We start from the raw sequence: 72,089 nt of genomic DNA, 5'->3' as shown, positions 1-72,089 counted from the left end.
TTCTTTTATGTATTTGGATGTTTTCATGTTCGGTGCATATTTACAATTATTATAACTTCTTGTTGAATTGTCACTTTTATGATTTTGTAGTATCCTTTGTGTCTTGTTACAGTGTTTGTTCAAAGTTTGTTTCGTCCAATGTAAGTATTGGTACCTAGCTTTCTTTTTGCTTTCATTTGCATAATAAATGTTTTCCATCCCTTCACTTTTAATCAACATGTTTCTGTATCTTTATTTTTTGCATATATATTAGAGGTTTTTGATTTATGGTTACCATGACGTTTATATGTAACATCCTATGCATATAGCAGCCTACTTCAGGATGATGATCGCTTAAGTCTGAACCCATTCTAAAAGCACTAAATTTTTACTCCCCCTCCCACCATACTTTATGTATATGATGTCATACCTTACATCCTTGTATTTTGTAAATCCCTTAACTGATTTTTATAGATACAATTGATTTTACTGCTTTTGTGCTTTAATCTCTGTACTGGTTTTATACGCGAGTAATCAACACATTTATTATGTTTGTATGTATCTGTGAAATTTTTTTTTCTTTTCTAATTTTCTTACTTCTGATTATAGGCTTTTGTTTCCATTCAGAGAATTCCCTTTAATGTTTCTTGTAAGGCTGGTCTGATGGTAATGAATTCCTTTAACTTTTGGTTGTCTGGAAAATTCTTTCTCTCTCCTATCTCCTATTCTGAATGATAACCTTGCTGGATAGAGTAGTCTTGATTGCAAGACTGGATGTTTGTTTGTTTGTTTTCCTAATTAGGGAAGTTTTCAGCTGTCATTTCTTCAGATAAATTCTCTGTCCTTTTTCTCTTTCTTCTCCTTCTTGGATTCCTATAATACAAATGTTTTTATGCTTGATGATGTTTCTGAGCTCCCTTAACCTATTCTAATTTAAAAAATTTTTTTTCTGTTCAGATTGGTTGCTTTCCAGTACTCCTGTCCTTCAGGTAACTGATCTGTTCTTTTTATTCCTCTAGTCTGTTTATTCTGTTGGGTACATTTTTTATTTCATTTATTGAGTTCTTTAACTCTGGTTCTTTTTTTAAATTATTTTTTATTTTTTATTTTTTTATTTTTAAATATGAAATTTATTGTCAAATTGGTTTCCATACAACATCCAGTGCTCATCCCAACAGGTGCCTTCCTCAATACCTATCACCCACCCTTCCCTCCCTCCCACCCCCCCATCAACCCTCAGTTTGTTCTCATTTTTTCAGGGTTTCTTATGTTTTGGCTCCTTCCCTCTCTAACCTTCTTTTTTCCTTCCCCTCTTTCATGGCCTTCTGTTAAGTTTCTCAGGATTCACATAAGAGTGAAAACATATGGTATCTGTCTTTCTCTGTATGACTTACTTCACTTAGCATAACACTCTCCAGTTCCATCCACGTTGCTACAAAGGGCCATATTTCATTCTTTCTCATTGCCACGTACTACTCCATTGTATATATAAACCACGGTTTCTTTATCCATTCATCAGTTGATGGACATTTAGGCTATTGTTTCCATCATTTGGCTATTGTTGAGAGTGCTGCTATAAGCATTGGGGTACAAGTGCCCCTATGCATCAGTACTCCTGTATCGCTTGGGTAAATTCCTAGCAGTGCTATTGCTGGGTCATAGGGTACATCTATTTTTAATTTTTTGGAAGAAGCTCCACACTGATCATTTCGTGATGAGGCTATTTGAATAGTCTGCTGAATCTTGACTCATCACATTAACTAAAGCAGCCTCAAATTTAGTATAGGGAAGTTAAGTCAATTCTATAAGTCAAATATTCTCATAAATTATTTTCATTTTAGACTAATGATTTGTGAAGATCAAAATCTTTCAAAGAGTTGCGTGTATTGTTTTCTGTGTTTTGTGGGAAATTACCAGTTGTTTTAAAGCTTTGGCCATTTAGAGGAAATCAATTCTGTCTCTATCAAAATATCATTTAAGTCATCCCCTGACCGGATGTTTTGTGGGCATCAATGAAGAATTTTTTAAAAATATTTAATTTTGTGAGACAGAGAGAGACAGAGCATGAGCAGGGATGGAGCAGAGAGGGAGAGAGACACAGAATCCCTCTCAGGCTCCAGGATCTGAGCTGTCAGCACAGAGCCCAATGAGGAGCTCGAACCCACAAACCACAAGATCATGACCTGAGCTTAAGTTCGATGTTTAACCGGCTGAGATACCCAGGTACCCCAGAACAGCATTATTTCTTTACAAGTATTATGACTGATGAATATTTCACACAATGGTTTATTTTCAAGTTTGAGAGGACATCAAATAAAATAATATCAACTTATAATAATTATGATAATAACCATTTTTTGCCACATTTCATTCAACATAGCCATTCACTGTGATAAATGCCTTACAAACTTTAATTTAGCACTCTACATAATTCTGCAAGGAAAATGAGAAAATCAAGGCAGAGAAAGCTCAATAACTCACCAAAAGTAACACAACTGGCAAGTGAAGAAGTCAGAATTCAAACCTATACCTGTGATCAACCCCTGCATTTTTAATCCCTCCTCCATTAAGTGGGGGTAATTGCTTTCCCAAAGTCATTGGTGTGTTAACCAAACTGGTTTATTACAAGTGACAGAATCTGGCTTAAAATAGCATACTAAAAGAAAAAAAAAAAAAGAAGAAAAAAATGTGTTGGAAGGGTATAGGGATGATCTATCAAAACTGCTAAAGAAATCACAGTCATTTCAGAGGTTATGGATTGGAACCAGGATCTGGAAAAAGATAATATCCATTTCTCCTTAATTTCCTGTATTACAGTCAACCCAGAAATTTTATGCATACCATTTTTTTATGTTTGCAAAAATTCTCTGGATAAACTGCTATTATTTCTTTTGACAGCCATGATAATTAGTACATAATAAGTGAATTGATTTGTCCACGATGGGTGGCTGATTGGTCACAGAGGTAGAATTAGACACCACCCATTCAGCGTCTTGTACCATGCTCTGCTAACGTACTTGTGTTTTAAAATGTCTAATTGCAGGGGCACCTGAGTGGCTCAGTCAGTTGAGCATCCAACTTCCTTTCAGATCATAATCTTGTGGTTCATGAGTTCAAGCCCCATATTGGGCTCGCTGCTGTCAGCATAGAGCCTGCTTGGGATCTTCTTTCCCCCTCTCTCAGCCCCTCCCCTGCTCATGCTTTAAAATAAATAAGCATGAAATTATTTTATTTATTTATTTTAAGTGTTATATTATTAAATAAATAAGTATTAAAAATAATAAAATAAAATGTCTAATTATAGCAGTGTTCCTATAAGTGTTAAGGCCTTTTTTTATTTTAGCTATGTAGGCAGGCTACTGGAGATATTAATACTTTTTAAATACTTTTTATTTTTTTTTTTTTAAATTTTTTTTTTTTTTCAACGTTTATTTATTTTTGGGACAGAGAGAGACAGAGCATGAACGGGGGAGGGGCAGAGAGAGAGGGAGACACAGAATCGGAAACAGGCTCCAGGCTCCGAGCCATCAGCCCAGAGCCTGACGCGGGGCTCGAACTCCCGGACCGCGAGATCGTGACCTGGCTGAAGTCGGACGCTTAACCGACTGCGCCACCCAGGCGCCCCAAATACTTTTTAAATACTAATACTTTTTGATATTTGAAGTTCTCACATCCTTCAGATATTTTTATGAATATTGTCCAAGTGAAACACAGGAAAAATAGATAGCCAGTCAATCTACATCTTATTTAAAGTATTTGGCACTATACTATCATGTTAAATGAAAGGTTACCTTTACTAGTAAGATTTAATTAATTTCGTTTTAGAAAAATTTCATTAAAATACTTTTAAAACAGATAGGAATTTTTGAATGTAGCATTTGATTTGTAGCTGATATATGTACAGTGAGAAAAAGGTTCTTTTGATAAAAATTATTCAGTATTCTTTTCTTAAACTTAACTTTATGTCTACTTGGTAAGAAAATAAAAGTGAAGCTATTGATTAGTTTCTGTTATACTTAAAACAATTTTTATCTTTTGCTATGTAAGTAATTTTAAAAAGACAGGTTTTCAAACTAGATGTCTTAGCCACAAGATGGTGTCCTAACATTAGCAACCAATGGGTTTTGCTTATAAATAGAATTGACTTCACTTGGCAAAAATGTTTCTCAAGTTGAAAATGCCAAGTGCCCATGCATAAAAATAATTACTCCTTAGTCTGTACTCTTGTGCAAAATGTACTTGGGAAAATGTATTGTGAAACTCAATTTGATTAACTCTCTTTGTTGTAGATTTGTATTTATTTACATTAATGCCACACTGGAATACCTAGTTCATTAACTTCTAATTTAGCCAAAACAGAGAGGAAAACTGTTTTCCTTGCACATCACAACAAGTTTTCAAGTGGCATAATAGTTGAACTTTGTGTGGTATACAATGTATGTCATGAGAAATACACAAAAGAATTCAAGATTTTTTATCTTATATTTTATTTCCATAAAGGTTTGGTTTTGAAATCAGCAGTGGTAACATCAGTTTATCTTGAAACTGACTTTTTCAAATTTGAATATGGTAAGTTTTGGATGTTGTTTTTTGAATTGAATTTTTGAATCGAATTTATCTGCTTTCAAAAACCAACATTTTTTCCAAGGATCCTGAGAAATCTCTGATCCTAATAATTCTTACTGGTTATCACAGACTTCTGAACACATGTAAGAGACTTTCTAATGTCACGTCCTGCGGGAAAAGAGGTTGGATGCATTCTATTGCTTTTAAGAGAGTCTGAATAAAAGAAGAAATTGTTTCAGATAAAACTAAGTATACTAGAACTCCATTTTTAACCCTAGCTTGAAAGAAAGCTAGATTTTCCCTGCAATTGAAAGTGGATTTTTTTTAATGTTTTTATTTTATTTTTGAAAGAGAGCATGAGCCGGGGAGGGGAAGAGAGAGAGGGAGACACAGAATTTGAAGCAGGCTCCAGGCCCTGAGCTGTCAGCACAGAGCCTGACTTGGGGCTTGAACTCACGGACCACGAGATCATGACCTGAGCTGAAGGCTGATTCTTAACTAACTTAGCTACCCAGGTGTCCCGAAAATGGAACTTTTGCTTTGAAAAGATGTTTTCCATTTTTGTGTTACCTTTACATCTACACAGCCATGAGTTGTTAAAAAGAGTGTTTTGGGACCATTCTATATTTTCATCCTGAAAAAGAAAGTTCATATAAAATCACTTGGCTATGTCAGAGGGCAAGAAAGAAATGTATCACAATGATATATATTGGATCACTTCATAAGTTATTCTCTCCATGAATGGTACACATGTGCATTTTATAGAAATTTCAGAAATAAATCTGACAGTATAAGAAAAAACATAAGGGCGCCTGGGTGATTCATTTGGTTAAGCGTTTGACTTTGCCTCAGGTCATGATCTCATGGTTTGTGAGTTCCAGCCCTGTACGGGGCTCTGTGCTGACAGCTCAGAGCCAGGAGCCTACTTCAGATTCTGTGTCTCCCTTTCTCTCTGCCCCTCCCCTGCTCACACACACACACTCTCTCTCTCAAAAATAAACATTAAAAAATTTTAAATAAGAAAAAAAATATATATATGCACTCTTGAACCTAGTGCTGTCTTTAAAACCTATTCTATGGAAATGAAAATGCCAGTCTGTAAGGTTATATACAGTATACAATAATCTTTACTTTAGCCTTGTTCCTGGAAGCCAAAAATAAAAACAAAATAATTCTGTAACAAGGTAGAGGCCTATCAAAAAATAGATGATTGGATACATTATAATATGTCTATACTGGTGATATATATGGTGAAATATTATTCATCTCCTAAAAGAATGAACTATTGCTACAAAGCTATACAAATTGGCTAGAGGAATTTATACTATATATTGATGAATGAGAAAATTAAGGGATTTATAATAAGATCCCATTAAAAAACATAACAGAAACTAGACATTCTGACAGGTGTAAGGTGATATTGTAGTTTTGATTTGCATTTCTCTGATGATGAGTGATGTTGAGCATCTTTTCATGCGACTGTTGGCATCTGGATGTCTTCTTTGGAAAGATGTCTCTTTAGGTCCTCTGTCCATTTTTCAGGTTGTTTGTGTGTTTTGGTGTTGAGTTGTATGAGTTCTTTCTGTATTTTGAATATTAACTTCTGATTAGCTTTATCATTTGCAGATAGGGAATGTAGTCAATAATATAGTAATAACTTTGTGTGGTGACAGATAGTAACTACACTTATCACGGTGAATATTTTGTAATGTATATAAATGTCAAATCATTATGTGGTACACCTGAAACTACTATAATACTGTATATCCACTATGCCTCAATTTACATTTTTAATTAAAAAATATTATATATTTACAATACAAATGTGTGTGTATATATATATATGTGTGTGTGTGTGTGTCAATACATGTTTGTACATGATTAATTAGACATGGAAGAAAGCATGGAAGCATTCGTGTTAGTTTATTTATTTATTTTTTTAATTTTTTTTAACGTTTATTTATTTTTGAGACAGAGAGAGACAAAGCATGAACGGGGGAGGGCAATGGAGAGGGAGACACAGAATCTGAAACAGGCTCCAGGCTCTGAGCTGTCAGCACAGAGCCCGACGCAGGGCTCGAACTCACGGACCGCGAGATCATGACCTGAGCCGAAGTCAGCCGCTTAACTGACTGAGCCACCCAGGCGCCCCTCATGTTAGTTTATTTATATGGGATCCTTCTTGAAGGTTCTTATAGTCAGATTCCCTGGAGAGCACACTCTGAGATAGAGATTGGCATGCAGGAAGTCTATGTAGAAGTGCTTCTCTGATCCTCCATGGAAGGGAAATGAAGGAAAGCCAGTTAGGCTGGAGGGAGGGAAGGTGGGGTGGTGGACCGTGATACAATCACAGCAATGTCTCAGAGGATCCCAGGGATCGCTGGAGCTGGGATGTTCCATCATGGTCATTGCAAACTGGAGTCAGGGGTCTATTTGCCCTACCTTCTCTGTCTGTATTCTCCCTTTCTGCCCTCTTCACTGACTAGTCATTGGGTATGGACTGCCCCCAGTAAGAACGTGTGATCCTGTGGCTGTAGTTCTCATTAACTGAGGCTTAATCCTCAGAGGGGAGGATTCAGCTGTGAGCCATCAACTGTCAACATTCCCATTGCTTTAGTCTTGAAGGGGTAAGGAAATCTAGTTGGCACACCATAACATCCTCTAAAGAACTGGATGACGAATAACATGGTTGAAATGGGGGAGGAGACAGGAAGAGGTAGCATACAAGAAAAGAGAAAAATAATTTTAATAAAAGCATTTAAACAAGTGTTAATGTGCATCAATATTGAAAGTGCTGTAGTAGTTGCAATGCTATGAAAAATTCATGATGTTTTACCTGGAAGAACCTTCTAAAACCTTTCTTGACCCAATTTTCTGGGTCATCCTAACTTTTCAATGCACCGTATTTTCTTTGACAACATTGAAAGGATAAAAGCTCAGTAAAAGGCAAATTGAGAAGCAAGCTTAAATATTTTATTTTTAGAAGGAGCAAATGGCTGATGAAGGAAGTTACATCATTCTGTACACACCTATTGCAGTATTTTGGCTGTGGTAGCAACACTCTTACTAAGGTGCTGTATTTGGAGAAAACCTTTGTCTCGAGTAAACAGACAAACATGTTGATAATATACTGTACTGTATTATAGTAAGGCTCTGAACCACTTTAGCTGGACAATACATATAGCTTTGTAATCTGACTCATTTACTGAATAGCTATCATATGCTGGGTAGGTTATGAGGCCCTGGGGACTGGAAAGTAAACAGTGATTCAGAGCCTTGCAGGAGAGACAGTTGAAACAAGGAACAGTCACAGGATCACAAAGGTTATGGTATAGACAGAGTGCTGTGGGAACTCCAGGGACAAACCAGAAGGTTGCAGGTTGATCATGCCAGGGCTTCCCGGAACAGAAAGTTTCTGCATGGTGGGGTTGATATTGGGGCAGGTGAGTAATAAAGAAGAAGATCTGAGTGCAATCAGGGTACATTCAGGTTGCTGTAATTATAGTCCAAAATGTTGTGGTGGAGACTGTAAGGCACATGTTTTGGAATGAAGGCAAGAGTATCAGGAGATCATGCTGGAGAAAGAAGCAAGGACAAGATCATGAGTCCTGGCAGGCAGTACAGCGCACAATCAAGTAGGATAATTTGAAGAGACTATAATAAAGCAACTATTTACAAAGGTGTGGTGGGGGAATGGCGCTAGGGTTGGACATTGCCACCTCAGGTCTAATGCAGCAAGAGTTAGAGGGGTTGTTAGAACTTGAGGACAGAGGGACTGAGTGGAGGGAGCTGCTTTCCTCACAGGAGTCCTGGTTTCTGAGGAGGGATGCAGCAAACGATGGTGACATTGAAAGTAGTCAGTTGGTAAACAGATGCCTTGATGGGACCGCATGGCAGACTAGCCCATTGATGGGTCTTTGTCTGTTTGAATGGAGAAAGACAAGAAGAGCAGAGAGTGGTTCTGGTGGGGCAAACAGAACTCTTCCCTGTGTGGGTGGCCGTTGCAGAATTGAAGAATAAGGAGGAGGTGAGTAGATGCGCAAGGGAAGGAAGTGATTTCCACGCAATCAGAGCAGGGTGGCCAAGATTCTGTGGCAGGAGGGTGAATCTAGAAACTAAAATAACGCCCATGCAGTGAGCGTGGAGAGGGAAAAGAGATGAGACATGATGTTATAGAGGTGCCATGAAAGAGACCATACAGGGGCATTCATGCCAAATTAAATAGTTTTGTCTTTACTCCCAAGAACACTGCAATACCGTAGAAGAGTCTGATCATGCATAGCATCATCTGATTTTGTTTTATGGAAATCACTGTCTTATCCGAGAGAAGACTGGGTCAGGGTAGGAAGACAGCTTGGAAGATGGTAACAGTGGTCTGGGTGAGCCATCATGGTGGCCTACACTTGGGTGCCACTGGTGGGAGGCAGAGGGTGAACACAGTCAAGAAATACTTAGGACCTGGGTGATGGTTTAGACACGGAGGCCAAGATAAAAGGAATCGTTAAACATGATTATAAGGTTTCTGACCAGATCGCAAACACTTGGTGAAAAAAAAATTCCCTTTTCTTTTCCTGGTAGTCCTTATTCTTCTTTGTATTCCCACTAGCTCTTCAGTCAAGTTTTCGTTTTAATGATCATTTCTTCATGTATGCTTGACTACTTTCCCTGTGTTACATGATGAGCTGCTCTCCCTTTCTTACTTGCTAAATCATTATGTTTCACAGATTTTCACCCATGAGTTTCCTCCTCTTAGTTCCTTCACAACGCATTTCACTTGTTCCTGACTTGCTCCTCTGGATGTGCCCCGTGTGAGAATTATAATGGGTGGAAGTAGCATGCTACCAACTAGAAGCTTGATGTCATTAAAATTCCTTCAAGTTTGTGACCTTGAAATTACCCACTTATAGTTCCCATGTATTTCCATCTTGCTTTTGTTATCTTCTTCATAAATACCCCCTGGCTATCAAAGACACATCTTTTGTCCTTTCAAGATTACTAATATAGAGCGTGTAGGCATTTCAAAACACAGAGTATTTCAAAACACAGAAATAACATGGCTCATCTTAAGACTGTTAAGTTATTCCTCAAACACATTTCATATTTGTCTAAAAAGAAAGTGTTTGAAATAAGTCTATCAAACATTTTCCTGTTTCAACACTGGGGAGACTCTCCTGAACTCATGTCAGTAAAGGAGAAAATAAAGGAGCTTCAATTATTTTGTGTGGATCCTGTTCAATTTAAGGAAAATTATCTTTTCCATATGACTATATGATCCCAAGAGAGAGTGCGTATGCGTGCGTGTGTGTTTGTGTGCGTATCAATAATGACGGAGGAATCTTAACAACCAAGAAATTGAGCTCAGATACTACTGACATTTGTGGCATTTTCGCTGCCAATTAACATGACTGAAAATGCATCTAATAATTAAGGATGTGACATCATTACATTCTATTAATGATTATAGTTAGATTAATAAATCATTAATTCTTGAAAATTAAGCATTAAGTGCACATTTTCTGGTAGAAAAGAAGCATCTTCTATTTAACACTTCAGATGAGGGTTTTGCATCCTTTCCTAGGAAGAAGGCAAAATGATAGAGTGGAAAGGCCCATAACCTGAAATTGAAACTTCAGAATCTGAGTCCGGCCTAACCACTGGCTACCAGTGTGACTTACAAGTCTGTTTCTTCATAAGTGAGATGGAAAAAGCACCTAGAGTGTAGAGTTGTTGTGAGAAATAAATCAGTTAATGTTTGTGAAGATATTTTATAAATTGTACGCCAAGATGATAATATTACTTGTTATTGAATTTTAAACAGGAACATTGACTCTAATTCTAGTTTCCTTGCCTGCACAATAAATTGATTCCTATATTACTACATGGAATAATTGAGAGATGTTTAATTGGATTGAAGAAATGCCTGACAAATAGAAAAAAAAGCATTTAGAATAATATTCTTTAATTTTTAAAAATGTTTTTATTTATTTTTGAGTGACAGAGGCAGAATGTGAGCAGGGGAGGCACAGAGAGAGAGGGAGACACAGAATCTGAAGCAGGCTCCAGGCTCCAAGCTGTCAGCACAGAGCCCGATGTGGGACTTGAAATCATGAACTATGAGATCATGACCTGAGCTTTAGCTGACTGAGCCACACAGGCACCCCTAGAATGATATTCTTAACAGAGAAATCAGTTTTCTATTTTATTGAATATACAGATAATTCTTGTTTTGTGTGTTTGGACAAGGCTATAAAACTGACCCCAAGGCCATGCAAAGTGGTCTTAATAATCACTGGGAAAAATTATGATTATTGCGTTACCTTTAACATTGTGTTGTCAAAACAATAAACACTGTCTTACTGTTGGTTGTAAATATAAAGGGAGATTAAAAAAATACTAAGACCAGTATTTAGTACACTGTAATTTAAAACATTAGAAATGCTGAGAAGTAAAGTGTTTTATTTCTTTGAAGAAAATATCACATGTGGTTTCATTAATGTTTGCCTTTTCTTCTAATATAACTTAGCATATGGAGCCACCATCTTTTTTTTTTAACGTCTTGATAAATTGCAATTCTTCTCTCAAAATTTGGATTCATTTCCAAAATTTCATCTTTTGCACTTTCAATGTTGTGAAATATCTCCAAGAGTTCTTTTAATGGAAGTCTTTTTTTTTTTTTTTTTTTTTTTTTGTGTCACTTCTCTGGCATATCTTCATTCATTTCATCATAACCACCCATGGAGATCCATAAATTTAAGAACATCCAATTTCGCTTCTAGCAATATTGTGTTTTTATGTTCTTGTTACACTTTCATCTCTGCCCCCTTCTCTCTTTGGATTATCCAATGTTATCACATGTTACCTGGGTTTGTCACTGAGAGACTGGCGGGGAGGCAACACAACTTTAAGCTTTACCATCTGAACGTAAATTGGAAAACAGATGCACAGTGACCGATTGCCATTGGACTTGGAAAGAAGTGACACTATTGGTAACTGATAGTGATGGGCATCTGCTCTTTATATAGTGATTTGTGGGCGAAGGAGTTAGAAGTGAAGTGTGTTCTTGATGCAGTTTATTCAGAGTAAATATACCATGGTAACGGAAATTTGAACCATGTTGCTGGGGGACTGTTGTTATTTAACTAACCATAGTAACTGAAATTCATGCATATTGGGACAATGTGATGCGAGAGCTGCCTGAATATTTGATCAATGGCTAAGGAGAGAGCAAAGCAAACAAATGATTTTGGGAAATGCCTGAGGCTAGATAAAAGAGAAGTATTAGTCCTCCTCCAACTTGTATTTGGATTATTTCTTAATTTAATGAGAGAACACATTATAGAGAAATGTAGCATATGTGCAGTGCTTAGAAGTGAGGAAAATTAATAACAGCTCCTATTTATTCACTATATTTAAATTTTAGGTTTTTTACAAAGGTGATATTTTCAAGTGGTTAAAATTTCAAGATATATGGAAGGCTGTACAATGGAAAGATCTTACTAGAGCCCCTATCCCAGCTTCCAGTTTCTTTTGATTGAGTGCAATTGACATTACCCTTCCAGAAATAGTCTCTGCATATGTAAGCAAACATGTTCACAAATACAAATAATTTTTCCCCTTTAAAACACCAGTTCTAAGCAACTAATATTTATTGAGCATTTGCTGTATGCCAGACAATGTGCTGAACTTTATATGCATTGTCTTATTTAATCCCCCAATAACCTTTGAGGCAGGCTGTCATTACTGCAAAGGAAATTCTGACCCTGAGAGTTTAACTTCTAACCCCAAATCATGCAGCTGCTGTGTGGTGAAGCAGCTATTCTCACCCAGATATTCTGAATTCTCAACTGCAGGCTCTTAGGCTCCATGCGTAGGTCATGTAATAGGATTTTAGTAGTCTAACAGTCCTTTTATGGTCCTAGAAATTCTTTGTGCTAATTCAGCCTACGATAATATGGTACTCAGGGGGGGGGTTGAGAGAAACTAAAGTATTTCCAAAAGCATTAGCTCTCTCTATCTATCTCAGGAGATTGTTTGGCCACCATCTGTACTGGGAAATTGGCCAGGTTACTTGGAAGGAGCCCAAACCTGAATGCATGTCTACGATCTGTTCTCCTGGACTGCCAGCCAGCCTCAGTCCTTGGTGGGCATTGGAATTCCGTCTGACACTCAGCAAGCGTGTGTGTGTGTGTGTGTGTGTGTGTGTGTGTGTGTGTGACTTTGTGCATGTGCATGCACATACCATATTTGTACCATATTTGTTAAAAACAATTATATCTATCAAGAGTCTTAATCTCGCATAATAGAAATATAAAGCTTAGAAAAGGTAACAACATAAGAGCAACAGCCTGTGCGCCTTTCTGATTTAATAAAGTGAGTGCTATTTGACAGTCTGTTGTAAGCAGAGACACCGCTGTTGTCAGTTCTGCTTAGCAATCATGCATGTTTTCTAGTCATCTGATTCTTGAATGTATGTCTTGGTGCCCTCTTGGAGGAAGTAGAGTGTCTCATGCAGGAATCTGTGTTCTCCCTTCTCTCCACTACACATGCATCTTACCTTCCTCTCTTACCTTAGAGGTGCTGAATGCTTTCTCTGTTGCCTTTTATCTGAGAGCGGAAAGTTTGAAGGTGAAGTTCACAGTTTTAAAAAGTCAAGCGAACTTTCTTGGCTTCAGGAACTTTGGGTCAAAATTTCAGTAAAAGATGTACACGCACATGCACACACGTACACACACACACACAGACACTCTGTCCTGAGATATTGGCATGGAGGCTAAGTCTTCTCTAAGGAAGCTTTACCCTTTCGAATGACCCATACAAAATCTGATTAACAGTTGAACATGAAAGATGATCATTTTCAAGAGCTGCTACTGTTAGGGGATATATGTTGTCTTTTCCTGCAGGTCTGAGGGCCTGGGATCTTGGCATCACTGGGTGTTTGTGTTCAGGAGTAATACAATCCATCAAGACATTTAGGGGTTTGGAGCCATATCTTTCTGTATACTACATTTTTGTTTAGAAATCTGGCCCCCACTTGGCTCAATTCCAGGAACTTGCTTTTTGATTTGGGAAAGCTCCAGTCTTGTTTTAAATATTAGACAAAGAGTAAAGATTATATCCCATCTGTAAAATAACTTATATTTATTATTTTTGCAATCATATCTGAGAAATAAGGTTAATTAAAATATTTTGACATAGAGGCAGCTATGTCTCAGTTGATGACATCATTTGCTACTTTATTTAACTAGTTTGAGCTCAGCCAATATAAACTTCCTCGCTTTGCCCTCTTCTTTCTTCAAAGTCTATGTCATTTCTTCCCTCCTGTCTGATTCTGGTTTGGGAGGACATATCCTACCAGGCTGTATATACTTAGGCTCTTCTTCTTGTTCCCTGTTCTCTCCTGGAACCTCATTCTATCACTTGCTTCTCAAGTCTTTCCTTTGTTTCTAGCTCCTTTCCTCATTTTAACACACTCATGGGCACCCTCTACCCTCTTGTACCTTCCATTACTTAAAAAAGAAAAAGTTTTCAAAAGAGCCTTCTGTATTCTCCACCTTGTTTCCCTTGAACCTGGTTTCTATCTCCACCTCTGCTAAAGCCATTTTTCCAAAATAACCACTCACTTGCCCACTCTGATGGCCTTTCAACCCATAACCTCATTAGGCTCTGCGGCATTTGATGGAAACTCTCTTGTCTCATGGCTTCCTAGATAAGTGTTTTGTTTTTTTTTTTCCTGTCTTGCTATTTTTATGTTCCTTTTCTGTAGCCTATCAAGGGTTCCTTATATAATCTCCCCTAATTATAGAGCTCCTCCAATTTCCCACATTGCTATATTTGGACCCCTCTCCTGTATCTCTCTTTTCTCTCCTCTCTTCTTTGTCGCTTCAGCCTTTTCACATTTGTCGTTTACCATGTTCATAAGGACAACTTCCCAGTTTACTTTTCTGGTACTAATTTTTTGAAAGCTACAGATCAGCACTTCCAACTGGCTTCTGGATATCTTCACACACTCATTCAAGCTCACAGAGAAGCGACTAAAAGATAAGAACTGCTCTAGAGTGTGGAGACAGAAGTGAACAAGACAAAGTCCCTGCCCCACAGAGCTCACATCCTAGTGACCCAACCAAATGAACACAAGCAAATAAACAATGTGTCAGGTGGTGGTAAGTGCCACAGAGGAAAACAAATCAGATCAGAGGAGTGAGAATGATGGGAAATGTTGTGACTAATTTAGATCGAATAATCAGGAAGGTCTTTGTAAAATGCCCCTTTGACAGAAATCTGAAGGAAATGAGTGTGTGAACCATATTCATATCTAGGGGCAAAGTGTACAAAGAGGCAACGTGACTGGAATATAGTGAGGAAAAATGTCCTCTCTCTCTCTCTCTCTCTCTCTCTCTCTCTCTCTCTGTGTGTGTGTGTGTATCTTTATTTCTACTCTCTGATAATGTGCATAGAGATATCTGTTATGGAGAGAGAGAGAAAGAGAGAGTTCTTTGATGTCATTATTTATATATTTATATCTATGTAAAATTTTATAATCTAACCATTTCTTACACTCTTACACACACATTCACACATGTCTCATATATCTATCTCTATCTCTGTATCTATCCATCTACTAATGTATATATAATATACCTAGAGATGTTATGAGAGGCTCAAATTGTATTGTGGGACATGGTGAGGACCCTGATTTTGACTCCAGATGAGAGCAGAGGCCACTGAAGGGTTTTGAGCTGAGAAGTAACAAGATCTGACTTACACTTACAAAGAAATACTTGCCTGCTTTGTGGAGAAAATGATTCTGTGTGCCCAAGGGGGGAAGCAGGTAGACCAGTCAAGAGTAAAGTATAGTAATGCAGGGGCACCTGGGTGGCTCAGTTGGTTAAGCGTCCGACTTCGGCTTAGGTCATGATCTTATGGTCCATGAATTCGAGCCCTGTATCCGGCTCTGTGCTGACAGCCCGGAGCCTGGAGCCTGCTTCGGATTCTATGTCTCCCTCTCTCTCTGACCTTCCCCTGTTCATGCTCTCTGTCTCAAAAATAAATAGAAATTAAAAAAAAATTAAAAATAAAAGTGTAGTAATGCAGGAAAGAAGATGGAAGCTTATGCCAAGGTGGCAATGATGAAAGTTGTTAGAAGTAGTAAGGATCTATTTTGAAGGAAGACCAGAAAAGATTTGCTGAAGGTTCTGGTGTAAGGTATGAGTGTAAGAGTGTAGTCAGGAATGACTGGGTTTAGAAATTGGTAGACTGGACCTTCCATTTATTATGAAAAAAACCAAAAACCAAAAACCAAAAAAACCCCAAAAGAATGGGTTGAACAGGTCGTGGAGCGTGGTGAAATCAGGCATATGCTTTTGAACATGGTCAATATGAAATTATGTATGCATACATATATATGTGTAACTGAACACCCAAAATAATTAAATATTAATTAATTAATTAATTAAATATGAATTAATTCATTTTAATTAATTAAAAATTAAACATATCCAGAAAAATGTTGCTATGGCTCATGTCAGAGACAATTACTGCCTATGCTCTCTTCTAGTATTTTTATTATTTCAGGTTTCATATTTAGGTCTTTATTCTATTTTGAGGTTATTTTTGTGTATGGTATAAGAAAGTGCTCCATTTTTTTTTATGTGTAGCTGTCCAGTTTCCCCAGCACCATTTATTACAGAGACTGCCTTTTTTCCATTGTATATTCTTGCCTCTTTTGTCATAGATTAATTGGCCATACAAATGTGGGTTTGTTTTTGGAGTCTCTAATCTGTTCTTTTGATCTATATGTCCTGTGTCAGTGCCAATACCAAACTGTTTTGATTACTACAGCTTCGCTGTGTATCTTGAAACCTGGGATTCAAGATACCTCCAGCTTTGTTCTTTTTTTTTCAGGATTGATTTAGTTATCTGGGTCTTCTGTGGTTCCATAAAAATTTTAGTATTATTTGTTCTACTTTTGTGGACAATGTTGTTGGTATGTTGGTTGAATCTTTAGATTGCTTTGGGCAGTATGGACATTTTAACAATACTGCTTCTCTCAATCTAGGAGAATGGAATATCTTTACGTTTGTTTGTGTCATCTTCAATTTGTTTCATCAGTTTTTTATAGTTTTTGCAGTACAGGTCTTTCACCTTTTTGGTTAACTTTATTCATAGGTATTTTATTCTTTTTGATGCAATCATAAATGGTGATGTTTTTAACATTTCTCTTTGTGCTACTTCATTATTAGTGTATAGGAATGCTACAAACTTCTGGGTAATAATTTGGTATCCTATTACTTTACTGAATCCACTGATTATTTCTAGGAGCTTTTTAAAACTGTTTATTTATTTGTTTTGAGAGAGAGAGAAAGCACAAGTCAGGGAGAGACAGAGAGAGAAGGAGAGAGAGAAACCCAAGCAGGCCCCATGCCAGCAGTGCAGAGCCCAACGCAGGGTAGGATCATGACCTGAGCCAAAATCAAGAGTTGGACACTTAACCAACTGAGTCATCCAGACTCTCCCCTGTATCTAGTAGTTTTTTGGTGGAGTCTTTAGGATTTTCTCTGTATAGTATCATGCCATCTGCACATACTGTCAGTTTAACTTCTTCTTTAATGATATGGATGCCTCTTATTTCTTCTTGTCTGATTGCTGTGGCTAGGGCTTCCAGTAGAATGGACATCCTTATCTTGTTCCTGATCTTAGAGGGAAGGCTGTCAGTTTCTCACCATTGAGTATGCTGTTAGCTGTGGGTTTGTCATATGTGGTCTTTATTATGTTGAGGTATATTCCCTCTAACCACACTTTGTTGAGAGTTTTTAAAATGACTGATGCTGAATTTTGTTAAATGCTTTTTCTGCATCTATTGAGATGATCTATGATTTTTATCTTTTGTTTTGTTGATGTGGTGTATGATGCTGATTGATTTGCAAATATTGAACCACCTTGCATCTTGGGAACAAATTCCACCTTATTGTGGTGAATGATATTTTTAATGTGCTGTTGTATCTGATTTGCTAATATTTTATTGAAGACTTTTCCATCTATGTTCATCAGGGATGTTGGCTTGTAGTTTGTTGTGTGTTTGTTTGTTTGTTTTGTGGTGTCTTTGTCTGTTGTTGGTATCAGGTAGTGTTTGGTAAAATATCCTAGAATGCATTTAGAAGCTTTCCTTCCTCTTCAATTTTTTGGAATTGTTTGAAGAAATAGGTATTAACTCTTCTTTAAATGTCTGGTAGAATCACTCTTGAATCCATCTGGCCCTTGACTTTTATTTTTGGTAGTTCTTTTTTTTTTTTTTTTAAATTTTTTTTTTCAACGTTTATTTATTTTTGGGACAGAGAGAGACAGAGCATGAACGGGGGAGGGGCAGAGAGAGAGGGAGACACAGAATTGGAAACAGGCTCCAGGCTCTGAGCCATCAGCCCAGAGCCCAACGCGGGGCTCGAACTCACGGACCGCGAGATCGTGACCTGGCTGAAGTCGGACGCTTAACCGACTGCGCCACCCAGGCGCCCCTTTGGTAGTTCTTTTTAATTAACAGATTCAGCTTCGTTACTTTTAATAAGTCTGTTCAGATTTTCCATATCGTCCTGGTTCAGTTTTGCAATATTGTGTGCTTCGGGGAATTTATCCATTTCTTCTAGATTGTCCAATTTGTTGGCATATTATTTTCATAGTATTCTCTTATAATCCTTTGTATTTTTGTGATGTCAGTTGTTGATTTTCCTATTTCATTTCTGATTTTATTTATTTGGGTCCTTTATCTTTTGTCTTAATGAGTCTGGCTAAGGATTTGTCAATTTTGTTTATCTTTTCAAAAAGCCAGCTCTTGGTTTCATTGACTTTTTCAATTGTTTTAATATCCATGACATTTATTTTTGTTCTGATCATTATTATTTCATTTCTTCCACTCACCTTGGGCTTTTTTCCCCCCCTAGTTCCTTTAGGTATAAGATAAGATTGTTTATATGAGCTTTTTCTTATTTCCTGAACTAGATCTATATTGGTATGTATTCTCTCTGAGAGTTTTCTTTCACTGTGTCCTAAAGATCTTAGACTGTTGTGTTTTTCTTTTCATTTGTTTCCATGTATTTTAAATTTCTTCTTTGATTGTGTCATTGACCCATTGGTAGTGTAGTATCATGTTCTATAGTCTCTATAAGTCTGTGTGTTTTCCAGTGTTTTCTTGTGATTTATTTATAGTTTCATACTGTTGTGGTTGGAAAAGACGCACAGTACGATTTCAATATGATTAAATTTATTGAGAGTTATTTGTGGCCTAATATATGATATACTCTTAAAAATGTTCAGTGTACACTTGAAAAGAATATATATTGTGTCAGTTTTGGATGGAATGTTCTGTACATATCTATTATGTACATTTGGCCTAATGTGTCAATCAATGACATTGTTTCTTTATTGATTTTTCCATCTGGATGATCCATCCATTGGCGTAAGTGGGATGTTAAAGTCTCTTACTACTATTATCTTACCATCAGTTTCTCTCTTTTTGCCTGTTAATAGTTGCTTTATGTATTTAAGTGCTTCAGTGTTGGGTGCATAGATATATACAATTGTTATATCCTCTTGTGGGATTGATTCCTTTATCATTACGTAGTGCCCTTCTTTGTCTCTTATTACAGTCTTTGTTTTAAAGTCTAATTTGTGTGATATGAGTATTGTTATATGGCTTTTTTTGCACTTCCATTTGCATGGTGAATATTTTTCAATCTTTTCACTTTCAGTCTGTGTGTATCTTTTGGTTTGAGGTGAGTTTCTTGTAGGCAGCATATAGATGGGTCTTGTGTTTTTGTGTGTTATTATTATTTTTGAATCTATTCTACCAGCCACCCTATGTCTTTTGATTGAAGCATTTAGGCCCTTTACATCTAAAGTAATTATCGATAGTTGTGTACTTATTGCCATTTTAAAATTAGTTTTCTGATTTTTCTTACAGTTCTTGTTTGTTTCTTCTTTCTCTGGGTTTGGTGAGTTTCTATAGTGTTAAGTTTGGCTTTCTTTCTCTATTTTCTGTGTGTCTGTCATAGGTTTTGAGTTTATGATGACCATGAGTTTTATATGTAACATCCAAAGTAAATAGCAGCCTGTATTAATTTGATGATTATTTAAGTTCAAACACATTCTTAAAAAAAGAAAAGCATTGGGGCACCTGGGTGGCTTCGTCGGTTGAGCGTCCAACTTCGACTCAGGTTATGATCTCACAGATCATGGGTTTGAGCCCCACAGCGGGCTCTGTGCTGACAGCTTAGAGCCTGGAGCCTGCTTCAAATTCTATGCCTCCCTCTCTTTCTGCTCCCCCCGCCCCCCGGCCCTGGTCATGCTGTCTCTCTCTCCTTCAAAAATAGATAAAAAAAAAAAAAAAAAAAAAAAAAAAGAAAAGCATTGACAGGAAAAGTTTTCTTTTCCTTTTTTCTTCTTTTCCTTTTTACTCCCTGCTCCATGTTTTATGTATATGTTGTCATATAGTACATCTTTTTATTCATAACTTTCTTATGTCTACTTATGGCCATTTCTTTTTCACTTCAAGATGTCTCTTTAACATTTTCTGTGAGGTTAGTTGTGATTAACTCCTTTAACTTTTGTTTGTCTGGGAAGCTATTTTTTCTATACAATTCTGAATGATACCCTTGCCAGGTAGTGTTTTTTTGGTTGTAGTTTTTTCCCCCCCTTTCAGCACTTTGAATATATCATGCCATTCCCTTCTGGCCTACAAAGTTACTGCCGAAAAATCAATTGATAGCCTTATGGGGTTTCCCTCGTACATAAACTTTTGCTTCTCTTGCTGCTTTTAAAATTTTCTCTTTCTCTTTAATCTTTGATATTTTAGTTACCACATTTTGTGGTGTGGACTTCCTCAGCTCATCTTGTTTGCAACTTTCTGTGCTGCATGAACTTGAATGTCTATTTCCTTCCCTAGGTTAGGGAGGTTTTTAGTTATTATTTCTTCAAATAAGTTTTGTGTACCTTTCTCTCTCTTCTTCTGGGACCCCTGTAATACAAATGTAATGCAAATGCAAATGCTGCCCAGTGTTGTCTAAGAGATCTTTTAACCTATTTTCATTTTAAAATTCTTTTCTTTTTTTGCTGTTCAGCCTGTGTGCTTTTGTTACCCTGTCTTCCAGATCACTATGTTCTTCTGCGTCCACTGATCTACTATTGATTCCCTCTAGTATGTTTTTTTATTTCATTTGTTGTATTCTTAAACTCTGATTAGTTCTTTTTTATATTTTCTATCTGCTTAGTGAAAACCTCTCTGAGTTCTTCCATTCTTTTCTCCAACTCAATGTATCTTTATGATCATTACTTTAAATTCTTTGTCAAGCACATTGCTTATCTATATTTAGATCTTTTTCTGAGGCATTTTCTTTTCCTTTCTTTTGGAGCACATTCCTCTATCTTCCTATTTTGTTTGACTTTCTGTTTGATTCTATGGATTAGGTAGAACAGCTACTTCTTCTAAATTTGAATGAATAATCTTGTGTATGGTGTCTCCTATGTAGACTGTGTGTGCTTAGTGACTTTTGCTGGCTGTCTGGAGCTGTGGCTGTGTATGCTAGCTACTCAAAAATTTGTGGCTTTTTACAAAAAGAAAAATAATAATATTAAAAAGAAAATAATAAAAGAAAAAAGAAAAGGGAAAAAAAGATAAGGAAAAGAAAAAAAGAAAAAATCTACAAAGAACAAAAAGAAAAAATAACAAGAACAAAAATGAAAACAAAACCAAGAGTAATTTAAAAAATAATTTTAAAAATAAAATAAAAATAAAACAAACTTTTAAAGGCTGAAAAAAAAAAAAAAACGCAAAGAAATCTAAACCTCGGCTTCTTTTCTGTAACCCAGCACCAGAGGGGCTGATTTGGGCTTGTGGACCTTGGCTGTCTGAGGTTGCAGGCTCACTATGAGCCAGTCTTGGGTTTTTAAAGTGGAAGAGGAGAGAGTGTCCCATAGCTCCTTGGCCCTTTTAAACTGCAGGCTTTTTCCTGAGTCCCAGGGTGACCCAGGCTGGTGTAGATTTGCGAATCCTGGGCTTGCTGAGGTTGCTGTACTCAGGGTCCCTGTGATGATGGGCTTGGCCCACCAGTTATGGTGTCCAGACCCTGCTCCAGTCTAGGCTTTTAAGGTGGAGCGGGATGTGCTTCTCTCTCTAGTCCCTCCAACCTGGAGAGTGCTCCCACAGTCACTCCTCCATTTGGTAGAGTTCTAGTGTTGTCTCTTTTATATGCTAGTTACTCTTTTAAACCAAGGCTTTTTTTTTCTGTACCCAAGAACCAAGGACTGTCCCCAGCCCCTTGGTACTATGCCTCCCCACTGCCATTCTCAGTGTCCCTGAATGGGGATTCCCTTTGTTACTGTGTCTCTGTCTCTCTTGCTGTTCTCTTGCCATTCTGTCTATCTTTGTCCAAAAATTGTTCAGTTAGCTCTTGGGTCAGTTCTTCAGGAAGAATTGTTCTATAATTAGCTGTCATTTGGTGAGTTCCATGGAGGAGGTGAGTTCAGGGTCTTCCTACATTGCCTTCTTTGACTAGAACTCAACAGGTAGGTATTTAAAAAGAAGTTACAGGACTGGAGGAGATGTTTAAAGAACAAGTATAGATAAAGAGGAGAAGAGATCCAGAGGACAGAGTTCTGGGACACTTTAATGTGTTAAGTTCAGCAAGTTGAGGGGCAATTAGAAAGGGAGGCAAATGACAGTGAGTAAGTGTTTGAGGAGTGAAATGACAAGTCCTGCTAGCTGGGTGAGTGAGAGGAAGGCTGAGAAATGAAGCACTAGGTTTGTCATCATGGAAGTCACTGACGCTCTTGATGGAAAAATAAAAAGGTTGGCGTGGGGGTAAACACCGTACACGGACTTACTTGCAGGGGATCAAGAGAGAACAGGGTAAGTGGAGATGGGAAACAGAAATAACTTTTTAAAGTAGTTTTGTTGTAAAAGAGTATGAAAAAAAAACTAAGTAGGGGGTGATAGCTTAGCGTTTGCTGGAGGGAATGTAAGTCCAAAAAAGATGAGGAGAAATAACACCATCTTTGCTTCTCCTGGGAACCAATCAGTAGAAAGGGCAAAATGGATAATGCCAGCAAGAGAATAATTGGAGGTGTGATGTCCTGGAGTCCTTCAGTAAGCTCAAGGGTTGGGACTCAGGGCACCATGGGAGGTTGGCTTTAGGAAGTGGCATAGATGCTTCAACCCCTGTAGCAGAACAGAAGGCTTTGTACAATTACAAGCATGTGATCAATTCCATGACAAGGAAGTGTGAGGTTCTCCTGGGATTCCTTCTAAATTCTTAGTGAAATAAGGGGATTATCAACAGACATCGCTGAGCGGGAGGAGACTGAGAGATCCACAATGACAATGTGTAAAAGAGTTGGGACAATGGCTATTGTATGTTTTGACAGCAACACAGAATAAGAAATAACATTACTGAGGAGGTAAATATGCAAACACACACACATACACACACAGAGACTGCAAGCAAGAATTTCAGGAGGCAATACCCTTTTTAACTTACTTTCACTTCTGTTCAAAACTGTTCTAATGACAAATGGTGGCTAGCGAGTCACGAAATAATTTCATGACACTGATGGGGTGGAATCTGTAGTCTGGAAAACACTCATCCAGAAGAACTGAAGAGGAAATTCTCTGAAGATACGTAATAAGATTATATGCAGCAAAATAAACCAACTTTAAGTCTAGAAGGTAAAGGGAGGCCCATCAGCTTAATCAACAGCAAATCATTGTCACTCCCCACACCCCAGTAGTTCCTCCTGTCAAGATCCCTTTTTATTCTGGGCTCCTCTGTTCTCCAGTGACATAGGTCTGAGATCTGTCACTTTAATTCCCTCGTTTCTTCCCCCATTTTTGTAACTCTCTCCATTCATTCATTTGCAAAATTGTAAATAATCTGCCTGTAAATTCCCGTCAGCATCTGTTTCTATTTCCACTGATTTTGCCATGTTCAGGCCCTATTGCTTTCTCTCTACCTTAGATTTTTACTTTTCTTGTTGTGAGAGTAGTGCAATGGGTGTCCATAAGAAGAAATTTATTTTAAAAAGACAAGTAGCTAAAGAAAATGAATATCAAACACAATCTCACTAAGAGGCTGTCTGGCTTCCTTTGTTGGTGTATCTACTTCCATTTTGTATGCATATATATTATTTCCCCTGTACTTGTCTATATACAATTATATAATATAGTCCTGTTTCATAATACTCTCGTTTTTAAGAGAACCCATTGTGAATTTCTGCTCACATCATTATGTGCTTGGCAAAATCATATTTAATAGCTGTAGGGCATTCCACGTATGGCATTTTAATCTAAACCATTTTGTTGAATTTGTGCAGTCATGTGCATGTGCCTCTCAGATCTGGGACTACAGGGAGCACAATTTGCCAAGGACCCTGCTGCTCTGCTCAGAAAAATCGATTCATCTCTTAGCTTGTTGCAAGCCTGCACTTCCCAGTCAATAACAGAGTTCCGGAAATGTTCTTAGGCAGGCCCATTTCTGGGAGACCTGGGATTCCTCTGATGAGCGACTCCAGCTATGGTCTCCCAGAAAGCTTTGTAGCACGTTGCTTACAACGATGCACCACATTCCTTTTTTCCTTCCGCCAGGATCAGACTTGCATGGAGTCTGGAGGCTGTATCTGCTTCTCCAGCTCCTTTCCCATTTTCTCTCAAGGGCCTTTTGGTCTCCCCTAAGACATTTCTTATATACTTAATCCCATCTTGGCACGTTTCTCAGAAGACCCAAACTGACACAGACATTTAGGTTGTTCTCGGGTTTGTATTCTGTACAACTAAACTTGGGATTGCTCAATTCTTAGCACAGCACTCTTTTGCTGAGAGCCCTTCAAGCACTGCCATTGCTCAGTACATTAAGCTTAAGCCCCTCCTACCCCCTCCACATTTGGCTCCAGCCCTTCTATCCAAACACCACCCAGTGTTCTTAGTCCAGCCCCGGGCCTGCTGACCAAATATTCTCGCATTCATTTTCTCATGCCTCCTTCCCCCAGCCCCCAAGAAAACATGTGCTCAGCTGATGCCTCCTTCATTCTGGATTTCTTTGTGACTTCCTCCACACACCCCCCTCCATTTTAAAGGCCACAGAAATGTGTTTTCTGCAGTGTAGTCACTCTTTTTGTCAAAAGGAGTTAGTTACATTAAAGGGAGGCTATAAAGCCCAATAGTGAAGTGTATACTTTGTAATCAGACAGACCTAGATCATCATTTAACACACACACACACACACACACACACACACACACACACACACAGGTACGCCTGGGTGGCTAAGTTGGTTAAGCATCCCACTTTGGCTCAGGTCATGATTTGTGGTTCATGGGTTCGAATCTGGTGTGGGGCTCTGTGCTGACAGCTCAGAGCCTAGAGTCAGCTTCGGATTCTGGGTCTCCCTCTCCCTCTGCCCCTCTGCTGCTCTCACTCTATCTCGCTCTCTCAAAAATAAATAAACATTGAAAAAAATTAAAACACCTACAAATTAGCAGAGATTGGATAGGTTTGGGAAAACACTGAGCTAAACAAAAATAATCCAAGATGTTTTTAATTCTCAGATTTCCCAGAGCCCTTAAAATGTTCATATGTGTCATAACTTCCTAAGGCTAGTATCGACACTTTGTGTAGCTTTCCTTGAATTTGATCACAAAATCCTTTAGAAACAGATCATCTCCAGACATTATTTTTTTCTTGGAAAATACCGGGAAAGGGTAAACGTTGTCACAGAATTTTTCATGTATGGTTTTCACAGTACTTTATAGTACTATATATATTCTTCAACTTGTTATAGTTGTTTGTATATTTATCTTACACATCTTCCCAATTTTAGCCTTTAGCATAAAGTCTTGAAAATAACAGGCACTTGTTCAGTAGAAAATCACAGAATCTTAGTGAAGGCTCATGGTCTGGAATAATATTTGGTAACTGGAGAAAGTTTGTATCTACTTTTCAGTAGCTGTTTCCCAGTCTTTTTTTATACCATAGTATCCTGGGCTACTTTACAGGCTAGAAAAATTATCTTGATGTTGGACAGGAAGAAAAAAAAAAAAACCCTTGTTAACTGGAGGCTAAATACATTTTCTCCACAAGTCACTTGATTGGGACAGTTTAACAGGATATAAAGGTGGAGGTGCATTTTAAAGGGCAAGAAAGCAGGAGTCAGCTGACTCTGGGTCTTGGCACACCATGGGCAGCAAGGAAGGCAGCCTGTGGCTTAGTTGTGATTGTTTTCATTTCCAAGGGTGTGCTTGTCAAAGAGGTACTCTGCCAGGCCAGAAGCCGGGGCCCCCATCTTAACCAAGTTTTGCACGTGGTCACCTAGTTCTTTGATCGATTTCACCTGTTCATTCAAATAGTGAGTTTCCAGGAAGTCGCACAAATGGGGGTCACCTTTGTCTGAGGCCAGAGTGTGCAATTCGAGCAATGACTGGTTCACATTCTTTTCCAAGAGCAGCGCACACTCCATGGCATTCAGGCCGCTCTTCCAGTCGTCCAGGTCAGGTTTCTTGATGTCCTGCAGGCAGATCCGGCCTCCCCGCTGGTTCTGCAGCCTCATCAGCTTCTCGGCGTGCTGGGTCTCCTCCCGAGACTGACGAAGGAAATATCTGGCGAAGTTGTTCAGGGCCACGTCATCTCGGGAGAAGTAATAGGCCATAGACAAGTACACATAGGACGCATAGAGCTCCAGGTTGATCTGGCGATTGATGGCGGCCTCGGACTCGGGGTGGAAGTTCTGCCGCACTCGGGAGGGGGCGGAGGTGGGCCCGGCAGGGTCCCGGGAGGAGGTGGCTGCGGCCAGCGGGCGGCGGGGGGCGGCGGGCTGGGGACCCGAGGGGCGCCAGGAGACCCAGAGCGGTCGGAGCGCGAAGCCTCGGCGCGCGCTGCGCAGGGACACCAGCGAACTGCTGATCTGCTTAGAGAGGAACAAGAAACAGGGCGGCATGGTTCCCCTTCTTTAGAAGTCGGGAAACTGAGGCCCAGGCGGCTCACCGCGCGGTCGGGCACCAGTGGCTTCAGAGGCTTCACGGGCTTCTGCATCAGAACGCAGCCCTAGGCGATGGCGACTGCGTCACACACACACGCCTTCGCTTCGAGAGGCGCCGAGTTCCAGGCGGAGGGCGGCGGGGGCGCGCGCGCCTGTCGCGGTTGGGCGCAGAAGGATAAACCTGACAACTCCATTTAACGAAACATTGCCCCATTTCTGCCCTTGGGCGTTTGTAACTTATTTCATCTAAGTTAAAAGTGCTGTTAAAAAAAAAAAAAAAAAAGAAAGAAAGAAAGAAAGAAAGAAAGAAAGAAAGAAAGAAAGAAAGAAAGAAAGAAAAGCAGGCACTAGGACTAGCAAAAGAAAGCACGAGCCCAGTGTACTTGCCCTCCCTTTGTGACCTCTTTCTGTGGAAAGACCAAGGCCTGGGGGAGGCAGGGCAGCGACATAGAGGAAAACAAAAGTCACAAGACGTTTATCTGGGCTTGGGGGTCCACAGCCAAATTGGGTCTTTATAAATTGACTTTCTGGTTATTTTAACAAATGTAGGTATGGAAATAATTGCCAGAGTAGTATATAGGCACATTTCCAAGGGTCTGTAAGAAGACAGTGCCTTCTTTTAAAAAGACATTTTATTTTGGGGGCGTCTGGGTAGCTCAGTGGGTTAAGCGTGGGACTTAGGCTCAGGTCAGGAGCTCACGGTTTGTGGGTTCCAGCCCCAGATCAGGCTCTGTGCTGACAGCTAGGAGCCTGGAGCCTGCTTCAGATTCTGTGTCTCCCTCTGTCTCTGCCCCTCCCCTGCTCAGCTCTGTCTCTCAAAAATAAACATTAAAAGTAATAAATAAAAAACAATAAAAACTTAAAAAAGAATAAAAAGACATTTTATTTTTAAATGTAAAGTTTATCTTTACTGCAAAGAAAAATAGGCTACTGTAGAAAAGTAGGAGGAATAAATAAACTAGCTCTAAACTTGATGTTATTTTCCTGTCTTTTGTTAATGCAGATACATACACTTGTGGTGAGCATAGCAAAGCTGTAGAGAAGTTGAATCACTATATTGTACTATATTGAATCACTATATTGTACATCTGAAACTGATGTAACATCGTGTCTCAACTAAAATAAAAAATACTAAATTAAAAATAAAAAGGACAATTAAAAATTCAATTTATTTATTTTTTTAAATATAATTTATTGTCAAGTTAGCTAACATATAGTGCATACAGTGTGCTTTTGGCTTCAGGAGTAGATAGATTCCCATGATTCATCACTTATATATAACAGCCAGTGTCCATCCCAACAAGTGCCCTCCTCAATGCCCACCACCCATTTTCACCTCTCCTCACCCCCCCAATCAACCCTCAGTTTGTTCTCTGTATTTAAGAATCTCTAATGTTTTGCCTCCCTCTCTGTTTGTAACTATTTAAAAAAATTACATTTAAACTGGTATTTGGTTTTAAAAGAATATCTGTAATTGTTGTAGTGTATTGAGAAAATGAGTATTAACTCACAGAAGAAAATTCCGAAAATTCCTAATCTTTCTCTCCCAGAAAAAAAACATCGTTAAAATGTTGATAGTAATTCTCACAGATTAAAAGAAGAACATTAGGAGTGCCTGGGTGGCTCAGTCCATTAAGCAATGGACTTTGGCTCAGATCATGATCTCATGATTTGTGAGTTCCAGCCCTGCATCAGGCTCTGTGCTGACAGCTCAGAGCCTGGAGCCTGCTTCAGATTCTGTGTCTGCCTCTCTCTCTGTTCCTCCCCTACTCATTCTCTCTCTCCCTCTCTCTAAACACTAAATAAACATTAAAAAAAAGAGGAACATTAAAAAAATCATAGAAACAAAACAACCAACATGTACATTTTTAACAGTTTTAAAGAGATAGGATTGACCTAAAATAAACTGCAGATACTTCAAGTGCACAAGTTGATAGGATTTGACATAGGTATGTCTGTGAAACCATCATCAGAGTCAAGGTAATGAACATACTCATCAACTCCCAAAGTTCTCTCAGGTTTGTTTATATGTATTTTTTTTATTTTTTATTTTTGTTTTTATTTGTTTATTTAAGTAAACTCCACCCCCAACTTGGGGCTTGAATGACCACTAGATCAAGAGTCGCATATTCTGCCACTGAGCCTGACAGGTACCCCAACTCCTTATGTAATCACTCCCTCCTGCCTCTCTGCCCCACCTCATCCCAGCCATCCACTGGTCTGCTTTTCCTCACTACGTAGGTTAGTTTACACTTTACAGAATTTCATATAAATAGAACCTGTGTATATACCTTTCTGCCTGGTTTCTATCACTCAGCACAGTGGTTTTGAGATCCATCCATGTTGTCATGTGTATTAATAGTTTTTACGGTTGAATCGTATTCCACTATGTAGAGATACCACAATCTGTTTATTCTGTCACCATCTCATGAATATTCTGCTTGTTTACAGCTTTTGGCTGTTCAAGTAAAGCTATTGTGAACATTCCCGTACAAGTCTTTGTGTAGTTTTATGAGCTTATTTCTCTTGGGTGAATATTTTGCTTGTAATGGGTAGATCATATGGTAAGTGTAGGTTTAACTTTTTAAGGAACTTTCAATTGTTTTTCCAAGTGGTTTTGCCCTTTTATATGGCCATCAGCACTATGTGAGAGTTCAAGTTCCTTCATATCCTTGCAACCCTTGGTATTGTCATTTATTTCACTTTAAACTTAAAATTTAGCCATTCTAGTAGATGTATACTGGTATGACATTGTATCTTTAATCTGAATTCCCATTTTAATTGATGATGCTGAGTATATTTGGTCATACTTCTTTGCTAACCATATATATATCTTTGGTGAAGTGTATATTCAAAGCTTTTGCCCATTTTACGTGTTCAGCCATTTCTTAGGATTGTTTGATGTCTTATGGTTAATATCTTTGATATTAGTGCTGCTTATATTCAGGTCTTCTTTCTGTTATCTGTATGTTACCATCTCTGTATTACTTTCCTGTATTTCCTTGGGCAAATCACTTTATCTTTCTAGGTCAATTTCCTCAGTTATAAATCCAAGATCCTACTTATTTCCTTTGGGTTACTGAAAGGAATCAATAAAATAATTATGCAGGGTACTTATCACAGTGCTTATCACAGAATAAGCACTCAAAATATTCTTTAACAGTTCCTATTGCATAGTGTCTATTCAATTATTCAAAATCATTCATTTTCAATTATTCAGTAAGCAGTAATTATTATTATTACATATGGAAAAACTTATACAGTTTGTAAAGTATGCTTACCCGCATTATATTGTTATCATGTAGGAATAGTGAGGTAGAAATTCTTTTATAATCTGGACACATCAAATGTGTAGTTTGGTAGGAAGCTCCTTGGTCTCAGATGAACTTCTTAAAAGTGTACGATAAATAAAGGTGGACACCTAAGATCTAGCTGCACTTAAACTCTGCTGGCAGAATCTAACTGATATTCACCAAGAAATTTCCCACCAACTTTTGCTTTCCTATATCCATCTTTGCTTGTATTTTCTTCAAAGTTTTGTTTCTCCTAAAATGTAGTTCCCTAAAGAGAGGTTCTGAAAATGATCCTTTAGAGTGGTGTTAAATGCTAACTGCTGCTACCAGTGTTTTAGTAGAAATGATGCTCTTCATATAAATGCTTATCCCCAAAGTAATAAAAAGCATAGATATAAAATAAATGCAGTACATGAAATGTAATGCAAAACAAGGCCATAAAACACAATACACACTTAAACGTCCTGTGTTAACTTGTCAAAAATGTTTCTTGTTCCCTTACAAAGTTTGTCATGTATTTTGCTAGACTTTGAAAATGCAAGGATTCTTATCTGAGGGACATTTTGATTTCTAGTATTCATAGTAAAATTAATGGTCTTCTACCAAAAGTACACACCTAGATCATGGCCCACCATTCCTCACGAGTCATTTCTTCCTCCATTTTAATGACTTCTTCTCCTCCTTGAACACCTGTCTAAGCTTTCGAGATTCTCTGGTGTTGCCTCTACTTCCCCACCTTGCTGTCTTCTCCTCTTTTACTTCCTCATGAAATCCATCTCATCTTTTTAGGTCCCATCAAATATGTTACTTTCTCTGTAAGGTCTCAGATAACTTCGTTTGGAATTAATCACTACTTTGTTGTTGTTGAAGACTGTTTATGCTGAGAGTATATCATATCATATGGTTGTATATGGGCATGCACATGTGCATGCTTGTATGTATGTTGATATGTGTGTGTGTGTGTGTGTGTGTCTTTAAGGGCACAGCTTCTCATCCTCCTCATTTTTTTTTATTGTAGTTGACACATAATGTTATGTTAGTTTCAGGTGCACAGCATTCCATAAGTCTATAAATTGTGCTATGATCACAACTGTAGCTACCCTCTGTTACCATACAATGCCATTACAATATTACAATACAATTACTGTATTCCCTGTGATGTACTTTTCATTCCCATGACTTACTCAATCCATAATTGGTAGCCTATGCCTCCCACTCTCCTTCACCCATTTTGCACCCCCCCCCCTCCTGCCCTCTGGCTACCCATCCTACTCAGTTTTAAATTTTTAGTCTTGGCACAATGCTTCTATCCCCCAGAAGAATGGGGATAGGGATTTTTATTTCCTATGGCATATCAGCTTGCCTAGCATGTGTTTGTCAAGTATATTGAGAGATGGCTTCACTTTAAGTTATTAGAAAAGCTCTGTACTTTGCTGATTTCAGCCTTTAAAGGAATAACAATATCTTCTATTTTCTTCTTTATAGATGTATTGGGTAAAGTATTTGTATTATATGTGAAAATGCTTTGCCACTTGGAGATTTAGGAACTATATGAAAGTGGATTGTAATTCACTGAATCGTGTTTTGGTATTTTCTTCAAAGCATTTGATTTTAAATACTAAATATTTTTGTAGAATTTACCTACCTTGGGGAGCGCCTGGTGGTTCAGTCTGTTAAGCGTCCGACTTTGGCTCAGATCATGATCTCGCAGTTTGTGAGTTCGAGCTCCGCGTCGGGCTCTGTGCTGACAGCTCAGAGCCTGGAGCCCGCTTCGGATTCTGTGTCTCCTTCTCTCTGCCCCTCCCCCAGTTGTGTTCTGTCTCTCTATGTCTATCAAAATTAAATAAATGTAAAAAAAATAGAATTTACCTATCTTGGAAAATATTTAAACATCACTCTATCGTTTTACGTTAATAGATGGAAGCAGAGTCATAAATAATGAGGAAAAGGAAAAATGAAAAGTAAGTCTACTCCTTTATACTTGTACATACTTGTAGTGAAGACATATTTTCTCCTTTTCTCTTCTTTGTCTCTTTCTCTTTCTTTTCATTCTTTCTTTAATGTTCAAACATGGTTAATCACACAAGCAATTCTTCATCTTTATTACTGATACTGGCCCTTTCAAAATTGCTTGCTGTTAGAAGTCCAAAATGTGATGAATCTAGGGTGGAGAGAAGTCCACTGATCACTGGAATATGGATTCTGGATTCTGGATTATGTTCTTGCTGTTAATGGAACATCTGAGGGTTTTGAACAGAGAACAGTAGAGGATTTTGTCTTAGGAAAAGGAAAATGTATTGTGATTCGGTGTATTATCACAAGGAAATCTCTGAAAATTCTAAAGGGAGTGGTTGCACTCAGCTGCAGAACACGTTCTTGCCTCACTCTCAGATCTATTCAAAACTGGGAAATCTCCCAGGTCACTCGATAAATGAGTCAGAACTGCAGTGCAAGCTGCCTCTAAAACTAGAAGAGGTCTAGCAAACTCTGTTTTAATTCATTTCATTTGCTAATTTTTTTCCTCTGTGGTCAGAGGCACAAGGTACAGTAACTCCTACTTTATCTTCAGGAGGTGTCTGGGATACCTCAGACCATTATACTCCTAGAACTGTATGAACATCTTAGCTCCTGGGCTTCTAAGTATAATCCTTCCATCCCTTAGCAGAGCCAGCATTTCCCTAGTTGCGCCATGCTGAGATTTGGACCTAATTGTTGATATCGTGGTATACTAGGTGAATAGTATCCCAGTAAAATTCTTGTCCACCCAGAATCTGTGAATAGGCCTTATTCAGAAATAGGGTCTTTGCAGAGGTAACCAAGTTAAAGTGAGATCATACTGGATTAAGGTGTATCCTATTTCAGTGATTGGGGTTCTTCCAAGGAGACAAAAATTTAGACAGAGACAGACAAGGAGGAAGTCCATGTGACAAGCAGCTCAGGCTGCTCTCAGACTCCAGGTCAGGGACTTGCAAACTTTTTCTGTACTGAGCCAGAGCAATATTTTAGGCTTGGTGGGGCATAAGGTCTCTTTGGTATCTATTCAACTCTGCTATTATAGTGTACTATAAGCAGTCATAGAGTACATGTAATGAATAAGTGTGGTCGTGTTCTAGTTAAACTTTATTTACAAAGATAGTAGTGGATCAAACTTGGCCCAAAGAGTTTGCTGACTCCTGCTCTGGAGAGGAGGACCTCTTTATACGCTGCCATGGAGCATTTCTGATATTCACTTCATTACTCTGGTAATTAACTCAGCCGAGTCTGCTATTCTCTCTCTTTCTCTCTCTCTTTTTTTTTTTTTTTTTATTTTTAAAATTTTTTTTTTTTTCAACGTTTATTTATTTTTGGGACAGAGAGAGACAGAGCATGAACGGGGGAGGGGCAGAGAGAGAGGGAGACACAGAATCGGAAACAGGCTCCAGGCTCTGAGCCATCAGCCCAGAGCCCGACGCGGGGCTCGAACTCACGGACCGCGAGATCGTGACCTGGCTGAAGTCGGACGCTTAACCGACTGCGCCACCCAGGCGCCCCTCTCTCTCTCTTTTTTAAGCCTTATTTATCTTGAGAGAGAGAGAGAGAAAGACAAAGAGAGCAAGTGAGGGCACTCACATGAGTGGGGGAGGGGCAGAGAGACAATCTCAAGCAGGCTCCACACTATCCCCATAGAGCCTAACACAGGGCTCGAACCCAGGAACTGTGAGATCATGACCTGAGCCATAATCAAGGGTCCAACATTTAACTGAATGAGTCACCGATGCGCCCCTGTCATTTTCTCTTTTTTACGCATCAGCGGTGCTCAGTCAAACCCAGTCAATTACACATTTCCACCACAGCCCTGACCCAAGAGAGAGACTGCACACACAAGGGCATCTCCTTCCATCTGTGTCTGTCCCAGTTCTATAAGTGGAAATCTTAGTAACTGCAATGCTGGAACACCCCAGGAACTATCACCCTCCACTCACCACCAGTATTGCGGGACGTAGGTGTGGGGTGCGTGTTGTTACTTGTCCAGCCAGTGATCCAGTTCCTGAAACTCATCTTAGATTTGCCTCTTAGGAACATTTCCAATAAAACCTTTTTTAGGTTGGTTTCCTAAGCAAACTTCCAGCAAATGTCTCATTTGCAAGTGATTTATCAAGGAAATGCCGCCAGGAGAAACCAGTAAGGAAGTAGAAGAAGTGTAAAGGGGAAAACAATAAAAGGGTGTGATTCAGCAAAATTGAGAACAGAAAAGGCTAGCTTCAAAGGCCTGTGCAAACGGGTAGCGTCCTGAACTGAGTCAAGCCCTGGGCTTGGTTTAATGCTTTGCTGCCGCCGCGGTCTTGAAAGTCATTAAGAATCTGATTTTTGAACCTGTATCTTTTAAGAGCAGTCGGTTGTGGTGTGTGTGTGTTGGGGGGGGGGGGAGCACAATGGAGTGCACAGGTGAGCAGACACATGTAATTTGTGTGTTTCTCATCCCTTGCGTCCCTGTTCACAGATAGCGCTTACAATGCTCCCTGAATGTTGAACTTTGGTGGAGCCATAAGGAGTGGGAGATAAGCATCACTGAAAGCAAGTTGGAGGTAGAGGTGTTGAATCTGTGACCAAGGAAGCTGGGGTGCCCATTTGCTTTTCAAGCTGCCCTTTGCTTTTGAAACAGAATGTACGGGGAATGCAGAAAGAAGTCCCTGACATTCCAAGGAACAAACAGGAAGGACTAAGGAAACTTACCAGATCTTTTCTTGCTAGTGTCAGACTTCACTGTCTTAGCAAGTCATTTATGCTAAAAAAGGTGACACGGATGGAATCTAGGAAGTAAAGTAACCCATAGTTCATTTTCCTTTTGGTCCTTTCTTTATCAGTAAGCTAAAGATGGAGTGTTAATAGAACGTGTGCCCATTCAAAAAACGAAATAAAAACAATTCAGTTACTTTTGTGTAGCATTTCCCCTGTTCTGGTAACAATGAAATACCTATGCATGTACAAGCCACAAAATATGAATTGTGTAATTTCAGTGACTTTTTTTTTTTTTAATTTTTAACATTTATTTATTTTTGAGACACAGAGAGACAGAGAATGAACAGGGGAGGGGCAGAGAGAGAGGGAGACACAGAATCTGAAACAGGCTCCAGGCTCCGAGCTGTCAGCACAGAGCCCGACGCGGGGCTCGAACTCACGGACCGTGAGATCATGACCTGAGCTGAAGTCGGACGCTTAACCAACCAAGCCACCCAGGCGCCCCTCAGTGACTTTTTATATCAATAAATTGCTCTTATATTTATACTTAAAGCAGGCATTGCACAATCTAAAATCTAAACGTGAACAGTGAAACTGAGGCTTTCAGTGTAAGATGTTAAGCATTTTTCTTTCTTAAAATGACATTAAATAGAAGGTCAAAATGCCATGACAAGTCAAGAGAGACCACAGAGGAGAGTAAAACGTTGTATTATTTAGTGCCTTTAATAGCACTTTCCCCTGCATTTTCATCAAGATGGGCTACCATTTTCACTTGGCCCTGAATATGGGATAACTTGAACTGATCCCACAGGGGACCTCTGGATCCCCTGGAGGATAGGCATGCCTCAGAAATGGAGCTGGGACAAGGAGCTGGGCTTTTATAGCCCTGCACCAGCCAGTCACAGCCTATGAGGCCTGCCCTAGGGAGATGTACACACTCAAGTTCTCTGCTTGTCTGCATGTCCTGGAAAAGCAGTTCCGGTCCTGACCATCATCTTCCTACCAGTGTTACAGATTCTCTTGTTAGAAGGAGCACACAGAAGGTTGGGTCAGGGCAGGGGGCACACACATGGTGAAAGGTTTCCAAGGGGGTCTTGGGCAGGATCCCAACAACTCCTAACTGGTTGCCTAACCTAACGTCTTATTGTGATCAGACCAGGACCTAGGAGAAAATAGAAAGAACACTTCAAAATAAGAATAGTTCTAGTTAGTTCAGTACTCCTGGAGCTGATCTCAAGAGGAGTGGCTGGCTATCAGAACCCAGAACCCAGAACTGTTCTGAGAGCAACCTGAAAAGGAGCAATGACACCTGGTGGAAGGACATGGCCAATCTCAGGGAAGGAACCTTGAAGGGAAGAATCCAGGGGAATGATTATGTGACCTCATTCTCTGCCTTCCTTTGGGTCTCTTGCTAGGGCTCTGCATAGGTTGACCCTAACAGAAAGTCAGAAGCTAGGGAACTCATTGCTGTAGTGCATTCAGACTGACCCCTGGGGAGAGAACAGGGCCAGGAAAGTTGCAGGGTGGGTATGTAGAGGCAGACATAGACATCAGACCGTTTTGTGCTCTTCCAATCTCCTGTGCATAGAATAGCCCCGGACAGCTATCTAAAAAGCAAATATGATTAAATTATCCACTTGCGTTGAACCTTCAAGTAGTCCCACATTAAACCACAGCCCTGTAAAATATATTCTCCCGGGCTTCTGTGACTTTTCCTTGCCATTTCCAGCGCTTCTTACTCTCTCTCAGCTCCCAGTATGCTTCAGTCTTTTTATGAACTTTGCTTTAGGCACCAGAAGGTACTATTTGTTCCTTTCCCATAGGCTTCTACATGCTGTGTCCACTACCTGGAGCACTGCTCCACTCAGAACTAACCACAGGACAGTGTGGGCAGATGCTTGTCAAACCCTTTCCCCTTCCGCAAGAGATGATGACGACTGGTTAACTGTCTGCCTCTGCTCAGATGTGGAGTACACATCCAGGCCATCTTGCTGGTGGGAAAATTATCCCTGATTGGCAAATTAACGTTAATCTTCTCTGAGTATGATGAACTTTGTCTCTGAGCATGCCTTTACTGGGATTTTTGGAAGCTGTGGCATTGTTACAAAAGGTATTTGTTCTTGTGGACATGAGGCTTTTTAGCCAGGGCATCTCTCCTACCCATTTTATGGGGATCTTAACAGGATGCTTGATACTACTGTGCCAATAAACCGTGGTTTCTATTTTAATCCTGAGTGGCATGGTGCCAGGCTTGTAGGTATGAATGTTTAGTTCATTCATGAAGGCCCTTTGGTGGTTGCTACAAAGAATGAGCAAATTAACATGGATTTATCTTTTGACACCCCACCCCAGTGCACCTGCTTTTCCACAGCCATGTAGCTGTGTCTAGCACCCCCTCCTTTTGTATCTTTGTCAGCTCACTCACTTCCACTGTTCTCATCATATCTTAGATGGTTCTTAGAGGCCTTCAAGGAGTCCCACGCTCCTCTACTTACCCTGGTGTGGAGATGGAATTCTAATTATTTACTTAGCCTATTACCCCACTAAACTGAAAAATTCTTGTCCATCTTTTTTCACCCTTGTGTATCTAGCATTTAGATGGCACCTGATCCATTGCACCCAAGGAGCACTGTTAATAAAGCTAATTAGGGAGTAAAATTCCTTCACATCCCCAAACTTTGCTGGTTCGAAATAACACTTAAGCAACAAAGATGAGGGGAACTGTAGTTGGTTTAATGGTTTAGCTGCAGTGCGTTTAATGGCTTATTTTTTCTATCTCTGCTACTAGTGGAACCCAGTAAACGTATATTATTTTTGAGCCTTATGTTCTTAACGGTTGAATCAACCGTCCTCTTCAATTCAATTTGATTCAATTCAAGTAAATTCTAAATATATGTTTTGAGCAGATGATGCCGGATGAGTAAGAAGCCCCTCATACTATGAAAAAGTAAAAGACACCTGGATTTTAGGGCCTCTGTGGATTCGAAATCAAGAGGTAGAGCCACACTGAATCATAGAAGGTTGAATCTGACCTCAAACCAAGTACAGGAGGGTTATGGTGTGCCTTGCACAGAAGGTCAGCTTGACTGTGGTCTTAAAAGATGTTTGGGATAAGGATTCTGTGCAGAAAACAACAACAACAACAACAACAACTCCAAAGGTGGGAGGATGGAGTTGAATTTGGAGCAGAGAGGCTGTAGGCAAAACTTTGTTGGTGTTTGTTTGGAGTACGGATAGTATGTGTAATGCACATTAGGACAGAATTGACTTGAATAAGGTCAAGGTTTGGAGCCTTCTTTCTAGCTCTAAAGGATTTAATGATTGCATGTGTCCTTTCTTGCTGTTATACATTGTAGCCTAAACTTTTATGAAATAATAAAGTGCATAAAGTATACATATGCTGGCCTTTATATATGCTAGAAGTAGCTATTTTCAGTGCTAGAACCCTGGGATGCTGCTTCCACCAAGGATGTGGTTTGCCATCATTACTCAAGTTACATAACAGAGGGTTCTTTCAGTTCATGGTCTGGACTTGGATCAGCTGATGGTGATTGAAGATCATTGAGTATGTTCTTGGTAATCTCTTCTGCTTGTTATGTTTTATATTTTAGCTCTTTCAATATTAGTTCAGGAGTAAATATGTTTGCAATTATTCTTTATTAAAGAAGCTAAGACACTCCACAATTTGTGTAAAAAATTTTTGATAATGATTACTTAATTCTGCTATTTTAAGCAATTTCATGATTTAAAACAGGATATAATGATACAGCATTTAAACACAAGCTCTAAACCTTCTCCAGTGATCATAATGAAAAAAAGTAGTAGCCACTGAGTACTCATATATGCTAAGCACTATACAAAGTATTCTAAGAGTATTTGATCACTGAATTTTCACAAAAACATTGCACAGTAGGAATCAGTACGTCCACTTTGTTGGCAAATTCGAAGCTATATGAACACATTTCTCCAGTTTTATACAATTTGAACGGATCTAGGAAAAATGTTTCTAATAATTCCATTTTCAATCAAAGTGGGAGGAATATTTTGAAAGTTAAATAATATGGCACTGCTGTCTTTATTGGCAGGGATTATAGTAGAGAATTTAGAACCAGAAAGGAACATGGTGTTTGTCTATTTTATTTATCTTATTTTACAAATGCAGAAGCTGTATGCTAGAGAGTATTGACACAGTTACAAATTTTGATAGCAACAGGCCAGCCTTTGGACAGTGGTCTTTAAAGTATACTACACCAACCTAATACATGGTGTATTTTCCCAGTAATGATTAGTATATTAGAATGCAGTAAAACTGGGGCACCTGGGTGGCTCAGTCGGTTGAGCATCTGGCTCTTGATTTTGGCTCATGTCATGATTCCAGGATCATGGGATTGATCCCCACATGGGGCCTGGGTCAGGCCTACTTGGTGCCCCATACTGAACCCTGAGCATGGAGCCTGCTTGAGATTCTCTCTCTCTCTCCCTCTGCCCCTCTCTCCTGCTTAAACTCTCTTTTTCTCTCTTTCTAAAATAAATAAAAGAAAGAAAGAAAGAAAGAAAGAAAGAAAGAAAGAAAGAAGCAAAACCGAGAGATGCTAATGCTTTCTCAATGACAATGGTGGGTTGGCTTTCATTTGCATCAAAGTCACACAATAAAAAAATTTCTTGTGAATAAAGACTTGCCTATCACCATAACCTCTTCAACTGATGCTTTGGATGGCTGTGTAGAATCTATTCTGTAGGAAAAAGTGAAAGAGTCAATCACTTGTATTTGTTCAGGTATTTACAAAGGTCAGTTCTATTTTTAGAATAGTCAACCACTCAATTAACTAGAGTCTGCTAACACCAGTTAGTGACAACTGTATCTTGGAGTGTTATATAAATCCTGTGGGATTCTACAAATGGATCCTATTCTCAAGAATCTCATCAAAGAATAACCTTTTGATCTCACCATCTCACTTTGAGAAATTAATTACATGGAAAAAAATATAGTGCTTAAAGAGTACATAGAGATGTATGTTAATTTCATTGCAGTGTTACACATAAAAATAAAAAGCTGTATCTAAACTGTCCTTGACAAATTACAGGGGAGTCATACAATGGGATATCATACAGCCCTTTAGTAAAATAAAGTAGTTCTCTCTATAATGTAGAGAGATATCCATAAGATATTTTCAGTGGAAAAAGCAATGTGTGTGTGTGCACACATTCCCATATTTGGAGGGAATAAAACAGTGTACATTTAAGTGTTAACACACACACACACACACACACACACACAAACATATGAAAGAGAGAGAGAAAGACATCTGTATAAAAATAGAAAAGTGTCAGAAGAGGTGGGCACTGAGCTATTAACCATAACTTCTGACCTTTGCAATTGGATAGATTGGGAAAGAGGAAGATGTGGATGTAGTGTTTTATACATTAACTTTTTATACATTTTAAAGTAACGTGATTATGGCTGATTTTACTTAATTTCTATTTCAGTATTTCTTTAATTAAAAAGCATAAAAGGAGGCTTTTGAAGAGGCCGGATAATCAGAGAGGACAGGAAATGTACATAAAGAAGACTCTAAACCAGGGAAATGACTATAGCCTAGTCATCATCTGTTGAAAGTGGCTAGTGCAGTGGCACAGTGGGAGAAATGTGGGAATGATCATAAGAACTAACAATTTCTTTTTTTTAAGTTTATTTATTTATTTTGAGAGAGAGAGAGAGTGCACAAGTGGTGGAAGGGGAGAGAGAGAGAGAGAGAGAGAGAGAGAGAGAGAGAAGAGAGAGAGAGAGAGAGAGAGAGAGAGAGAATCCCAAGCAGGCTCCACATTATCAGCACAGAGACCTATGTGGGGCTCCATCCCACAAACCATGAGATCATGACCTGAGCTGAAATCAAGAGTCAGATACTTAACCAACTGAGCGACCAGGCACCCCAAGAAATAACAATTTTCAAACCTCATGGGACAAATGGAAATGGCAATATAGGTTAGGAAATATTAGTACAGAATTAAGATAGAATAGGTTTGATAAAAATTAAAAGCACATGTGCTTGAGGAAAGGAGAAATGACAGTTTGTGATCATCTAGAATATAGATTCTAGATGATAGCCCTAGAATCTAGGACTGTTGTGTGGTCATAGGCATTGCACTCATTTTGATATTAAACCACATATCACTATGTTGTACACCTGAAACTCATACAACATTGTTTATCAGCTAGATTTCAGTAATAAAATTTTTTACAAAGAAAAAATAAAAATGCTGTTTACATTTTATCAGCATATATGCCAACAGTGTCTTCTATCAATCTTATTATTAATTTGGTCCACCTAAGTATGACTTATAATATAATTAAGGGAATAAAGGGTTTACTTACATCTTTTCTGTAGGCCAGAAAAACACAAATTTCAGTTCAGAAACGTTTATAATAATTTATTGTTACCTTTGAACATGAATAAATTTCTGTCCAAAAATCTGCAAAGAGTTTTAATAAATCAGAGTTTTGTGGTTCATTTAATTATAAGCCTAAAGCTAAGTTGTGTATTTATCTTCATGATATAGAAAAATGGTGTTATCAAACTTCTCAGTCACTGAATTGATGGTATGCATTCATGCATGCCTACTGGAAAAACACTAACTAAAATAAATGAAATATGAAGATATTTTAGGATAGTGTATGCAGGACACTTGAGACTGTTCCTCTTCACCCAATAATCATTTCTGTAACTAGAAATTAGTCATTCCTACATAACTGATTTTTTACAATCTCTTTCTTTCTTTCCTTTTTTTTTTTTTTTTTAACTTCTGTTGAAAGTAGGATTGTGTTGCTTTGCATTTCATAAGTACTTCTAAGGTACATGGCATTCACAGCTTAGGCCCCTATTCATAGTTGATTTGTAATATAATTCAGAAAATAGATGGCTAGAACAAGCATGACATGAAGGTAGTCTACCTTTCTTGCTTTCTCTAGCAGATCAAAGAGTTCCTGGGGATAAAATCAGTCACAAAGATCTCTGGAATTTCATTGTTGTGGAATTTATATATTCACATTTTTTTGGATCTGGGATTCTACTGACTAGCCTCCTTGAATCTCTGGATTGGCCTTGAAATCTCCTAGACCTTACTTAATCTTCTCAGGTTAACTGTTTGGTGTATGAGGTGGTGTTCAATTGGAATGTTTGCTGGCGGCCTGTGTTGCTCCCCAATATATTCTGAATCCCACCATCTGCGAGACAACTGCCACTTATAATGGTGCAGTTTGTGTTCTTTGGACAAATGGATACAACTGAAGAGTCTGTAGGTGGCCACAGTCCTGCCTGTGCATCGTGCTTAGCCTGTGTCCATTGAAGAAAGGGATGCTCGTTGTACACTGGTGTTGTTCATGTGCCAATCTGGGCATAGAGAAGTTGCCATTTTTTAACTTGCACAAAGGCATTGTATGGCCTAGCAGTGGTCCCGACCTGAAAGCATTTTAATTTTGATCCACTTTTTTATGATATTGAAACCAGGATAGTGATTATGTCCTCCAAACTTAGGTCCAAAGGTCCACATTTTAAAAGTTCAAATTCAGTTCTCAACTATGAGTTGGGACCTTGTCTTCCTTATCGCTGAATCCCAGTGTGTTGGATATTGACCAGCACGTTCAAACAATAAATAGTTGATGAATGAATGAATGAATGAATAAATTAATGAAGAGGGATTGATTCTCTCAGATGGCTCTAAGTCATGATCAATACTATCTGAAAAGGACAGAGATTTAGGTCATGAGAATGGCACCTTTATAAGACAGTCACCTGGATCACTGTGAGTCATTGATAAATGGTTTGCTTTATTTCCTAATATGTAAAGGAAAGTTTAGAAGAGTTTCCTTTAGAGTTGCCATTGGCTGCTCCAATACTGCAGACACAATTCCATAAATACTTGTTCTATATACCGAAACACAAATCCAGAGGAAGCTCATAATCTGTGATGGGACTAGCAAATGGAATGTCACAGACCTTCTAGAGCTGAATGACCCCTGGATGAACCATAGAGTTTCCTGTGGGACCCTAAAGACATCATTTAAGATCCCAGCATACTGGCAAGTGTTATGGACTCAATTGTTTCCCCCACCCCTCAAATCCATATGTTGAAGTCCTAACTCCCAATGTGACTATATTTGACGATAGGCCTTTTCAGGGGTTAATTAGGTAAATTATGTCTTAAAGTGTTGGTGTTTCAATGAGAAACACCAGGAGTGTGCTGCACAGAAGAAAAGGCATGTGAGGACACAGATAGCAGATGGCCATCTGTAAGCCAAGGAGAGAGTTCTCATTAGAAGCCAGCCATGCTAGTACCTTGATCTTAGACTTCTGCTCTCCAGAACTATGAGAAAATAAATTTCTGTTGTTTACACCACCCAGTCTTTGACATTTTTGTTATGGCAGACCAAGCTGACTAAAACAGCTAGTAGTCCTTTTTACCATCAAGCTCTTACCTTCCCAAGAGCTCTGTGGAGACTGAAACAGATAATGATTGAAACATGGACACATCAAAGCCATGTAAGGACCTTCATAGAAATAAGACATCAGAGTATCTTGAAAACTTTCTGATGTATGCATTTTTCTGAGTTTGGTTATGATAAGAAAAATCACTAAGTGCTATTTTATGTCAAAGGGGAATAATGGCTGAGTCATATTGTTAAGGCAAGACACACAAAAGGGCAAAATGGAGAAAAACAGGGAGTAGGTAGTCCAACAGAAAGTTCACTGGATACTTTTATCTTTGGGTAATATAGGGTCCCATATGTGAAAGTTGTTGTTTCGTGGGGAGCTGATAAAGAACTGCTAAATCACAAGGGCATCTTTTCAGTATGATACTCTTTCTCAAAACGTAGGCCTTCTAAATGACAGGGCAAGCTAATATCTTCTGTATTTGTAAAGATCTTGAATAAGACTTTGTTTTCACATTGAGAAAGCATATGCAAAGAAAAGGACAGCCATATTAAAATGAAATGTAAGGCTTATGGATTAAAATAATAGTTAAAAGAATTATTTCCTAGTAGGAATTAAAATAGAGGTTTATGTCACTTTGTTGGTACTCAGATTTTTTTCCTTTGGCCTGTGGAACTTGAGTTTTTAAATGAAAACTAGTTCTTAGTATTCAATTCCCTTTTAAAATTGCATAGCTTGTACATCTTAGCAGTTTGATGCATATATATTCATACAAATGCCCTTTATGCTTTGGTAAAACTATATTTTAGCATCATTTTAGATGGCAAGTTGTTTCATTATTCATAGTATGTGAGAGCCTGAATATACCATGTGTGTATGTGTGTGTATATTTGTGTGTGTGTGTGTGTGTGTGTGTGTATTTCTGTGGGCATTTCTTATGTGAACTTGCATTGTCATTAATGAATAACCTCTAAATTGGGAGTAATATCTTCTACTTACATAATGGAGGCAGTTAGGGAAATAAAGTTACCTCTATGTATTTAAAATGATCTAATTCATGTCATTCTTGGCACGTGCCTTATGTGATTGCCAGAAATATTTTAAAATGGCATTCTTGAAAGTGATGAATCACATTGACGGAGGGTATTCTGAAAGCCTTGAGAAGACTATTGTACTATGAGGTGTGATTTTTGCAGATATGCATGATCATTAGCATCTGTCTTTTGTCACATCCAAATGTTTCGATTTAGGGCCAACCATGGGCAAGAGCCAGGTCAGGGAGACGGATGCTCTGAAAGGATTTAGTTCTTCACCATGACATCCTCTAGAATATGAATGGGTCACAGGATTGGCCTGACCCTTTCTTAGTTAAAAAAAGGTAATAAGCAATAAGGATCCAATCTGATTCTGATAATCTGATATCCTTACTTCTGTCTCAAGAAAGAGAGCCAAAAATGTAACAGCCTCATACAGAATGTATAAAAAATATACTTGAGTAAACGGTGAAGGGACAGAAGTGGTGACTCATTATTGGAATTGAAATTTAATCCTTGATAATGCTTATATAAAAATAATATAAGTAATTTGGAGCAAGATTTGAATAACATTTTTTACCTTGACAAATAATGAATTGAATGATAGCTATATGAAGGCAGGTATGGATGCTATACCTGTTTTTGATTGATGCTCTTGTTTTTCCCTTTTTTATTAAAAAAAAAAAAAACTGAGGCAATGGTAGATCTGGAATGAATCAAGCTTTCCAAGTCTTGTATATTTTTTGTCTGTTTCTGTCCATAATTTAATCCCCTTCTGCTGAACCAGAAAAATATTCTTGCCAAACTGAAGCAGAAGTTATTCTTCATCAGATTTGATTTATGATTCAAACTGGAGTTTACTAATACTTTACCAGAGGATTTCATAATCTCATTTCCAAACAATCTAATGGCATTTAACAATTATTTGATAATGAGAAATTACATTTGATGGGTATTAAGAAGGGCAGTTGTGATTAGCACTGGGTGTTGTATGTAATTGATGAATCACTGAATTCTACTTCTAAGACCAACATTGCGCTGTATATTAATTAACTAAAATATAAATTTAAAAAAAGAAATTACATTTGAAGGCAATTATAAATAGTGTAAAAAGTTTAAATTGGTTTCCTACAGGGTCAAAAATGGGCCATATCAGAAGACATAACTTATTCTTTTTGGAGGACTAAATTATATTTAAATGTGCTTATTGGAGCCTTCAGTCCAGGAGGTTCAAAGAACCAAATTAGCCAGATATCATATTGATATAGAATATTTGAATAAATTATTACAAATGAGTAATAGCTGCTGATTAAACAGAACTGAGACCTAAAGGGATATTTTCCAAGAGAGTTTCAACACAATATGTGAAAGGCAGCCTCTGCTTTTACCTGGATGATCCCTACCTTGTCATATCCACACTCTTGTATAGTCCCCTTCCGTTGAGTGTGAGCTGGACTTACTGACTTTCTAATGAATAAAACAATAAACAATTGTGATAAACAATATGGGATGTTATTTCCAAGATCAGGTGAGAATGTGCTATGGCTTCCATCTTGGATGTTCTCTCTTGGGTCATTTACTCTGTGCAGAGGCACATTGCTATGTGGTGAGTGGTGAGGCAGACCTGTGGGGAGGGACAAATGCACACAGATGGCACGTGTTCTGAGTTCTGCCAACAGCCACGGGAACAACCTTGGAAGGGCACCCTCCCAGTCCAGTCTTGTGGTAAGAACATGGCCCTAGGCAACAACTTGGCTGTAATTTGACAGAAGACCCTGACCAGAGGCACCAAGCATAGCTGCAACTGCAGGTCCTCATCCACAGAAATTGGGAGGCTTGTGGTTTTCATCCACTAATTTTGTTATGTGGCAATAGATAACCAAGACACTGTGTTTATTAATTCCTTAACTAATAATATTAGCTTATTAATCTGTTACTCTTTTATTTTAGTAGATATAATTTCAAATGCTTTCTTACTAAAGACAACATGAATTAGATAATGCAAATATTCTACATAGCATTTGCATTTTTTAATGTTACATGTTATTGGTATTTTTTAGAAACAAATTATGTTTAAAAAGGGATAGGAATGTCTTATATTTGTTAGCGTATATTTGGTTCCTAAATTCCAGACCTACTTACATCCAGGTGAAAGGGGAAATATATAGAAATAGAAATTATAAAAAATGAGATTAAATCCATTAATTGTAAAACGATTACAAATTGTATCTATCACGCCATCTTTGTATATCTATCTAAAATTAATATTGTGTAACTATTTACTGCATATAGTTGGATATGCTGTTTATATTCAGAACAGGATTTTTCTGGCTCTCCCTCATAACTTGCTTCACTCAATCTGTGCCCATTATTTCTAAAGGTAAATAAGTAAATAAAGTAGAAATATATTTCCTAGTATGTTCTACCAGGGGCTTAAGCTACAGATAAATGTGTATTGTACATGAAAAAATTGTGTTTTAATTATAGAAATCAACAGTTATAGTATTATACATATATATATATATATATATATATATATATATATATATATATAAATGAATGTATATCAGGATACTTAAGGGAAATTTATTATGTATGTAAATATACTGATGGTGACAAATTGATTATGCTAATTTCCACAAGTGATCCCAGTCTTTTTTTCAGAGTAGAATTTCCATTTCTGGTGCAGTTCCTAAATAGGGCAACAACTGTTCTTTTTACAAAAAAAAATGCACATGAATTTTAAACTTCTATCAGTAAAAGAGTATATATAGTATGAAGAGGTCACAGTGACTTATGCATATACTTGCAACCTCTCAACTTACAGAGAAAACCCAAGCCTTAGATCATAATGATAGTTGAGCTGGATACAACAGTCACTCCACCCCTGATAGCCTGTTGCTCTGTTTCTCTGTTGCTGCTAGTACTCTCTGGTTAGATTCCCGCTTGTAAAAGTGAGGCAGATGCTTAACTGAGATCGAGTTCAAAATATAAATCAAGGAATTCCAACAAAACCTTTGCCTATGGAAAAGGCAGGCTAATTTGGGATGAAGAGTAGGCAAAGCAAATGTGCTTGGATTTCCAGTCGAAGTCCCCTCTGATTTGTCAATTGTGTAGGCTGCTCTGGTAGTCAGTATTCTAATAGCTGTCCATGGCTGTCTGTAAACTGGCTCAGCTACTGCTGCCGCTTGGTAAGGGTCATCAAGTGAACATAGCTACAAAGTATGTATCAGGAACTCTTTCTCTTGCTTCCCTCTCGTTTCTTTCCATGTACTGTGTTCTGTGCAGCAGGCAAAATTTCATACTGACGATCTAGTGCAGTCGTGGGTTTTTGATTTGTAACAAAGCACTGAAATGTCAGGCTTAATGAGAAAGAAAAGCACCATGCAGAGTGTGAGCACTTCCACTCCTTTGAAAAAACATTTTCCTAACCAGGCTAATCAGCTTTCGCTGTGACACCTGATATACTGCAAGAGTGTGGAAGAATCTGCGATGAATTCTTATTCTTCTCTCTCAGTGCCCTGCATGAGCTATGAAAAGGTCAGAGGAAGCAGTCTTGAAAGAAACAGCTAAATAGCTGATTAATTTCTTGATATAACATGAAATAAAATGGAACAGTCACAATATTCTGTATTTAATCATTGCTTTCCTCCAAGGCTATTTGTGGCCTTCTCTATGATCTCACTGATGGGACAGAGAATAGCACAGTGCTCGAAGCCATGGATACAGGAGAGGTATCACAAGAGAACTTTGGCACTTGTTGCGCCAACAACATTGTCTATAATGTGTCATAATTTGTCATCCTATGAAGACACAAATTTGAGTCGCGTGCTCAGGATGTTAGATGTGGAGAAGGAGTCCCCTGGCTTTTCTGTGGGGGCCTTGCCTAGTTTTTCTTACCTTCAGTTTAAGAAAGTTTCATCAGTCCTTACTAGAATTCAGTATTGCTTTGAAGTGCTATGGTATTTGCTAATTTGAAGAAATACAAAGTTCCTCAGATTAATTACATAGCATTAGAGGCTTACTAACACGTAGAGTTCAAGGCTGCCTGAAATCTTCTAAGATCAATAGAATGGACATCTAATCTATATAAAATACTAGGGATAGATTAGATCTCTGTGACTGGTTTGGAACATTCTCTTCAATTAGAGTACTGCTCATAAGCTGGTGAAAGACATGGCTGTTTTCTTGACCGAAGATCTATGAAGAGTAAACTTCCATAACTCTCTGAATACCCTATTATTTGAGTGCTGCTACAGGGAGGGAAGAAAGTGGCCAGAGAGTTGTTGGTGGTCACAACTTAAAGTTTACAGAAAATGTAAAATTTTAAGGGTCTTAATGGTCTTTTATTTTTCATGTTTATTTGTTTTTGAGAGAGACAGAGTGTGAGTGGGAGAGGGGCAGAGAGAGAAGTAGACCCAGAATCTGAAGCAGGCTCCAGGCTCTGAGCTATCAGCACAGAGCCTGACGTGGGACTCAAACCCATGAACCGAGCCCCATGAACTGTGAGATTATGACCTGAGCTGAAGTTGGACATTTAACCGACTGAGCCACCTAGGTGCCTCTTAATGGTCTTGTTTTGTACCTGAGGATCTACTTAGACAAGCACATTTTCTGGCCTTGACATGGCCTTGAAATCATGGTATATTCTGTTCTCTGCAGATATTCAGTAGAAACAATATTCTTCTCAAATGTTTTCAAAACATATTTTTCAAACTAACTTTTGGTGATTTCCTGGGAAGTAGTTACAGTGGCAATTTGTGGAAATTATGCCCCAATTGTTAAAGAGAGAATGTTTTCTGCAAATCAAAGTTAAGCAAAAGGTCATTTTGGGAATTTTATCACTGCACTGTTTGGTGGTGATCTAAGAAAATATTGACATGCTTGATAGACACCTACTCTATACTTCACTTTTTAGTTTAGATTTATAGAAGTCAAATATGGTCATTACCATACTACCAATAAAAAGAAGAGAGTTAAATTATACCTAGCAGTGACATCAGAAGTTTTGAAAAATACGTGTGCTAATGGCAGACCACACGTGGAGAAAATAGGACCATATATCTTGGCCAATAGGTGTTAATAGCGAAATCACAATCTTGCGCCTAAAAGGGCAGATAATTTACCATTAAGTCCTTAAGTGTGTTGGCTGGGAACTTTATTTTGTGTGAATGGTGAGGTGCAATATTATTTCACACATCTTTTTTTCTTCGCCAAACCTTGAAACCCGTTTCTCCCTGGGACAGGCAAAATGTCTATATTAAGGTGGGAAAAATTGAGACAACCACATAGGCTTTCCTTCTGTAGCAAGACAAGTTGAACAGAAATGTATTATCACCTAATGGTCACAGGTAACGAGTTTTAAACGGTTTCCTAACTCAGCTAATCTTTAAAAGTACAAAAGAACTTTATGGGAGATGTTACTTTCCCAGAAAGCACTGGATTATATCTGTTTGCTTATCTCAGTGGAGTCCCGGCTTCTAATCTGTGCCTGGAAGTGCAAGACACATGCTTCTTGAAGCTCATGGACCATTGAGAGCAAAGGGCAAGGCTTGCTCTGTTCTTTCCAGTTAATGGCCCCTTGGGAGGTGTATCATCTCTCTCCCTGTGGGTCCCCTTCCCTCTGTGACAACTCCGTCATGGTAAGTACGCATGGCATAGACCGAGAGCAGGAACATAAATCAAATTGACATAAGTCCAATTTGAGATCATAAATCAATTTGACAAAAGTTGAATTAAAAAAAGTATGAGCTGTGTGAGACTCTGATCTTTTGAAGCTGTTTGAATGGAAAGATTGGGGCATCGTGTATCATTTTGGGAAGATTTTTAGGGACAGTTGAGATTTATGTCAAAAGCTCACCTGGGTCTCTAGAAGATTTAACTATCATTAAAATAACTTCCCTGTAGCATTTTGATTTTTAAAATTGCTCATGGCAGTGATGACAGTGACTTATTCCTGCATTTGGCCTCAAATATATATTCAGTATGTCAAATATTTTTAATGAAAAATTCTATTCACCTTATTTTAAAATTTTTGTTCACCTTCGAAGGCATCGTTCATTTGTAAGTGTCCTATTATTAGTTACATCATATTTTTACCCTTATATGTAGCTATTGTCCAGGCAGAGAAGATAACCTTTCAAATTTAAGGTTTTAATATTTCAAACCTTTTTATACCCTGAATAAATCACTGTGCCAGCTGAATCACTCCAGTGGCTAAAGCCATGTTCTTATAGTAGGGGATATAATTTTAGACTGCTATTAAGGTACAGTTCCAAGAACACTGTCCTCCTATAAATGATTAAATTTATTGTGTTAATATTGATTTTTTCTTTTTAGCTCTTTAAGTTGTTTCTTAGAAGCCTGTGATGTATTTGAGCTTAGTAGAATTTTGTTCCTCTGGTATATGCTAACTTATTCCTTGGAGGATTACTGATGCATGACTACCCTCAATAATTGAGTCTTACTCTTTTTTACTAAACCAGGGGAAATCTAGTTTTTTTTTACTTATACATATTATATACCTTAATACACATATAGAGCACGTTAGCAATATTCTGTGCAAAATTTTCTGTTCTTCTCCAAAACTGTAGAGGATATGAAGATGAAGAAAGGGCGAGTTCTTGGGGGAAAATATTTATATACATTTCAATAAGGTGGAGGTCTTCTCATACTGGCTGCTGTTTTGACTTCGCTTGTAAATCCACTTTCTAGAAGCTGCTTATGTCCTGGTGCATGAAGATGATTATGCCAATCCCATTTATTCTTTTTTTTTTTTTTCCTTTTCAAGGTGAAAGCCATGTTAGTAAAGAGGTGTGTAATAGTAGAAAAAGGATTGGAATCAATGCTATGAAGCTCATCCTCTTAGTGGCTGTTAAACTTTGGACAAGTGAGTTAGCTCTTGGAAAACCCAGTTTGTCATGTAAGATGGCAGTTGAAACACTGAGCGCCAAAACTCTGTGAATGGATTAAGTTAATTGGAGAACTAGGAAGTACTAGCTACCATTTTATCTCCCTACTTAGGTCATGGTCTTTTCTAGAATTTTCTTCTGTTACCGTTTCCATTTCCTTACCTCAGCTCAGTGAGCCACTCAGTCAGACGCTGTGACCAACACTGTACCCTGCCCAAACCTTTCAGCCTGCCCTGAAGTTCACCATTGTCAAGAATGCCAGTAACAGCCGTGGTCTCTGCCTGAAGCATTCTCTGGTCCTGGCAGTATGCTATTGCCACACATGGCCAAACCAGCAGCCCCAGGGAGTTAGATTCCCTTGGGCAATCTCTCATCAGTGATGGAGAGGAATTGGTCAAAATGCCCTAGCTTCCTTATCCCACAGGAGACAAGTCTGAGGGAAGTTTCTGTACTATCTCTCCTGGTTGGGGTCCCCACAGTGGGAGTAACAGTTATCCACAGAGCAACACTGCCTTCATTAGTTCTCTTCCTCTCTCTGTCCTACATCCCTATTCCTTCGTGGCACTTTCTGCAGTAGCTTCCAAAATGAACTGGTTGCATGTGAATCCTATCTCAGGCTCTGAATTTGGGAAAAAAAAATCCTTGTTTTGTCCCCTGTATGCTCCTCTCTGCTTCTGAGACAGCAGGGTTTGCTGTTCGTTTGCATTTTAATGTCCCATGTCTGTCAGAACCTGCTCTCTTGTCCCCTTAGTATGTCAGCATTGGGTTCGCATTACCTACAAAATTAGTATCTGTTCCAGACACAGCACTGTGGTCCATGCTCTTCTTTCCGCTGGGAATGCCCTGCCCTTTTTTGTCCTTTTTCTATGTCCCTGCTCAACCCTGTTCCAATCTTTCCCACAAACGAGGAAACAAAGACACACGATCCTGCTCATCCTTCCAGTGTCATTTGAAAGAAGAGAAGTCTTTCTACATACTTCAAAGATGACCCCTCCTACACTCACTGGCTCCCATTGCACCTTGGACTTCTGTTAGAATTTCAATTACATTTGTAACTACTTATTGAGTCTTTCTCTTTCTAATGGCATGCACTGCATGTTGCTATTATGATTTGCAAGTCTCAAGGGACAATGGATCAAGCATGGGCCCCTGGAGCCTCCCACCCATCCTGCTTCCCTGCAACCTCCCCAGATGGTTGTCCCTGCTTCCCAGCTCCCTGACTCCCTGGCATCCTGGGCCCCTCCAGCCTCCTTCTCCACACTCCTCACCTCATAGCCTTTGCCAGCCTCTGTCCCCAACAGGGATTTGGACATGGGTGCAGGAAAGGGACAGGGTGGGCGTGCGGACTCCATGGTATCCTAGAACCTAGAATGTTATGACATTAACAGTCTCCCACCCCAGAGTGGCAACACCTACCTTGTGGTCTATCTGCTTGATGCTGCATCTGGCTTGGTGGCCACCTTTCATCCAGGTTTGAGTGCCTCGCAGTACAGAGGTTTAAAGATCCATAGGGGTTGTTCACAGACCAGTGAGACAGGGAACTTCTCCAGACCCCACCCTCTCTGAGGCATGGCTCCTGTATCGACAGCAGGCTCAGTGAGCATGTGTACACCTTGCATCCCTAGATGGCTCCACACTTGTGCCACCTGTGAGGGTCTGCAATCTCCTCACAATCCTTATGTCCCAGAACAATCCCTAGGCTCGCTCTGTCCCTAGACATAGGTTCTCTCTTTCTCCTCCTTCTCCTTTCTCTTTCTTCTTTCTTCTCTCCCTTGGTGGGCTCGTGGTCCCCTTTGGACAGGAGTCACGTAATATGAATTGTGTAATTTTGGCGATTCCACATGTAAGTTGAATGTTTTGATATTTGCATTTGAAGCTTGCATTGCATAATATAAAGATGAATAGCACAAAAAGCGCTCATAATTTAAAATGTAAATTTTGCTTCCCTGGGAATGGCATGAGACAACAAAACACAAACAGGTGGAGACACCATAAAAGAAAGGAAAAAGCTTCATATATATATATGCCTCCACACTTTTTTCCTGCTTTCTGAAAAAGGGGCCCTACATTTTCATTTGGCACTGGGTTCCACAATTTATGTAGCTGTCTCTGCACAATGAGGTCTCAGACCTGACCAAGTGCTACATATTTATCACCTGGCTGGGATTCCGCAGAGAGCCTACAAATTGAACTAATTGCCTTCTCTAAAGAAATAATCCAGGTTAAAAAAAAAACAAACAAAAAACAAACAAACAAAAAAAAAACGAGGCTCTGGTTGTCATTTTGCTGTAGAACAAATTACCTTAAAGCTTAATAATTTAAAGCAACACTCTTTTTGTCTCCCTTGGCCCTCAGGGCTGACTGAGTTCAATTAGCCTACTGTCACTCATGGTCTATCATGTTGCAGTCAGTGCCTGGCAAAGACTTGTTCACAGGTCTGGTCATGAGGCTAGATGTTGGCTGGGTTGCCAACTAGGACTGCCTTCTCGAACAATTATATATGGCTTCCACATATGGCCTGATTTCCTTAGAGCACGGGAGTTGGGATGCCAGAGAGAAACAGAGAGAGAAGGAGAAACAGTATTGTTTTTTCTTAGCTGAAATAGCCTTGGAGGACACAGAACATTACTCCCTCCTCTTTCTATTAGTTAGAACTATTGACAGGTGGAGACTATTGATTATATGAGCAAAATCCCATATACTAATATATGGGTTCTAAGATTCTCTGGCTGGGCCAAGGAGATCGCCCAGTTAGAGATATAAAACACTGATCACACGGTTTGTGCTCAACAAATGATAGTTACTCCTGTGTTGGAAGTTTTTTTTCCTTGATATTGAATTAAATTTAGACCAGGAAACATCTTCATCTCTGGCCTTTCAAAGTGTTCAATACCATTTTGAGTATTTCAAAGTATTCAATACCATTTTGAGTATTTGACTCTGAGTCCTGGCTCCATCCAATGTCTAGCTGTTAGCCTTTACTCAAGTCTTTTAAGCTTCCTGAGCACCTGTTTCTACTCATATTTGCTGTGCCAACTAATAATAGAATGTGTGCAAAGTCACTCTGTAAACCGTTTAGAACGTGTGAATGTGAGTTAGTAAAAAAAAAAAAAAATACAGTTCCATTGGCAAACTTGGTGGCGATTACAATTAGTTTTGTAGATTTTGATTTTGTTTTTCTGACGAACCATTGATACTGAGTAAAGAATACTTACTTCCCTCCCTCCCCCTCCAGCCCTACCCCCATCTGCTTGGGAGAAGCAAGGGAGGTAATGATTTTATCCTAAAAACGCAGCACAACAGGAGCGCCTGGGTGTCTCAGTCACTTAAGAGGCCAACTTGGTTTTAGCTTAGGTCATGATCTCAGCGTCTGTGAATTTGAGCCCCACATCAGGCTCTGTGCTGACAGCGTGGAGCCTGCTTGGGATTCTCTCTCTCTCTGTGTCTCTCTCTTCCCCCTCTGCCCCCCCCCCTCAATAAATAAATAAATAAAATTTAAAAAAACCCAAAACACAGCAGAACAAGGAATTACAGTCCAACCTAAAAACTTCAATACCACCTGCCAATATAAAACTCTTGTTTAATTGATATTGCCCTGTAACCTTCACTGTCCCTCATAAAATGGGCACTTAATCACCTTGTATTCATTTCCATGTACTTCTCAGATATGGCTTATCTTCTCATTCAGCAGACAAGAAATCTAAGCTTTTCAGGTTTTTGTATCCTGACAGTGCATGATAACATGTTCTAGAATATCTTACACACTGTTGGAGTTCAATAAGTTCTCATGATACATTGATTTATGTTAATAGTTTCATTATTATATGTCTCATAGTCTCTCGTCTCTCATTGAATCTCTTAAATTCTCCTATAATGTAAATAAACTCTTTGCTGTAGTTGACAATTGTCTTCTCTCTTTCTTGTTCATTAACTCCTTCTAGTTGGTACATTAATACAGATATTTAAGGAGGCGATATTTCTACTATGAAAGTAAAGATAATAGAATTTACTGTAAAGTTGAATAACAAATGTTTACAGATTACTTACTATGTCTGAGGGACTGTACTAAACCTGTACCAACATCATTTTGTCTTACTGGAGCTCTAATTTTTGTTGCCCATCTAAAAAACTGGCTATAGAATTCTTTCTTAGAGCGCAGTCTTATAACTCTACATGTTAAAATGAAATTTCTCTTTTCTCCCTAGTGCTTTTTAACATGCACTTTCATCACAAAGTAGATACTTTATCCAGTAGATTGTGTCTTCTGTGAAAACAAGAGCTGTATTCAACTAAATTATAATTCCCAAAGTGGTTAATACAGTGCAATTCCCTATACACATACTCAATTACTGTTAAAAATGGTTTATGCAGTGCCTTGGCAGTATTTTAAGACTGTGATTCTAAATTCCTTTGTCTTTTTTCCCCTCATCTCTACTTATAATTTACAAATGTGTCTCTGAATGGAAGTCAAACTGGGAAAATCAGTTCTTCCATTTTACATATAAATTATTTCTATTTTATGCAAGCTCCCTCTCATTAGATGAATTTCATGGCTTTGTAAATTTTTATCTATTTGAAATGAAATTCAGTATTAATTTTTTCTTCAACCTTTAGTTTTTGGCTTTTTTCTTTGGTGACTTTTACACTTTGTACTATGTGATATTTCTTGTTCTCTTCACTAAACCAACAGTTTCTAAAAGAAAGGACAAAAATACACTTACCATAAGTTATGTGGTAAAAGATATTAAAAAAAAAAAAGCCTATCCAAGTGTTTGAAAAAATTTCCCCGGTAGAACAGTTCCATTCCATTGTTTTCAGAAAAAGAAGAGTGAGCTTGCCTTTTTGTATTTTGATTTTTGTAATATTGGAACCAGTTCCTAAAATAACCCAAGAATTCTCTATCTCTTTGAAGACAGAACAATATCATTCCTTTGGAAGTCTGTAAGAAAAGACAGGACCACAAAGTTGCTGGAAGCCAGGGTTCTCCCAATTTAGCATGCAACAGAAACACCTGCAGACTTCATTAAAACACACTGCTGTGTTCACTTCCAGAATTTCCCCAGGTCAGGGATGGGGCCCGAGAATTTACATCTCTAACAAGTATGCAGGTGACGCCGATGCAGCCCTTTGGAGACCACACTTTCTCACCTAGCGCTGAACGCTTTCACTGAAAATCACGTCTAAGGTGGCTCTTATGGCATTGTAAACTGTTAGGCTCCAAATAACTTCAAAAGGAAAATTCTGGAAACCTAAATCTATTAGTACATAAATGCATTTTCTAACATTAATTTGAGATGAGTTATTGTTTTTTTGTTTTACCTGTAGAACTTTGTGTAGGTACATGTAGTCAAAAAAAAAAAAAAAAAGGAAACTCAGTTGAACAATAGTACCGACTGAGCTTTGCATTTTTTTTTTGATACTGCCTTTAGTATTCTACCTCTGAAATTACCTTCAACATATTCATTGATTTATTTCAAGAATATTCACTGGATGCATACTATGTGCCAGTCTCCTAGGAGAGGTGCATTAGTGCACAGCACAGATACCGAGTTTACATGTATATTTCCATGCGAATGCATCAATTGCTGTATTGATTCTAACAGCCATTTGAAATCAGAGCAGGCTTGGGGCGCCCGGGTGGCTCAGTCGGTTAAGCATCTGACTTCAGCTCAGGTCATGATCTCGCCATTCCTGAGTTCGAGCATTGGGCTCTGTGCTGACAGCTCAGAGCCTGGAGCCTGTTTGGAATTCTGTGTCTTCCTCTCTCTTTCTCTGCCCCTTTCCCACTCACTCTCTGTCTCTCACTCTCAAAAATAAATAAACATTAAATAATTTTAAAAAGAAAAACAGAGCAGACTCAACATGAGGGTTATGATTAAAACATGCCCTTCGCATGTCTTGTCATTAGAATTTGTCCATAGTAAAAAAATACTTTGGCACACTGAATTTGAGTATGTGAGGAAACAAAATGTTAACAAACATGGTCCACTTCTGAAAACTGATAAACAGATGGAACATGAAATTGAAGTCAGGAAGTTGGCTGACTTTTCTTCTAGAGGTGGCTGGAGTTTGTCTCTTAGAGCAGTTCATGTGGAGTAGCTAATTATTCCTAGCCATTTACCATCTACATTTAGATAAATAGCACTTATATAACATTTCCTATGTGCTTAGCACTTTGCACATATTAACATTTAGACTGTTGTAGGCACTTCATATATATTAATCATAATAATCTCTGGGGTAGGTACAATCTTTGATATACCTGTTTTGTGCATATGTATTTAAGGGGTTGGCCCAGAGATGGTAAAAACAAAAACAAAAACAAAATAAAAAAAAAACCTGTCCAGGCTGCACAGCAGGTAAGTGATGGAGCTAGCATCAGAGTCCAGCAATCTGGCTCCAAAGCCTACCCTCCTCACCACTAAGCTTTGACTTACATGATGTCTCTGGTATTTGTCATATATTGTTATGGGTTAGCTTGTTATTTGCTTCTTTTTTTAATGCTTTTTTTTACTTATGTTTTGAGAGAGAGAGAGAGAGAGAGAGAGAGAGGGAGCAAGCGCATAAGTGGGGGAGGGGCAGAGAGAAAGGGGGACAGAGGATTCAAATTGGGCTCTGTGCTGACAGGCTGACAGCAGTGAGCCCCATGTGGGGCTGGAACTCACCACCTGTGAGATCATGACCTGAGCCAAAGTCGGATGCTCAACCAATGAGCCATTCAGGTGCCCCCCGATTTGTTTTTTAATAAGTAAATATCTTTCTTTTCCAATTAATAGTAAGGTCTTTGGGGGCAGTTTCTAGATACAACACCTCTTGTGTCCTGGAAGGTGTCAAAACACAATACTTTACATGTAATTAGTATTTAAAAAATACTTTTAAATGGACTAATTGGTGAAACTTTCAATTTTACAATATTAGAAAATAAAAATCTCTATTTCTCTAGTTAGCTAGACAGATTGATCGAGCAACCTAGGAATGTGATTATTTTCTGTCTTCAACTATATAAATCTTCTGTAAACACTTGGATTAAAAATATAGTTATATATGGGAGACATTGTTATTAGTTTAATGGACCATTGGTTTAATGGTCAGACTGGCCTCAAAATATGAAATGAAATCAGAAAACTAAAATATTTTCAAGCTAGATGGAAACTCAGCTATCACCTCATCCAACCCCCTTTATTTTACTTATTCAGTAGAGGACTAGAACTGTCCACTTATGTACTCTAGATATGTATATATGTATGTGTACATGTATGTATATGTATATGTAAATATGTATGTAACTATTCAGTTAATGGTTACTAGGTAAAAGTAACACAGATCTTTTGTTAGTTTGAGAACTGGGCCCTTTATCTGAGGGTAAGGAGACATCAGGGAAAGAGATGGATCACTCCAGAGGGGTTGGCAGCAGGTTGGATAAGCAAGGGAAACTACTCAAGGCTTGTCTTAGGCTGCAGCAAACCAAGTAGATTTCCACAGCCACCCAAGATCTAACAAGGTCTTAAATGGGTTAAGTCATGAACACTGTCGATGTTCTAACCACATACTGCTCTTGCAAGGCCACACCCTTGGAAATGGCTCCCACTGTGGGAACAGTGGGCAAAATGTACATTTCAAGGAGCCTCTGATTGCTCAGGCCAGCCCTCAGGTCAACCAGAGGTCATGCTCCCTCCATGACCCTCCCCCCTGCCCCCAACATCTTTCAACTCTAATTTGAAGCCTCTTTTTACCCCAATGTAAAGTACTGTCTTCGGCTTTTAAGACAGTACTTCCTGGGGGTAGTACAGACCTAGTTTAAAGAGGGTTCAACTCTTCCTTTTAGCAAACAAAAAATCTAATCTTCAGTAATTCTAGATTCCCAGACTTCTCAATAGGAGATATAGAAGACTTTCACGTTGTTCTTTCGAGATTCCATCCAGATGTTTGCATGGAAGTAGATTACTCTTGTATATTGGTTTGCCTTTGCCGTGTAACAAGCTAGTGTAACAAAGAGAGTGGCTTAAAAAACAACCTTTTGTTTAGTTTGGCAGTTTGTGCCGGCTCTTCCTAAGGTTGGAATTGGATGAACTCAGCTGGGCTTTCTAATACTTGGCAGGCCACTTGGGGCCTGACTGACTCTCGAGAACTTCGTTCGTGTTTGATTGTTGTCACACTCTCAGATGGAGTATAAATGTAATTAAGCCGCATGTCTCTCATCAACCAGTAGGCTAATCTGGGCATATTCACATGGTGGCAGTGGCAGAAGGCCCAGAAACAGCAAGTAGGTAAGCGCTTGTATCATTTTTGTTAATGTCTCATTTACATGGCAAATTACACGGCCAACCTAGATTCAAGGGGTGAGAAAGTGGAAAGCCTTTATATGAAAGAGGGATAATTGTGTTTTAATAAACTACTATAGTTTGTCGGTTGATCCCAATTAATTCACTCTCCTCTCACTTTCAAAATACCCTTATCTCCTTCCAAGACTCCCCAGAAGTCTCATTACATTCCAGTTTTCGGCTGGAAGTCCAGGATCTCATGATTTAAACAGAGATCCTTGAATGTGTTTCTCTTGCTTAAATAAGGTCTGAATGTTGCTCCTTGGTTGTGTTCCTCTTGATCCCATGAACTAAAGAAAACAGTGAACTAAAAACACATGTGTGCCTCAACTACAGTGGAGGGACAAGGATAGGATAATTAATTTTTTTGTAGTGTTTTATTTTTTGAGAGAGAGAACATGAGTGAGGGAGGAGCAGAGAGAGAGGGAGACACAGGATCTGAAGCAGGCTCCAAGCTCTGAGTCGTCAGCACAGAGCCCAACGTGGGGCTTGAACTCACAGACCATGAGATCATGACCTGAGCCGAAGTCGGCACTCAAAAGACTGAGCCACCCAGGTGTCCCAAGGATAGGATAATTCTAATGGACTTTTCCATTTAAAAAAGGAAGGAACAGGAGCCAGATCACAGGGGCTAATACATGCAATTCTGGAATCCCACAGGGCCAATGCTGTCAGGTCTTCTAGGACCAGGGAATGTTTCTTGATTTGGTCCCCAGTTCTCCATAGAACTGGTCCCAGTAAAAACTTCTTAAATTTTCCTTGGGAGTGGTTACTTGGTCACCGTTTTCTATGGATCTTGAATCCAACCTTTGAGTTCATGGCTCAAGTCTCTGAAATGTTTCTTATTTTTTTTCACAAAAATTGCCTCCAATTGCAACTGAGTAGCTTTCTTAACTTGCTTCTTCCCATAGACAGTTGAGACACAGAAGATTTTTTTTTTTAATTTTAGCAGTCTTAGTTCCTTTTAATCTAAGGCTGCTTAGATTACAAGCCAAATTACAGAAAATGCCCCAAATCCATTGACTGATGAATGGATAAATATGTGGCATACACACACACACACACACACACACACAATGGGATATAACTCAGCCATGAAAAAGAATGAAATCTTGACATTTGCAACAATGTTAATAGAACTAAAGTGTATTGTGCTTAGCAAAGTAAGTCAGAGGAAGACAAATACCATATGATTTCACTCATCTGTGGAATTTAAGAAACAAGAAAGATTAACACAGCAGCGGAAGAAAAAGAGAGGCAAACCAGAAATAATACTCTTAACTATAGAGAACAAACTGAGGGTTGCTGGAGAAGAGATGGGCAGGAGATGGGTTAACTGGGTGAGGGGTATTAAGGTGGGCATTTGTGATGAGCACTGGGTGTTGTATGTAAGTGATGAATCACTAAATCCTACACCTGAAACTAAGTAATAATAATGATAATTTTCTAGTTGAAGGTACTGGAAATGAGAAACAATTTTGTTTTCCAGTCCAACTTGTCTCACCCTTTTATTTTCCTTTTAAATTCTGTCCGAAAAAATAAATTCTGTTTGAAAATAGTTTATTTTTAGCATATCTCTCTTCCCACACTTTATCTTAGAAACTAAAAGAATCTGACTGACACTTGAAACATTCTGCTGTAAAGCCATCTCGAGAACACCCAACAAGCTTAGCAGATACATTCTTTGTCTCCCTTGTTGCCACAGGTGATGGTTTTGCTACTTAGTCTTTACTTCATAGCACAGGTCAGCCCTTGCAAGTTTCTTCACTGCTTTTCCAGCTTCAGTTTACTGCCCAGTCCTACATGCAATGCTATATATTTTTCAGTTAGACAACAGCAGCATACTCCTTCTAGGTATCTGTTTTTATACATGCATTAACCTGTTTGTGTTTTAAAAAACCCCACAAAACTTAGTGTCTTGACAAACCTTTAAAAAACCTATTTATTTTTTTTCTCAGCTCATAATTCTGTGGGTCTGCAATTTGGGCTGGGCTCGATGCTGGCTTTTTTGTTCCAGGTGCACTAGGCTCATCTCATTTGGGCCAGTTCTTGTATCTGCTGTTAGCTGGCAGGTTGGTTGGAGGCTGGCTCCTCCAGGATGGCCTCACAAACTTGTCTGGTGATTGGTTTCTGTTACCTGAACAGATGGTATAATTGAGTCATGTGTCTCTTGTCATATAGCAGGCTTGCCAAGGCTTATTCATATGATGGTGGTAACAACAGATCCCAGGAATGGCAAATGGGTAAGTCCCAGTGTATAAATGCTTTTCAAATTTTTGCTTGTGTCATACTTTGCCTATATCCTTGTGGCCAAGAGTTCACAAAGCTCATCCATTTTCAAGAGCTGGGGAAATAGGTACTTACTCTTCATTGGAGAAATGAAAGATTGTGGTCATTTAAAAAATCTACCACATCTTGGGGTGCCTGAGTGGCTCAGTCAGTTAAGCATCTCACCCTTGATTTTGGCTCAGGTCGAGATCTTGTGGTTCGTGGGATCGAGCCCCATGACAGGCTCTGTCCTGACAGTGAGGAGCCTTCTTGGGATCTTCTCTCTTCCTCCCTCTCTCTCTCAAAATAAATACATAAACATTTTTTAAAAAAGTCTACCACATCCTGGAAATACTCTTTATGATCATAGTCTATCCACTGTGTAATATTTTCAGCACCCATGGAATTCACAAGGGAAATGATACTTGTGTCATAGCTACATTTTTGAGGATGTATTTGGTAGAGTGATAGAATAAACCTCTGGTGTATGTATTGCATATATGAAAAATATATTCCGAATACACATAACAAAGCCAATATTTACCTGACCTTTTAAGCTTTATGTACTATTGATAATTAATACATGCATGTTCTTGGTTAATATCGAGCTGTGCTCTTTGATTACTAATCCAAATATTTGTATAAAACAACATAGGCCAAGTCAATACATGACAAAGTTGTAGAAAACACTACTACTCACTTCATAGCAGGTCAACTTTTTATAGATTTTTATCTGTAAATATCAGTGTTTGAAGCAGGTAATGGTATGCTGCCTCGTGCAACATCTACTTTGTCCCTTTTGGTGTACTTTCTTGAATTGTGGAGGCCTAAAAGATAAAACTAAATTTCCCCAAATCCTCGCATCTAATGTTCTTCATACTATCTGAGATCTACAGCTGAGATTTGTAAGGTGGAATTAAGTTACATTTGTGTAGTCGAGTACAGGGAGAGAGCATCCTGTAGGGGAGAATTTTGATTTTCCTGGAATAGCTATAAAACAGGTCTTCAGCAACAAAAATGCAAATATTGTTTTGTTAAGTTTGAGTCTCAACAGGAAACAAAGGACACACTGTCTATTTATAAAGGCACCATTGGTAAAGGTCTGCATGGTATGTAGGCCATCTTAATGAATACAACAATTTCCCTGGTCTCGCAGCAGTAGGGATGCCCTCTAACCCTATCCCAAAGGAGTGAGAAATGGATATTCAACTGGAGTAGAGAGGGAGAGAGAATTGTGCAGGGCAAGTTGCCTCAAGGAACACAGCCATCCTGAGGCAATCTAACAGAACCTAACAGATTTAGGGAGGGACCTAAGTCAATAAATGTCATAAACTCACTCTCTTCCCTCCAATTTTTTTGCAGTATCCCCACTGGTCCATCCAAAGAGAATCCATATGGGTCATTACCTTGTTAGTAGAATCGGGTAGATCAGCCGTTTGGAGCAGAGAGCAAAGCAGAAAAGGGTTGAGAGTAGATATGGAAGATCAAATGGCCAATATGTGGTTCAGGTTCATCGTAGTTGTCAAATATTTTATTCATAGCATAGTAAGTGGTGAGCAGAAGCCATAGTGGTGTTTTCACTAGAACAGGACCAAAGTTCTGTCCTGGCTGCAGTTTTCCTGCTGTCTAACATCCAAGTTTGGCTCTTTGGCTGAGATAGAAATTTGTTAAGCTACCTAATGCCCTTAATACATCCTTTTCTGCTTAGCAGGGTTTCTGTTGTTAGAACAAAGAACCCTATCTATATAGTAGTGATAATAAGTAAATGAAAGAATAAATAATTGAAAATAATCTGTGACCTTACTTAAAACTGGAACATCAAATTAAAGCATAAGATAAATGTTTAATCATGTTAACATTAAAGCAAAATATTTTGGTTACTTTAAACGTTCAATATAGTAATAGAATATTATTTGAAATGACCAATGTGTTTAAATCTTAAATAAATGTACAGAGAGAGAAGAAATGTCACTACCAGATGTATGAGAAAACTACTTAGTGACATCCTTCAAAGACCACTAAAGCTATTTTTTTTTCTATAGGTTGGTTATCTAGTATAAATCCCAAAGGTATTTGTTTATGATTTAGGTATATCCCAATATCTTAACCAATTGGGTGTCACTGATAACCTTTTTGGAATCTATTTATAGATGGGCATCCTCTTTCCATGAAAAAAAAATATGCCCTTCTGTAAAATTTCAGAGTTAATGGATTCCTTCCAAGATATCTATCAACTTGAAGTTAACAGTCCTTGTTTGGGAGAGCTATGAACAAATGAGATAATGAGAGTTATCACATACTGCGAATACCCGCTGCTACAGCAATCCTAAGGTTATTGCAAAGAGAAGCCCAGTTCATTGAATATGAGCTGGCGTATTTTGTGGCACTTGGTCGATTTTGTCTAAGGGAAGAGGACTTTGATCTAGAGTCAGAATTGTTTATCAGCCTACATTGAAAAGAGTTTGCTAGCAAGTTGACATGCCTCTAAAACTTGTTAAATAGCAGAAGTAATCATTTTCTTCTGAAGTTGTAATCACTTGAGAAGTATAGGACTTTGCATCAGAAACCACATTTGCTTTTATTTAAGTTCTTGAGCTGTGGCAAGTCACACATTTCCTGGAGTCTCTATGAAGCAAGACAGCAAAAACTGGCACAATTCATATATAAAATCGGGCAACTATACTGAATATGATCCATTAAATTTATATTAAATTGTGTTTTACATTTTCAAACCGTGAGCAGTGGGAAGAAAATATATGTGGTGAGGGAGACACATGCATAAAGGCACACTATGAACACATTTGGACATTATTTTTTGTCACTTTTAAATCAGCCTTTGGCGCCATCTTCAATACCAAGAATGCAAAAAATCTGCCATTTTAAGTATTCTTGAGGCAAGTAACAGCATGTGTGGTACATAGAACTGTTTTTCCCCCACACCCTACGTGTTATACCATCTGGACTTAAGTGGTTTTTAGGTGGTTGACTAGGCTTTTGTTCTGCTGTTTTTTATTCGTTTTTTTGTAAACCGTCGTGTCTTTGAGAATTAAGATAAACAACTGAAGATAAAAAAAGACATGGTAGAATTATGCACCTAAAACACAGGCTTTCCACACTAGAAAATACAAGGGGAAATTATGGGAACAAACGGGACATACGAAGAATATGACTAGTTGGGCATTAGTGGCACCTCTTACTTTCTTAATTGAAAACATCTTCTTTAATTTAAAAGGTTATCATTTAATGTAGTAGTACAGCCACTACTTCAATTGTGAATTGAACTGTCATCTTTATTTAATTAAAAAAAATAATTTAATCTGTGATTGCTCCAGCTTTGTTTTTCTTATTTAAGACTATTCAGGGTCTTTTGTGATTCCATACAAATTTGAGGATTGTTTATTATGACTCTGTGCAAAATGCTGGTGGGATTTTGATAGGGTTTACATTAAATGTGTAGATTGATTTGGGTAGTATAGACATTATCAAACTCAACATCCAAAAAACAAATAATCCAGTTAAGAAATGGGCAGAAGACATCAACAGGCCTTTTTCCAAAGAAGACACCCAGATGTCCAACAGACACATGAAAAGATGCTCATCATCACTTAGCATCAGGGAAATACAAATCAAAACCATGATGAGATACCACCTCACATTTGTCACAATGGCAAAAATTAACAACACAGGAAATAAGAGATGTTGGTGAGGACGTGGAGAAAGTGGAACCCTCTTACACTGTTGGTGGGATTGCAAACCGGTGCAGCCACTCTGGAAAACAGTATGGGAGTTCCTGAAATTAAAAAAAAGAGCTACCCTATGACTCAATAATTGTACTACTAGGTATTTACCCAAAGGATACAATAATACTGATTCGAAGGAACATGTGCACCCCGATGTTTATAGCAGCATTATCAACAATAGCCAAATTATGGAAAGAGCCCAAATGTCCATTGACTGATGAATGGATAAAGAAGGTGTGTTATATTAATACAATGGGATACTACTCAGCCATGAAGAAGAATGAAATCTTGCCATTTGCAACAAGGTAGATAGAGAGTATTATGCTAAGCAAAATAAGTCAGAGAAAGACAAATATCATATGATTTCATTCATATGTGGAATTTAGGAAACAAAACAGGTGAACATAGGGGAAGAGAACAAAAAGGAGAGTGAAGCAAACCATAAGAAACTCTTAATTATAGAGAATAAACTGAGGGTTGCTGGAGGGGAGGTAGGCAGGGGGTAAACAAAATGGGTGATGGGTATTAAGGAGGGCACTTGTTGTGTTGAGCATTGCGTGTTATATGTAAGTGAGGAATCACTAAATTCTACTCCTAAAAGCAATATTACACTGCATGTTGACTAACTTGAATTTAAATACAAATTTGAGAAAAGTAATTTTATTATAAGCATCTGAACTGTCCGATCTGTTGATTTTATAATTCTCTCTGCAGTAGCACTAATCTTTCTACATTATGACTCTGTCTTTTTTGGAAATCAAACAAGCTTTCTTTAGCAAATGACTTCTTTTTATGAATGTTTAAAAATGTAGGTTACATTCAGCTTATAAGAGAAGAAAAAAAATAGGGGGCAAATTGGTTGGAATGTGAAGCTAACTTTTTACTTAAATTCTTCATCACCATCAATATGCATTCGAGAGACTGAATATGCAAATAGCAATGGCCACACAATATATAAAAATAGCACTTTGACCCAACGGAGTCAGTCCAGCAGCAAACAGTACACAAGCAATGACCCCTGTAGTAACCAGCACAAAGTGACCAGTTCCGCATGTAACTGACAGCTTTCCTTATTTTTGCCCCTGCTTCCACCCTAGGACCAACTGGAAAGAGCCAACTATGCAATGTCTAACCAATCACATAGGATGCCCACTTCTAGTTAGCCCCTCTACAAATTCCCCATGACCATAACCTCTGGTTATGGCAGGCCTAAAGCCTTCAATTTTTTTCCACCATAAAGCTATTTTTTTTTCTTCTTGCCTTTGAGTTTCTGCCAAACATGAGTGATGGTGGTTAACTCCGTGGTTGCAGTACACTGAGTAAATAGACATTGCTTGTCATGGGTTGTACAGAGCTAACTAACTTGTCTATATTTATTAAGGCTTTCCTCTCTTAGCACTCTGAGATTATTTCTGTATTGGTTCTTACATTAGAGAAATAGTGTGTTTGCTTACCTGCCTTCCCCATGAGAGTGAGATACCCTAGAAGGAGGTGTGCCTTACAATGTATGACAGCATTTGCTACATATAGAGTAGTATTTCTGAGAAATACTTATCCATTTATTTGTTGAGTGGGTGACCTCTATTAGCACTGTGTTAGTAGTAGGACATCAAGGGGTAGCATACATGGACTCTAATCTCAAAACACTTAAAACTTTTCATTACTTTATCAGGCAAAAGTTGTCCTTGCAACTTTTGATGATGTCCAAAGATAACTGGATTATTTCTGAAAACAAGATAGCATCATTTTGGATTCAGAGACTGCTATTTAGATAGAGTATTTTTACCAGTTTCATAAAATTTCATGACTCATTAAACCATTTTACTCCTGCTCAGTTTTAGACCCAAACCCTATTTAGTAGTTCAATTTTAGTTTGCTCTTAGTGGAAATCTATTCCTGCCAGCCCCTTGAAATCCTAATGTTCAGGAATTATAGGTTTAAGACCATATTTATTTTTCCCCCTCTATTGTAAAATAGTTTTATGCTACAATTTGTTCATAAATGACTGATTTAAGTGAAAGAAGTTGATCAATATTTAGAAGAATGAAACTCCTCAAAAAATATTCCTTCTGTATTCTTTCTTTGAGGATATCTCATTTTATTTCTACTTATTCTATTTATAGCAATAAACAATGGAAGAGCGAAGCAAGCATTTTCTTTGCTACGTGCATTCCTTTTTTTATGCCCAAAAGGCTTTTCTTTCAGTTCTTTATCTCTTGAAAATACAGGGGCGCCTGGGTGGCGCAGTCGGTTAAGCGTCCGACTTCAGCCAGGTCACGATCTCGCGGTCCGTGAGTTCGAGCCCCGCGTCGGGCTCTGGGCTGATGGCTCAGAGCCTGGAGCCTGTTTCCGATTCTGTGTCTCCCTCTCTCTGCCCCTCCCCCGTTCGTGCTCTGTCTCTCTCTGTCCCAAAAATAAATAAACATTGAAAAAAAAAAATTTAGGGGCGCCTGGGTGGCGCAGTCGGTTAAGCGTCCGACATCAGCCAGGTCACGATCTCACGGTCCGTGAGTTCGAGCCCCGCGTCGGGCTCTGGGCTGATGGCTCAGAGCCTGGAGCCTGTTTCCAATTCTGTGTCTCCCTCTCTCTCTGCCCCTCCCCTGTTCATGCTCTGTCTCTCTCTGTCCCAAAAATAAATAAAAAACGTTGAAAAAAAAAATTTATAAAAAAAAAAAAAAAAGAAAAAAAAATTTAAAAAAGAAAATACAATTTATTCTATTTGGTCTCCTTCACCCCACTCTTTCACTGCCTGTCATTCTTCAAATACTTGAGCACTAATAGTACTAGGCATTGTAGATACAGAGATGAACAAGATAGAATCCTTGTCCTCGTGAAACTTACATCTCTGTGGAAGAAGATACACAACAAGCTAACAAACATGACAGCTGAAACTTGTGGAAAATGCTATTAATTTAATAACCAGGGTGACGTAATAGACAGGGACTAGGAATTGATTGCAATAGTTCTTCCAAGAACACTATCAGGGAAGGCTTCTCTGCGGAGCAGACATTTAAGGTAAATATACTCTGTCCCTTTTATTTTTCTTATTCTTCAGTTTGAAATAATACATACCAAAGTCCAAGTTTCATCAATTAATTTAAGCTTTCTAAAATTCACATATTGTGACTTCACTGTTGGCTATAGGATGCGGGCCATAGGATAAGAACTATACATCTTTCTCATGGAGAAGGTCATTCATGATAGGCTTGGAATTTAACTCACTAGATTTTTATTGTCATTCAAGGATAATTACAGAACATCACCTATCAAATAGGCTATCTTAGTTTTTTCAACTGAAAATAAAAGTAAAATCGATAACATCTATTTCAGGAATTGGCAGACTTTTCCTGTAGCGGGCCATATAAGCAAATATTTTAGGTTTACAGAATGTATGGTCTGCTGCAACTCTGCCTTTGTGGGGTGAAAGCAGCCACAGGCACTATGTAAATGAATGAGCAGTAACTGCATTCTAATAAAACTTAATTTACAAAAACAGTTTGGTGGTCAGATTTGTCCCCCAGCCTCTAGTTTGGCAACTCCTGACCTATCCAGTGGTTATGAGGTGTAAATGAGGTAATTGGTTGAATATACTAAGCACATTCATTGTCACATTGTTGAGTCCTCAGTAAAGGTGTTGCGGTATTTAGTAAAATTATGATTAGTATTATCATGAATCTTATAAAGGTGTCAAATCCAGGGCAAAATTCTTCATTTGATCCATCATCACACATTTTACTTTTGTGCTCTTTAGTTTTTCTCAATAAAATTCACTTCTATTTGGAATTCCTTTCAACCTTAGCCAAGTGAGCAAATAGATGAATATGATGAGAAATTCATGGGTAATTCTGATTGACTGTTAACCTAAACATATTTTTATTTAGGTTTTTCTGATTATTTTTTCATGTCAGACAACCTTTTAGTACCTTTAAATAATATGAAAAATAATAAATGTCTTACACATAGTTCTCCAGAGGGCAATGCGCTGTAATCAGTATCCCTGAAAACAGTATGATTTGTAGTCCACGTGGTTATTTGCTCTCCTCTCTGTTGTTAGAGTCTCTTTGTTTCCCTTTATTTGTATCTGTTCTTACAATATATATGTCATCCCTGGGCACTCTTATATTTTCATTTCCTTCATGTGTGTTGTTGTACTAAACCTCACAGCACAATGTGGAGTTTAGAAACAAGACAGTCTAAAGATTGTTGCTGCAAGGTTGCCTGCAAGGTTCTTTCAAATTCGGAGGGAAGGTTTTTTAAATTTTTTGTCATCAAGAACAATAGAATGCATCATTAGATTAAGCATGAAGATTCCTGTTTGTATCAATTAATGTATACTCTTCTATTTTGTGTGGTTGTATTACTTTGAAATGCATTTAAGTATGTTAACACAGAGCAAGTGAAAATGTGAAATATTTTTGGAATTGTTGAAAGATTTGTTTTTCCAGCATGAAATTAAGCATTAGACCAAAGAAAGTAGTGCTAACGTTAGGAAATATACAAAATTTTACCCTTCAAAGTGCTATCTTCATTTATCATAAATGATGGCAGAACAATAGATTGCATTTTAGTTTATGTTTGGTATGATGTACATTGAGAAAAAATTAATTGCACAAATTCAATCACATAAAAATGTGATGGTTACTAATATGCCTCAAAATAAATATTTAGCAATCCTGGAGGAGAGAAAAATTGCAAGTATCCAGAAAGCACATCAGACTGGAATGGTGGAGAAAACTGGAAATGTTGAATGTATGAAAGAGAAGACCAGTCAATTGGGGGAGGACAGGATTACTTCTTTCAAAGTAATGGGAAAGCTGATATATTGAAGCAGTAGCAAACTTTGAGGCTATAAAATTCCCAATGGCTTAAGTAGGAGGAAGGATTTTTTGCATGAGGATGGAATTCATGATGTAAATCAATGGTTCTGCACCTGTTTTGAGTCACTGAGTTGATGGAAGATATACACCAACGGTATGCAAATGTTTGCTTAGGATTTCAGCCCCATAGATCAGCTACAATGGGGAAGGAGTTTGCATGGACCCCAGATTAAAAATGCACAGAATAAAAGAGAAACCTTTTTAATAAGTAGAACTGTTGAAAAGTGAAATACACAGCTTGATGAATTTCCCTTCACAAAAAGAGTTTAGGTGGACAGGAGTGAATACATGATTACCTGTCTCAGATTTCACAGAAAGAATTGTTGTTTAATTAATTAATTGAATACTTTTCTCTTTGTCGGTCCTTTCTATGATTCTTTGATCCATAGATATGTTTAGATATGTGTGTTTTTAAAACAGTGGTAGCTACTACTCAGCAGGTTTGTTGAATCCTTTCCTCAAAGTATAAAAAACTGGGCTAACTGCAACCTTCATCCATATAAAAGTGCCTGCACAGAAATGAATCAATAATTAGTGCAAATATTTACCAAGACCTTTTTGAAATCATTGCAGGTATTGAGTGTGCTATATATCTATAGCAGTGCAGGAAATAGCTTTCTACCATGAATGTTGTGCTCATTTGTATATTTTATCAATTATTTATTTTTAAATATATACTTCAAACACGAAGATTTGGAGATTTCTCTGAAAATTCTGTTATTTGGCTTACTAGGGAATTTAGGAAACCAAGATTGTTTTCAGAATGATTTCTTTTTTGAAAGGAGGGGATTCAGAACTCCATCTAATAAGGAGGAAGTGCATTTTTGCCCAGATACAATACTAAAACCAACTGTTGCCTGGATTTTTAAATGATAAGATTGAATACAGATGCATTATCTAGCCTTTTCACCTATCTGTGTACGGGTTTATAAAAAGGGTCCTCTAAGATGGATGCAATTACCATCAATTTATCCTGCATTTTAGGAGAGACTGTATGGTATGATTCAATCAAAATGCAGTCTCTGGACCAGGGGGCATCAGCATCACCTATAAGCTTGTTACAAATACACATTCATGGCTATCACCTCAATGTGCTCAATCAGAACCTCTGGTGATCAGATCCAGCAACTATATTTCATAAGCTTTCCAGGAGACTCTTATGTACACTTAAATTTGAGAACCATTGGTATAGTTGAAAATAGGTGGGCTTTGTGGTCAAACATTCATTGTAATCTGAATATCTCTACTTACTAATTCTCTAAGTTATTGGATCTGTCTTTGCTTGTTTCCTTTAGCAGGGATAACAAACTTTTTAGCGAGGCTTGAGGATTAGTGAAAATGTATGAAGAGTAATAAAGTTTAGCCAGTGTATAGTAAGTGGCAGGTTTTTTTGTTTTGTTTTGGGTAATGATGTGTACTATTATTTGATTTTTGGTACCAAGGTATATACTTTGCATGTATTACCTTACTTAATCCTCACTGCAACTTTATTTGTTATGTATTGTTTTACCCATTTTGCAGAGGAAGAAAGTAAGGTATAGGATAGTGAACTTTCAGCTACATGATTCACTGAAAATTGAATGAAGGTGAATGTATATTTCTAGTGGTAAATATTGGTGTGGAATTCGTAACTTTTAACTAAAGGTGTTATGTTTGGGATTTGTACTTTGGCTTCTATTTTGAATTATAAAACAAAAAAAATCATTCATGACTAAGCACTGATCCCCAGATTAATGTTACCTGCTTATATTTCACTTTATCAAGTACACAGTGGTTTATTCAATGGTTTACTAATGGCAGATTTGATTTCTTAGAGTCTATCCATCAGCTTTAAACCATTGTTGATGATACTCTGAGTTAAATAATACCAAAGATCTCACTGAAGGCTACACGTAATCATTTTCCATGTTTGTGATTTGAATAACACTTCTTTAGTGCATTA

At 38.3% G+C, this 72,089-nt stretch overlaps 1 protein-coding gene and 2 long non-coding RNA genes across 3 annotated transcripts in view; 2 read left to right on the top strand and 1 right to left on the bottom strand.

The window, feature by feature from the left end:
• The window catches only part of LOC115502750, a 23,746-nt gene extending 23,143 nt beyond the window's left edge, over positions 1-603 (top strand). The window contains exon 3 of the long non-coding RNA XR_003965187.1: positions 589-603. This is a non-coding gene — a long non-coding RNA (uncharacterized LOC115502750). The remainder of the gene's footprint in view (positions 1-588) is intronic.
• A 25,181-nt stretch (positions 604-25,784) lies between these two features.
• FTMT (ferritin mitochondrial) lies at positions 25,785-26,513 on the bottom strand. Its single transcript, XM_030298364.1, has one exon. It carries the CDS (start codon positions 26,511-26,513, stop codon positions 25,785-25,787), a length of 729 nt encoding a protein of 242 aa, XP_030154224.1.
• A 12,405-nt stretch (positions 26,514-38,918) lies between these two features.
• Positions 38,919-54,377, top strand: LOC115508274. Its single transcript, XR_003966969.1, has 3 exons — positions 38,919-38,977; positions 46,118-46,121; positions 54,358-54,377. It is a non-coding gene; the product is annotated as an uncharacterized LOC115508274 (long non-coding RNA).
• The last annotated feature ends 17,712 nt before the right edge of the window (positions 54,378-72,089 follow it).

Source organism: Lynx canadensis, chromosome A1, assembly GCF_007474595.2.
Source record: "Lynx canadensis isolate LIC74 chromosome A1, mLynCan4.pri.v2, whole genome shotgun sequence".
Taxonomy (NCBI): domain Eukaryota; kingdom Metazoa; phylum Chordata; class Mammalia; order Carnivora; family Felidae; genus Lynx; species Lynx canadensis.
Note: the sequence above shows the minus strand (reverse complement) of the source record. Positions and strands in the feature narration are given on the sequence as shown.

Bases quoted from the DNA above. Each gene is read 5' to 3' on its own strand.
- FTMT (XM_030298364.1), bottom strand. From the start codon at position 26,513: ATGCCGCCCTGTTTCTTGTTCCTCTCTAAGCAGATCAGCAGTTCGCTG.